We start from the raw sequence: 52,528 nt of genomic DNA on the forward strand, positions 1-52,528 counted from the left end.
CCCCCCCCCCCCCCCCCCCCCCCCCCCCGCCCCCAGTGCAGCCTGAGCCTGTGGGCTGACACTTTCTCTCAGGAAGAGTCCCTCTCCCTCTGGGCTCTCCACACCCTTAGGGTAATGTCCCAACTCTGCGAAGTTCCTTGCAAGGGTCTGCAGGACCCAGTCACAGGCACTCCCACCTCCCTGGGCCTCACTAATCAGTCACTGGGGCTTCGCAGGGTCTGTTCCCATCTGTTGGGTGCATCTTACCTTGTCTTCCCTCTTGCTTTGCTGAAGCATTTCTAAATCAATTTCAGACATCATCTTATTCCACACCTGTATACTTACATGTATCTTTTTAAAAATACAAACTTTTTATTTTTTTAATTTTTAATTTTTTTTTAAAGATTTTATTTACTTGATAGAGAGAGACACAGCGAGAGAGGGAACACAAGCAGGGGGAGTGGGAGAGGGAGAAGCAGGCTTCCCGCTGAGCAGGGAGCCCGATGCGGGGCTCGATCCCAGGACCCTGGGACCATGACCTGAGCCGAAGGCAGACACCTAACGACTGAGCCACCCAGGCGCCCCAATACAAACTTTTTAAAATAACCACTATGTCACTATCACATCTAATGAAGGTAACAACTTCTTTTTTTTTTTAACTTTATTTTTTTTCTAATGCAAACTCTACCCAAATGTGGGGCTTGAACTCACAATTCCGAGATCAAGAGTTGCATACTTGGGTTAGAGACATTCATTCCTCTGTTTTTCATGGTAGGAAAAACACTGCAGAAACCAGAGCCCTTTAGGCCCAATACATCACACTCCTATAAGAAGAAACTGCCGGGGCGCCTGGGTGGCTCAGTCGTTAAGCGTCTGCCTGCAGCTCAGGTCATGATCCCGGGCTCCTGGGATTGAGCCCTGCATCGGGCTCCCTGCTCTGCGAGAAGCCTGCTTCTCCCTCTCCCACTCCCTCTGCCCCTGCTCGTGTTCCCTCTCTTGCTGTCTCTCTGTCAAATAAAAAAAAAAAAAAAAAAAAAAAAAACTGCCTGCATTTTGGGATGGCACATTTGCAAATAAAGTTGGCTTTCACTCCTGAAAAAAAAAAAAAAAAAGTTGCATACGCTACCAACTGACCCAACCGGGCGTCCCAATAAAGGTAACAATAATTTCTTGATATCACCTATACCTAGTCCAAAATAAAATTTCCTTAATTATCTCAAAAATGTCTTTTTTAGGGGCGCCTGGGTGGCTCAGTCATTAAGCATCTGCCTTCGGCTCAGGTCATGGTCCCAGGGTCCTGGGATTGAGCCCCGCATCGGGCTCCCTGCTTAGCAGGGAGTCTGCTTCTCCCTCTGCCTCTGCCCCCCATTCGTGCTCTCTCTCTCTCAAAATAAATAAATAAAATCCATATATTAAAAAAGGCCACCTAATCTGACTGTATTAATATGAAATGTTCAGAATAGGCAAATCCATAGAAACAGAAAGTAGATTAGTGATTGCCAGGGACTGCAATGAGGGGGGGAATAGAGCGAGACTGCTAATGGGTAGGGATTTCTTCTGGGGGTGATGAAAATGTTCTAAATTAGATAATGGCTCCGCTGCCCAATTTATGAACATAGTAAAAAACCCTGCACCTTACACTTTAAAAAGGTGCATTTTATGCTATGTGAATTATATCTTAATTTAAAAATGTTTCTCATAGACTTTTTTTTTTTTTTTAAAGATTTTATTTATTTATTTGAGAGAGAGAATGAGATAGAGAGATCATGAGGGTCAGAGGGAGAAGCAGACTCCCCGCTGAGCGGGGAGCCCAATGCGGGACTCGATCCCGGGACTCCAGGATCATGACCTGAGCCGAAGGCAGTCGCTTAACCAACTGAGCCACCCAGGCGTCCCCTCTCATAGACTTTTAACTATAGAGAACACACTTGTGGTCACCAAAGGTGGTGGGGACAGGTGATGGGGAGGAAGGAGGGCACCTGTGGTGATGAGCTCCTGGTGATGTATGGAAGTGCTGAATCACTATACTGTGCTCTCGAAACTACTAGAACACTCGTGTATGTTTTTGTTTGTTTTGGTTTTTTTAAAAGATTTTATCCATTTATTTGACAGAGAGAGACAGCGAGAGAGGGAACACAAGCAGGGGGAGTGGGAGAGGGGAGCCCGATGCGGGGCTCGATTCCAGGACCCTGGGATCATGACCTGAGCTGAAGGCAAACGCCCAACGACTGAGCCACCAGGTGCCCCAACACTCATGTATGTTAACAGGAATGAAAACAGTTTAAAAAATGCAGCAGATAACAAAGACAATTTGCAAAAAACCCAAAAACTTTTAAAAAGATTTTACTTATTTGAGAGAGAGAGAGAGAGCACACACGTGAGGGGGAGGACAAGCAGACCTGGTGCTGAGCACGGAGCCCCACGGGAGGCTCCATCCCATGACCCTGAGATCAGGACCTGAGCCAAAGCCAAGAGTCAGAGGCTCAACCCACTGAGCCACCCAGGCGCCCCCCAAGTCAACATTTCTTCCCGCTTTTGTCCCTAGAGGCCCAAAGAAGAGAACTGCGGATACATCGCCCCCACCGCCCTCTCCTCCTTGAGTTTCAGAGAGCCTAAGGACCCCCTGCACCAATGCGCAGGCGCCATTCTTGGTCGGAAGGCGCCCGCGGCTCGCCCCGCCCACGCCAGAGGACTCCTCCCACTTGTCAGGCCTGCTCCACCTCCCTCGAGCCCGGGCACGTGCCTGGCGGCCAGCCGTGGGCGCCAGTTCGCGCTTGCGCCGAGACGCGAGCGCGCCCAGGAAGCCTGCAGGCCGGGGGGGGGGCGCCCGGAAGTGGCCGCGCCGCCGGCGCTTCCGGCCTTTCCCGAGCGGGTCGTGTGAGGGGGCCCCGGGCCGGGAGCTCAGCGCCGAGCGCGGGCGGTGACCCGGTGCGTCCCGCGGCACAGGCTGGTCCTGGGCCGTGCGGGCCGTGCGGTCTTTCACGACGGCCCGCCTTGGCTCGGTGCAGGGAGGCGGCCGCAGACCTCGGAATCCCACGTGGTCTTCACACGTCATGAACTCTCCTTTCATCTCTTCGGTCGCGTAAAATGCAAAATCCATGCTTCGCCCCCTGGCTGTACAGCGCCCGGCCCCCGCGCCCACAGCCGGGGCGGGCTGGGGCTCCGTGTCCGCCGCCCTCCCCTCCAGCCGCCCGGAGCGGGAAGCACTAGAGGCTTAGCCTGGTTCCTCTTTGCAAGCTGTCTCAGCATCCCATTCCCATTTATTTCAGTGGATTTTTTTTTAAATAACCTAATTCTTCTAAGATTTAATATTTTTAATTGTGGTAAGTGGACAACTTAATTCTTTTGGATTTAAAGCATGCCTTTTTGCAGCTGTCAGTTTCTACTGCTGATCACATCTGCAGAGGCTGCATCTTGAAGACAGATGCTGGTCCCCGTCACCTGCCTGAGCCTGGGGACAGAATGCTCTCCTCCGGCTGTCTTTGCGAAGTGTTGGCTCAAGGGCGTGCACCAGCCCGGTACCACTGACGCTATGCTGGTATTTGTGGGTCTGAAGAGGGAGGCCTGGGGACAGGATTCAGGCCAGCCACTGCTCACTGGAAATACGTGACTCATACGTAATTTAAAATTTGCTAGTAGCCACATTTACAAAAGTAAAAATAAACAAGTTTAATTTTAATGTTTTATTTAACTCAATACATCCAAAATGCAATTTCAACATGTAAGGAATATCAAATAAGAATATAAAATTAAAAAATGCATTTTGGGGGGTACTAAGTCTTTGAAAGCTGGTGTGTGTTTTACACTTCCAGCACATCTTGCTTTAGCCACATTTCAGGCACTCAGTAGGCAGGTCTAGTGGCCACCATATTGGACATCGCAGACTTGGGTGAAATGGAACGGGTTGTGGAGAAAAAAATGTGTGTGATTCCATGAGGGAAGAGATGGCTCCTCAGCTCACAGTCCTGGGAAATGGGCTGAGTTAAGGTTTTTAAGAGGGCAGCTGCAGGACGTGGCCCTGCCAGCCAAGTGACACACCTACCCAGGCCCCCCGTGGCACCCCCCCATACACTTAACTATTGCACTCTTTCTGGCCGAATTCGGTGAACGGAACGAGGTAATTCCTCATTTATTGGTCAGTGCGTGAAGTCACCTGCACCTCAGTGTGCACCTCAATTAGTGTGTTGTTGATGCTGAATTGGGTTTTCTGATGGAGGTTGGGGTAATGCATATGTTTTAGAACAGGACTTAGCCATTGGGACCCGAAGTTGGTGGGGCCCGTCCCCTGACCTCTCATGTTGGGGAGAGGAATTTGAGGGAGAAAGACAGCTCAAGGGAAAGTAACAAAATATGTCGAGGACCCACAGCTCAAAACAGAAGGGACTTTACTTAAAAAAAAAAAAAAAAAATCTCTACACCCAATGTGTGGGTCAAACCCACAACCCTGAGATTAAGAGTCCAATGTTCCACTGACTGAACCAGCCAGGCACCCCAACAGGTGGGACTTTAGTTTTAGGGGAAGCAGGAGTTTCATCTAGATGATGAACCTTATTGATGCTTCATTTGGAGGCTAAGGACAGGCCTTTTTCCTTTTGAGTCCCCCATTCTTCCTGCTGCCACATGCACTGTGAGCCTTGCTCCCAGGAAAGCCTTCAAAGTCTCCTCAGAGCCTGAGGGGCTCCAACCTGGGCTGCTGCTCTGGGAATGTAGGACTAAGATGAGGTAAAATTAGAAACATCTGAGCTGGCGGTGCTGCGTGGCTCCACCCTTTCCCCCTCATTGACTGGCTTTATCAGAGGCTGTGAGGGAAGAGGGGTGTCTAGAGTACCCTTTTCCTCAAAATCAAACCTTTGTTTTGCCTGGTTGACTCTTCTCCAGCCCAGCCACACCTGCGTCTGTGGGGACGGGCTGGCCGGCCACAGGGAGCAGCATTTCCGTGCCTCTGTCACCTGTGCCATTTGGTCAAGGCCTCCAGTCCCATAGCTCCCCCGACAGAGCTGCCCAGTGCTCAGGGCGTGAAGCTGGGGTGGGCACACACAGCACAGACTGACACCCACCACCAGGGGCTCTCCAAGGACAGGGATCACACGGGGTCACCTGAGAGGAAAAACACTGCGGTCCAGACGCGGAGCTCAGGCCCGCATAAAGTCAGGGCAGAGGTATGGGGCTCTGTGCCAGGAAAACGCAGTTCCACAGACAGGGAAGCCCCAAACCGCAGATCAGAAAGACAGAGCTAGACTGGCTCTGGTCCCGTTTATTACAAAATAATGATTCCAAATCTGGTATAAAAAAGACGCCAGACAGTCCCCAGTACACCTGCCATGCCCCCAACCCACAAAGTCGCTCCCTCAGGCACCTGAGCATGCGGGGCTCTCAGATGCGAAGGTCCCCAGCCAGGAGGGCACTGTACCGGGCAGGTGTGAGGGGCAGGTAGGCACCCCCAGCCTGGTCCAGAACATAGAGGGGGTCAGACAGTGTGCTTGGGTCAAAGCCCTCCTTTGTCATCCGCACCTTCTGCTGCTTGAAGGTCTCCGTGGTGGCCAGAGAATCCTGAGGGGCATCAAAAGGAGCTGAAGGAAGGCATATTCTGCCCAGTGGTTCAGGTGAGTCAAGGGACTGAAGTTTGTCAAGGGGCAGGGAAAAGGAGGTATGAGGTCAGAGTTTAGGGGACGGGGTGACAGGGAAGAGAAGGAGACAAGCCTGGAGGAGGGCAGAGGGAATGAAGGGGGGCAAAGGAGTGCATGTCTGGGAAGGAGCTGTTCTTTCTCTTCACGGAGAGTATCACGTGAGGATCCCTGTGTGGGGTCTGGGCGCCACCAGCTGCTGCAGATAACCGGGGCGGGGGGGGAGGGGTGGAGCAGGAGCAGCTGATTACCTGGAGCCTTAGGAATCGAGGCCAGGCATACGGTGGCAAGTTCTCAGAAACATGGGCGTAGAGCTGCACAAGGTCCAATGAGTGGGGGGGACGTAGAACCAGGGCCGCCATTCCAGCTCTGCCTTCGTGCCCTGGTGGTCAGTGGGGAAGGGTCAGCTGTGGACCACCCTCCGGCTTCATGTTCCCTGGGCCCAAGTAATACCAGGTCAGGGCAGTGGGCCAGCTGCCTCCCACCTCCCGTGTCTTGGCACCTGGCACGGTGACTCCGTAGACGTTCACCTCCTGAAGAAAATCCAGGGACTCCAAGGCTTCCGCCACCTCAGTCGTGGCCACGTTCTCCCCTTTCCACCTGCAAGAGGGCAGAGATCCTGGGCCTTAGAAGGTGGGTGGGGGAAGACACAGGGTGCCAGATGCTCACAGAGAAGAAGTGTTCCAGAGGTCTGTCTGACAGGAGAGGTTAGATGAGGGGCTGGGTTTGGGTGTGTTTGGGTGCAAGTTAGGGAGATAGGTTTAGGGGCTTTGGGTCACAGAGATTGGATGTCTGGGAAAGGACTCAAAGTCACGGACAGATACCTGAAGGTGTCTCCAGTACGATCGTGGAAGCGGAGAAAACCCTGGTCATCGCAGACCAGCAGGTCCCCAGTGTTGAAGAAAACATCCCCAGGCCGGAAGACATCCTTTAGCAGCTTTCCCCGGCCCAGCTCTGGCCCCCCAGCGTAGCCCAGGAATGGGGACTGCTGGCTTACTGGGGCCACCAGCAGCCCTGGCTCACCTGGCAGAGTCACTGGGGTCAGGGGTGACTGCCCACCTCACCCAGAACCTCCTGCCCCTCACCCCACTGCCTAATCCCAATCCTCCTTTGCCAGCTGCACCACCCCCACCCACCCCACCTGAGCACGAACCTGGACATGTGGCCACACAGTGCCCCTGAGTGTCCCGAATTGGCTCCCCTGTGGTGACATCATAGCGAATCAAAGAGAAGGGGAAGACATGCTGGGGGAAGGGAGACCCAGGCACTGGGTCATTTCAGTTGCACGAGCCCCCTCCCTGCCGGCCCCCACCTTCCATGGGATCCCCAGTTTCTTCCCCACCCTTCCCTTACCTTGTAAAGCCAGGAAGCACGTCCCACAGCACCCAGCTGTCCTGTGTAGTTGAAAGTGGCAACGTTGCCCTCTGTTAGTCCGTAGGTCTCCAGCACCCGCAGGGGCCCAAAGCGCCGCACAAAACGCTCCCAGGTGTCCGGGCGCAGCCCACTGCCCACCGCCAGCCGGACCTTATGTCCACGTTCTGCCTTGCTCTGAGATGAGGAGAGATGGGCAGAAGGTTCACCCCCAAGACGCCAGCTCCCAAAAGTGAAGTCCTGTTTCCCACTCCCCTGGAGCCCCTTCCACGGTGACCTCACTCAGATATCCTGTCATCCCAGGCCCCTCACCCCACCCTGCTGTTCTCTTCCAACTCCCAGACCACGGTCTCAGCGTCCCCCATGAAGTGCCCATCTCCCTGCCTGGGCAGCTCTGCCCTGGACCTGTGCCCACGCACCGGGGGCTGGTTGACAATGTATCGGCATAGCTCCCCGATGTACTGGAACACTGTCACCCTGTGCTGCTGGCAGTCCTCCCAGAACTGGCCAGCCGAGAACCTGGACTTCAGCACCACTGTGGCCCCTGCCAGAAGGGGAGGAGGGGGAGGACGGTGAGGTTAAGGGCTATGGGGGCGCCCTGACCACCTCCTTCCCAGACGCTAGTCCTCAGTGCAGTGTGTAGTCCCTGGGAAGGCCCTGCTGGGACACTCAACAGCAGGCCCAACTTGGCCTTCTTCCTTTCCCACCTGTGCCTCAGGGAGGTTAGTGCCCTTTCTCTACTTCCTGTCCCCACATAGTCCGTGCTCCGTACCCTGCCCCCAAGTGCCAACCTTCTCCATCTGCTTCTTCCTGGGCTGACATCCACAGCCCTTCCCCACCCCGACCTTGGAGTCTGGAGTTCTGTGAACGATGTGGCCTCCCTAGCCAGTCTGTAGGTTGTGCAGGTGATGGTACTCCGCTGTACCAGGAGCCCTCGGAGAGTAGGCCCCTGCCCCCGCCTTCCTCTGGATTCTCTACCCTGAAGGACTCAGGAAGCATCCCGAGGTGTGCATACCACTTAGGTACTTAATAAATGTTTGCTAGAAAAAACATCTGCTGGAGGACTAAAGGTGGGGGTTGGACTGGGGTGGGAGTTGGGGAGACTGACCAATGCCCAAGCAGCCCACAATGCCCAACAGGGAGCCGGACATGTGGTAGAGTGGGAGGGCAAGGTAGATCACATCCTCCTGGTGGGCTCCGCACAGCTGGTAGAACGCCTGGCACTGCAGAATCTTCAGGTGACTGATCCGAGCAGCCTTGGGGAGGCCTGTGGGTGGTGGGGGGAGACCCGGGGAAGGGTCTGAGCTTTAGGCCCTGCCTCCCTCTGCCCCTGGTTTCCCAAAGAAAGAGGCAGAGGCAAGGCTGAAGCTGAAAAGAAGGGAGGCCAAGCTGTCCTGGAAATGTGGGAAGTTCAGGGAGGTGGAGAAATTAGTATGATCCTCGGGACCAGCATGGAGGGGCGGGGGGGGGGGTTTGGAGGAGTGGCCTGGAAACTGAGGCCATAGTTCCTGTCCCCAGCCCCTTGCCTTCCTCTGCCTAGTTTCTGGGAGGTAAGGCCAGTGCTCACCCGTGGTGCCAGAAGTGAAGATGTACAGGCACGTGTCCATTATGCTCTGGGGGGCAGACAGGTACCCCGGCACTGGCTCATCCACTTCAGTGGAGGCCTCAGCCAGCAAATCGCTGATTCCAGCAGGATGGGTTTCAGGGCCTGCAGCCCAAAGACGGAGCCCCATGGCTCTCAGGGCTGGCAGGTCAGGCTCCAGGGACTCCAAGAACTCTGGATGAGGTGGGAAGGCATAGCTTGGGGACCCAGAATTCTCCACCCCACAGCCTATTTGCAACCCCCCCTCGCCCCTCCCCACCACTTCACTGCTCTTGGGCGAGAAGAGTATGAACATCCCATCACCGTTCTGGAAACCAAAGACCCAGCTCCATCCCTTCGCAAACCCAGACTCAAATCCCCAAGCACCCTTTCCGAACCCCCTCGAGGAGGCTCGGCTTCCTTCCCCCTCCCCGCCCCCCACCGACGCGCCCCTTTCCGAGGCCGGTCCCGCCCCCGCTGGCCTCGCGCTCCGGCCTTACCTGGCGCCAGCACGAGCGCGCGCGCGCCGCAGCTGCGGAGACAGTGCAGGAGGGGACCTCGGCGCAGGGCGGCCGGCACAAAGGCTGTGCGCAGGCCGGCCTTGGCCAGCCCGAACCAGAGCCACAGGAACTCTGGGCAGGCGGGGAGGAGCAGCGCCACGGTGGCCCCGGGTGCCAGAGGGGCCGCGGCGCCGGCAACTCCCGCGGCCCGCTCGTCCTCTGCGCCGCCGCCGAGCTCCGCGTCCCATCCCCGGGCGCGCAGGAAAGCGCGCGCAGCCCGGTTGCTCTCGCGCTCGGCCTCCGCGTAGCTGAAGCGTCGCGCGCCGTGAATGAGGAAGATGTGTGTGGGGCGCTGCCGGGCCAGTTGCGCGAGGCGCCAGGCCAGGCTGCAGCCCCCCTCGGGGCCCCTCGGGTCGGCGGCGGCCGCGGCCAGGGCGCGCGCTCGAAGAGCCCGTTTGCAGCGTAGGGCGCGCACCGCGAAGGCCAAGTCGGCCGCGAGCCAGCGCAGCCGGGGCCAGAGGTGCAGCTTCCGCAGCATCAGGAGTGGCAGCAGCAACAGGGGCAGCAGCAGGAGGGCGGCCATGGTGGCCCAGAGACTCCCTTCCGAGAACGGGCCGCTCGCTTTTGCTCGGAGACCTCTCCCTCTTGGGAGCGCGCGTGCGCCGGCACACGCCCCTTCCCACCCAGCTCCCCCCTCCCCCCTCCCGGTTCTCCACGGGCTGGGAGCCGAGGCCGGGAGTGCGTGGGGGGCGGCCCCGCGCTCTCCGCCCTCCCCACAGCCGCGCTCCGCCCTGTGCGCTCTCCCTCCCAGACAGCCGGCGGCCCAAACCCTCCCAGGTCCCGGTTCAGGTTTTCTCCCCCAGGGCGCTTCTGGCATCTGGCCGAACTGTGGCGTCCCGGCTTAAGGATGCCATTGCTTTCCCCCAAAACTGGCCGGAGAAATCGGCCCCTTGCCCATTTGGCGCTGCAAGACCCGGCCCGATTGCCAGACCCGTGCCCTCCCCCAGCGCCAGCAGCAGCCCCAGGGGATGGCTGGGGGCCCAGCCAGCCAGAGTTCTGGAGGGGCGACTGCGGAGGCCCCTCCTTCCAGGCAAGGGCACAATAATTGGGGCCAGCCAGTGAATGCTTTCCATCCTGGTTTTAATTGGGGCAGAGAGAACGGGAAGGGGAGAGGAAGAGGCCTCCCGCGACTAAGACTTTTAAAGGAAGGAATAACAGCTTTGGAGAAGGGGACACTGGATTCTGCAGGAGCCCTCTGTCCTCCGCCAAGACCTCACTCCTCTCTCTTCCGTCGGCCACCCAGCCTCCTGGGCAGCCTAGGGGATTCTTTTCTGCTGGGACACAGGGGACGGCAAGTGGCCAGACTGTGGAACAAAGAGGGTTGGTTCCTTCTTGCTGGTATCTGAACTCTCCCCACCAGGCCTACTTCTGTCCATCAGAATCCGAGTTGGGGGCATCCTTCACCCCCAAGCAGTCCTCCAATAGTTGGTAAGCACACAGATCTACTAAGACTCACTTTCGGGAGCCTCTAGTTTCTTGACAGAGAAGTAGGGTTCAACTTCACGGGAGATGGTGCCTGGACAGGTCAGTGCCTGGCCCACAGCCCCAGTGGCAGCAGGAAGTCTGGGCAGGAGGGGGGCGGCAAAAAGTCCCTCCTGCTCCAGACAAGGGGGTGTTCGGGAAGGGAAAAGGGGAAGTTCTGAGGCCACCAGCGGAGCGGGGGCAACCAGTTAGGTGCACAGGGTAAGAGCACCTGGGCCAGCAACTCCAGCACAAAAGAGGTTCTGGCTTGTTTTATTGTCATTTAAAAACTTTTAAAACGCGATTATCTCTGCCAAAAAAACAAACAAACAAACAAAAAACCCCAAAAAGACAGAACCGAGGAAATGGGACCATTTGACAGTTCTGTGGAAGTCTCTCTCTGGGAGTCCCAAAGGCTCTGGCCTCCCTCTCCCTTCGGTCCCTGCCTGAACTCTTATGGCATCTGCCCCATGTTGAGGAACAGGCAGGCAGCTGGACCACATCACTGATGAAATGCCCATTTCACACGGGAGGATGGAGAGCAACTATAAAATGCCTGTTAGGAGCAAATCAAGGCCAGACGGGGAACATGTGGAAGGGGCGTCCATACACTGTCTTCACTCCCATCCTGGCCTCTCTGACCAGCAAGCCCCATCTGCCATTTCTCTTCTCTTTGGGAGGCTGGGGAGGGGCAGGGGCTGAGGACCTGCACCAGCCCAGATTTCACACAGCCTCTGGCTTCAGTGGGACCCAAGTTGGTGGGAGCAGCAGTGTGATGGGGCTGGAGGCGCCTGGACAGGAGGGAGCAGGGGCTGGGGCTGCATGGCAGCTTCTCAGGCTGAGCCAAAGGAAGCAGCTCATCCTTCCCACCAGGCGAGCCTTGGGCAGAGGGAGAGGGTGTCTCCCCACTATCTCCCCAGCCCTTATTAACCTCTGATTCACCAAGGAGGGGAGGGCAGTCCAACTGGGGGTGGGATGGAGGAACATGGGGCCTCAGTCACTGTCAGACCCCACTGCAGAGGACCCTTTCCGTTTCCGCTTGGTAGGCTTCGGTTTTGTGTCTTCTTCCTCCTGGAAGAGATGGGGGGGCCGGTCATTAGCCTGAGCAGCTACTAGTCCCAGCCCCACCCGCTCCCACTGTTCCTGCTGCTGAGCACAGAGGTGAGGGCTCTCACCGAGGCACTGCTGGAGCCTGACTCTTCCTCAGCATTGGGGGGCTGTGTGGCATTCTTTCGACTGCGGGGGCTGGACAGAGCTGCTTTTCTCCGGCTCTTGGGCGGCTTGGTGGATGAGTCCTCGTATTCCTCAGCCAGGGAGAAGAGATCGCTGAACCTGAGAGAAAGAACACACCCTCAGCACATTCCTCCCAGCCTCTTCTCTGTCCTGGGCAGGACCCCTCCCCCACGGCTTCCCGAGGCCTTACTTCATCTTGTGGGCCTCGTCACAGCTTGCCTGCACGTGCTGCAGAGCCTGGAGAATTGGGGTCTGGCTAAAAACTAGAGGGAGGAGGAGGGAGAGCAGGGAAAGAAGGACAGTGAGCGGTCCAGAAACTCACTCAACTCTCCTGCCCCTGCCCCCACCCACTCTAGGGCTGGTCTGAGCCAGGGTCTGCCACGCATACAGTTCTGCTTGGTGTTGGTCAGGTTGAGGCGTAGGTTGTCCAAGTGCTCCAGGATCTGCTCCAGAGTCAGCTGGGCCAGCTTGCTGCTGGAGCTCCTCAGGCTGCAGGGAAGTCACACAGCCAGAGTCTGAGCTTGCAGGGAGGGCTCCAGGAGTGTGGGACACCCTCCCCACCAGGGCCCCTCCTGAAGACAGACGCAGCCCATATGGGGAAGGATGGGGTGGAACAGGGACCAGCCACCGGGCACTAGGGAAAGGGGGAAGGGCCAGAGTGGGCCCATACACCATGTAGCTTCAGACCACTAGGTGTCACCCACTAACCAGGAAGGAACTGCCCTGGTGATGGCCTGTGGACAGTGGGCAGCCCTGCACAGGGCCCACGTCCCCCCTCTGCCTCTTGCTCCCACCTCTGCCTCTTGCGCGGGAGGCTGTTGTTCTTGATGAGCAGGGACTTGATGTGCTCGGCCAGCAGCTCGTCATGCTTCATGCACCAGTGCCGCAGGATGCTGGTGGTGAACTGGTCGTCAGGGTGGCAGGGCCTGCTCAACACCATCTTCACCATCTCCTCGCTGGGCCTGGGGGTGTGAGAGGAGTGGAGGGCACCCTGCTCACACAGCTTGCCTCAGGATCCCCTGGTCTCTCCCACCTACTTACTCCCCAAACCTCAGCCCCCTACCCCCACCCGCGTTGCTGCAGCTTCCTGCTCTCACACCCTCTCCCTCTTCTCTCTGGGCCAAGGAATGCTGGTTTCATCCTTTGCCGAAGCCAGGAGACACAAGTGATTCTTCAGTTTCTGCAGTAGCAGCTGGTATGTATACTGGGGGGCGGCTCACCAAATCTCTCCCACCTTGCCCAGAACAGTCAGGAAATGGGCCAGGGAGGCAAAAGGACCACACAGTATCTAGCCCGAGAAGGCGCAGGGGAGGGGGCTGGCAAGCCACAGCCCTCAACCTGCCCACTTCCTTTAGGATGTTCTGTACCACTTCTAGTCTCTCGGGCAAGAGAGCAGAAAAGGTGGAAGGAAGGCAAGAAGGTAGAGAAAATACACAGCTGCTGTCCTACTTATCTGGGCTGTTGGGAAAGTGCCTGTGCTGGAGGGTGGGGTGGAGGGGCCTCTGCCAGCTCCCCCTCCAGGCCCCACCCCTGTACTCTGACCCAGCCTCCTCTAGGATTAGCCTAGGGTGGCCTCAGCAGAGTAGGGGTGGGGAGCAGGAAACCAGGATGTCCGGTCCCCACCCCCTACCCCCTCCTCCCAGGGCAGCTCCTGGTGGGCAGGGGCGTAAAGTCAAGAGGAAGCCCAGATCCCAAGGGAGCTGCATGTTTGTAAATCATTTTAGGGGAAGGGCAGAATAAGTAGATGTCTACAGTAGAAAAAAGCATGGCCAGCCTCCTGAAGGAGCAGCCAGGAACCCTTTACAGGATGCTCTCTCTCGGTATGCTGCGACTGGGAGCTAGAGTCCCCGGAAGTAGAACTCACTTCTCTCTTCGGAGCTGAAGCAGCAGGCAAGACAGGGCCTCTGGGTGCTCTGTGGGGGAAGGCAGAGGCTGCTCAGAGGGGTGTAGAATTCCAAGAAGAATCTTGGTACCTCTCCCATCCCCCGGTTAATAGCCACTCGAAGGAGCAAGGACAGTCTTCCCCATGGAGCCAGGAAGAACAATCCCTTACTTCTAGAAAATCCCGAGCGGCCTGAGCCCCAGCTCGTGCCTGGCTCAGAGTGGGCCTGCCTGCAGGACTCATCTGAAGTGCCTAAGTGACTGACCAGGGAGCCTGGCCTTCCGGACTTCGCTGGGAGGGGCAGCAGTGGGTCTGATCACCCAGAAGCCTAGGGGCCTCAGCCTTGCCCCAGAGGGACTGGGACGGTCCTTCCCTCAATTCTCCCTACCCACAGCCCTACTCACCTTTGTATTTGAGGTGCTGCAGGATGGGGATTATGGTCTCCAGGGGGATGTTGTGGGCCAGGAAGAGCTGCCAGGCACAGTACTGCTCAAAGGTCTCCCAGTCCAGGCTCTGGACTGCAGGGGACAGAGAAGGGGCGTGCTCGCACTTGCGCTCTCTCTCCTTCACACACACATAGGGCTAACTCACTGACTAATAGCATCCCAAGCAGGGGTGATACACAGGTGAGGACAGTGACCCCAACACTACAGATACTCTCCCTTTCCACACAAAGCATTATTTTCAAAGACTTCACTTCACTCCTATAGTCCCACCAGCCCTGAGCTTAAGCAGATCCAAAAACCCTGCCCAAGACCACAGAGCAGGGCAGAGTGATGGTCTACCCCATTCTAAGCCCGAGCCAGCTATGCTGTTACTAGAAAACATCCAGGGCTGCCACACGTCTCTTCCCCCCCGGGGTGCCTGCAGGGTCTGCTCACTTACTGAGTATGTTGAGGACAGAGTCCTTTCGAAACATAACCAGGTTCCCCATCATCACGTGGCAAACCAGCTCCTGGAGCTGAGGAGGAGGAGAAGGAAGAAGGCAAGACCCATTGGTTCTAAAAGAAGCCAGGAAGCCAGTATGGAAAGAGAAGCAGGAGGGCTCACATGGGGAAAAAACCAAAGGAAGAGAAAACTTGGTTTAAAGGCATGGGGAGGTCTCTGAAGGATGCAGGGGCTGGCGAAGAACAGGTGAAGGCTTGTTTGGGGCAAAATAGTTAAAGAAAACCATTAAAGTGGTTTCCATGCCCTGATAGCAGAGGGAGAATGGACAACTTGTCTACCTCGCCCTAGTTTGGGCCCCAACCCACACCAGCCTGTGCCTGAGGAGGAGGGAAGGGCCCTGGGAGGCTGAGTCTGGAACAGAGGTGTGGGTAGGAGAAAGGCAAAGAAAGAAGGGCTCTTCTGTCATAAATGGGGCAAGTGAGTGGAGAGGAGGAGCAGAAATGGGACCTCAGTTCGGCACAAGAACGCACAAGAAGAGCTGCAGCCTCCGGGGCCCTGTACATGGTGGAAAGGTCAATGGCCTGATCATTTTCATCCTGAGCCAAGGGGATGGCCAGTTCAAAGCTAAAAAAAAACCCACCTCCTAGCTTTCCGTGTGGAACGGGAGTACCCAGGAGAGAATGAGCCCCGCCTGCCTCCCTGGGATCCATTTCCCTTCCAGCCCCCAGGCCTGAAGTGCACACAGGTGCAGGCCCCCCTCCCCCACCACTGCCCAGGCCTCCCAGGATGACAGCTCCTTGTGCACCTGTGCAGAGTCAATAACAGCCACGATCATGTTCAGCAGCTCGCCGCTCCGCAAGGTCTCATCTGGAAACTGGGCAGAAAAAGAGGGAAGCTGGGGCAGGAATCCAGGGTGCACCCCTTGACTTGTACCTCATAATCCACTCCCCTTTCTTCCCACATGCTCAGGGGATGGCTGGGTTAGCCAGATGTGGGGTCTAACACAAATACCTAAACAAAGATCCAACAGCTGTGAAGCTGGGACTCTAACTCTTCCAAAACCCAAATTTGCTATTTGTGTGCCCACAGCATGAGGAGTGTGTGTGTCTCAGGAAAGCAATGGGGAGCCATCTAGAGATGGAGCTAGAGCCAAAAAGGACTGGCCATGACTGGTGAGTGCTGTGTGGCAGCAGTAAAAAAAATAAGCATTTGCATCCCTGGCAGTAAAAAAAATCCAATCTATATTAACCCTAAGCCAAAGAAGAGAAGGTGCAGAGTGTGAGTGTTTGGGGTGCATGACAGGCAGGCAGGACCCCTTCTTGGGGAGGCCAGTTTACCAGGGAGGGAGCAGAGGAGGAAACTGCCACAGGCTGGGTATGTGCACCCCTCCCCCTGCAGTTTTTGGCTGAGATCACAGTTCCTCCTGTCATGCCCACACCCCGTGCCCTGATTTCCCTGTTCCCAGGAACCTTCACCAAGAGGAAGAGCTGATACCTCCTCTGATGTCCCAGTTCCTAAAGAAGACAGTGAGTGAATGAGGGAAATGAAAGTCGAGTCTCCACCACAAAGGCCCTGGTCTTTGGGAACCACTAGAGAAACTGAGAGTGAGCAATCAAAAGGCAAGAGGGCCTGCAATGTGTGAACGTGGATTTTGTTGGGGCCTGTCCTGGGTCCAGAGGATGGGGCCAAGGCTGAGAAGCCAAGTGTAGAGGCCCAGACCCCAACTCACACCACAAAGCACAGGAAAGGAATTCTGTGGGTTTTAGACATTTTTAAACCTTTAATGGGGGGGGGGGGGGCATGAGCAGGTGTGGTGCTGGAAAAAAACAGCCTGCCGAGGCCAGCAGGAGTTGTATGCAGAGATGCACAGTCTCGTGAGCCCGTCCTGGACAGCTGCCCTGCCTCAGCGGCACTGACCTCTGTGTAGATGGAGGGCGTGAGGTGGCACAGCAACCGCACATCGTCTTCCTGGCAGGCCTTCATGTCCATCATTAAGCAGGTGTGCAGGTCACCCAGCTGCGTGGCCTGGGCAAATGACTCGTACAGGTTCATCTTCCCAGCAGCGGCTTTGCTGCAAGAGCAGTTGGGCCTAAGCCAGCATCCAGCCTCAGCATCCAGCCTCAGACATCCCCTAGGTAGGCCCTCCTCTGCAATCCCTTTGCTGCCCCTGATGCTCTGGGCTAATCAGTCTCATGGCTTTCCCCTGCCTTCCTCAAGAGCTTTGTAACTTATAGAAACCAGGACACAATTTTCTTTCTCCCCATCCTTCCCCAGTGCTCCAGACAGGGCACTGACCACAGTTAATGAAGCTGCTAACTGGTGAGAGTTGAACATAGGAGATGGCTCAGCTCAGGCTAGAAAGCTCGCTTCCTGATTTCTGGGCTCTGAGCAATGAGGACAACAACACATAGAGGCCCCCACCTCACATCACGTACAAAACAACTCAAAAGGGGTTATAGGCCTAAATGTTAAGAACTGAAACTATACAACTCCTAGAAGACAACACAGGAAAGGGGCGCCTGGGTGGCTCGGTCGTTAAGCGTCTGCCTTCGGCTCAGGTCATGATCCCAGGGTCCTGGGATCAAGCCCCGCACTGGGCTCTCCGCTCAGCGGGAAGCCTGCTTCTCCCTCTCCCACTCCTCCTGCTTGTGCTCCTGCTCTCACTATCTCTTTCTCTGTCAAATAAATAAATAAAATCTTTTTAAAAAAAAAAAAGAGAGAAAAAAAACACAGGAGAAAATCTACATGACACCAAAAGCACAAGTGATGGAGAAAAGATAAATTGTACTCTTCAAAATGTAAAACATCGGGGCGCCTGGGTGGCTCAGTCGTTAAGCGTCTGCCTTAGGCTCAGGTCATGAGCCCAGGGTCCTGGGATCGAGCCCCGCACCGGGCTCCCTGCTCCACGAGAAGCCTGCTTCTCCCTCTCCCACTCCCCCTGCTTGTGTTCCCTCTCTCACTGTGTCTCTCTCTGTCAAATAAATAAATAAAATCTTCAAAAAAAAAAAATGTAAAACATCTGTGTTTCAAAGGATGCCATCAAGGAAGTAAATAGACAACCCGGAGAATGAGAAAATATTTGCAAACGTTATGTTTTGTAAGGGACTTGTATCCAGAATATATATAAAAAAAAATCTTAAAAATCAACAATAAAAAGATGAATAACCCCAATTAAAAAACAGGAGAGGGGGAGCCTGGGTGGCTCAGTTAAGCGTCTGCCTTCGGCTCAGGTCATGATCCCAGCGTCCTGGGATCCAGCCCCGCATCCGGCTCCTGCTTGGCGGGAAGCCTGCTTCTCCCTCTCTCACTCCCCTCTCTCACTGTGTCTCTGTCAAATAAATAAATAAAATCTTAAAAAAAAACCACACACACAAATAGGAGAGGAGGGGCGCCTGGGTGGCTCAGTTGGTCAAGCGTCCGACTCCTGGCTTCGGCTCAGGTCATGATCTCTGGGTGGTGGGATCGAGCCACGCGTCAGGCTCTGTGCTCAGTGTGGAGTCTGCTTAAGACTCTCCCTGTCCCTGCGCCCGTCCCCACTGCGCACACTCTCTCTCTAATAAGTCTTAAAACAAAAACAAAAAACAGGAGAGGATCTGAACAGACATTTCTCCAAAGAAAATATGTAAATGGCCAATGACAAGCACATGAAAAGCTGCTCAGTATCATTAGCCATCAGGAAAATGCAAATCAAAACCACAAACCCATTAGGATGGTTGTAATGAAAAAGCTGCACAACAACAGGTTGGGAAGCCCGTGAAAGCACTAGAAGCCTCGCCCACGGCAGGTGGCAACGGAAACTGGCTGCAGTCACTCTGGAAAGTAGTTCGGCAGGTCCTCACCAAGTTAGAGATGGAGTTACCATTCGACCGGCATCTACTCTTAGGTATATATACCCAGGAAAATTGAAAACCTGTGTCCAGGTAAAAATCTGTATGTGAATGTTCACAGCAGCTCTTTTCACAATAGACAAAAAAGTGGAAACAAATCAAATGTCCATCGCTGGGTGAACGGATAAACAAATTGTGGTATACCTAGACAGTGGAGTATTATTTGGGCATAAAAAAAGGAAGTTCTGACACAAGCTACAGCGGGGATAAACCTTGAAAACATTACACTAAGTGACAAAGCCAGTCATGAGAAACCACACGTTGTATGATTCCATTTATACGAAACATGCAGAGTAAGTAAATCTATAAAGACAGAAAGCAGATCCGTGGTTGACAGGGGTGGGGTGAAAGGGACAACGGGAAGGTGACTGCTAAGTGGGACGTGGTTTCTCTTGCAGATGATGAAAATCTTCTAAATTAGCCAGCAGCAACAATTGTACAACTTGGGGAATATACTTTAAACCACCGAATTGTGGTTTTAAAGCTGTTATTAAAAAAGACACACGGAAGGCGGTGGTGATGCGAGCCAAGGGCGGGGATCAGCCCTCGCAGGAGAGGCGCTCCAGGACACCTCCTCCAGCGTGGGGACATACCCACCTGGCCCTCAGGTAGTACAGCAGGTGGTAGCCGATCTTGGGCTGTTTCTGATACAGCTCAGAGAGAAGATCCAGAAGCAGAGAGAAGCTGCTGTTGTCTTCCTGCATTTGGCACAGGTTCCTGGAGGTGGGAGGTGGGAGGAAGGGAGCAGAGCTGTATGTAGGGCAGACTCTGCTGTGGAGGCATGAGCCACCACTGCATATCCCTCCCCTCTGGAGAAGGAGTCCCATTACCCTCGGACAGAAGCACAGGACTGCTGAGAGGAAAGACGGAGGGCCCAGCAGTGTCTCCTACAGCTGGATCCTTACCTAAATATTAGGTAGAGAGGCTTTCCCACAGACTCCTCCAGGGACCTGCAAGAGGAGGGTGACATCTAAGAGTCCACGTGAGTAGAGAAGATGGGCTGCAGGCAGACATTATGGAGGCTAGATGCCAGCCTGCTCCTTTCCAAACCAAAAGTCAACTTCCTGCTGCCCCAGAGGCTCGGTCACAGAGAAGACAGATTCCTAACATGCACCACAGTCTGGGTAGTGACTATCATTGAAAATGAGATTCCTGGGGTGCCCAGCTGGCTCAGTTGGAGGAACATGCAACTCTTGATCTTGGGGTTGTGGGTTCGAGCCCCCATGTTGGGTATAGAGACTGCTTAAAAATAAAATCTTTAAAAAAAAAAAAAAGAGGGCCGCCTGGGTGGCTCAGTCGTTAAGCGTCTGCCTTCGGCTCAGGTCATGATCCCAGGGTCCTGGCATCGAGCCCCGCATCGGGCTCCCTGCTTGGTGGGAAGCCTGCTTCTCCCTCTCCCACTCCCCCGCTTGCGTTCCTGCTCTCGCTAACTCTGTCAAATAAATAAATAAAATCTTAAAAAAATAAAAAATAAAAAATAAAAAATAAAGAAAATGAGATTCCTGCCCTTCTGGGAGGGTCCAGGCAAGGGTCCAATCCCACCTACAGCAGCAAGGGCTGGGCACACAGGAAGGGGCCCTAGTCTCTGCCCCACGCTCTGCATTCAGCAGACAAAAATGAATCCTTAAGTGAATCAGCACACGTGAGAATAAAAAACAAGTAAAGAGAGGGGCGCCTAGCTGGTTCAGTCGGTGGAACGTGTGACTCTTGATCTCAGGGTCTGAGTTCAAGCCCCATGCTGGCTGTAGAGATTGCTTGAAAATAAAATCATGAAAGAAAAAAAAAGTAAAATAAGTGAAGATTATTTCTCTCAAGTCTACAGCAAGATGCCTCCTGGACTAGGGCTCTAAGAACATACTTCTGGCTCCCAGAAGCCAGTGGGTAGGTGGAGGGGTCAGGAAAGATAAGCCTTACTCCTCGGTGATCTCCTCAGGCAACACCTCCCCTCGAAAGTGGGCCTTGAAGAGCTCCTGTAGGCAGGAAGCAAGGACAGACAGCTGCTCCGAGTCAAAGTCTTCCTGGGTGGTGAGACAAGTGAGCAGGTATCACCACGGGACCCAAGCCTTACTGCCCCCACGACCCGGAGCCTCTGCACTCAATCTGCTTCCACCTCTAGGATCAACAAAGCCCTACACCACCAGAGGGGACCCATCTTGGGGACGGGAAGGAGTCAGCTGCCTGGGTGGGGGAGTTCTGCGCTGCGTGGGCTAGGCTGCTTCCTCCTCAGGGGATGGGATCTCCTCACCTCTAGGACCTGGTCCACGATTTCCTGCATGACCTCACACTGGGCCTCGGTGTCACTGTAGTGAAGAATTGAGAGGAAATCTCAGGGACATAAATGACAGCAGAGGGCAGGACACACAACCAGCAAAGCACACTCATGCACAGACAAAACAAAGGAGCTCTGTATGAATCCAGGCTTGGGTCAGGGAGGCTTTAGGGCAGAATTTGCTACTCTCCAGGCAGAGGCCCTAAGGAAAGGAAATCCCCATCATCCCACTTTGGTTCTCAGAGACTCTTGTCCTCAGAACCTACAGAGTGAGAACTGCATGCTGGGGAACGAGGCTGCCTTCCCCCAGCCCACACCCCCCAACCCAAACTGCAGAAGGCACATCACGGAGCTTCTACTACCTCTCCATACTCCCCACCACCCCACCAGGTAGCAGGGCGAAAGCCTGGGGCTGAGCCTCCTGAGGCTGAGGGCAGGAGCTGCACCTACCTCCCCTTCTGGAGCTGAAGCACTTTGTCCCTTAGGGACTCATCCAGTTGGTCAAGGTAAGGCGTGATATCGACTGGCTCCTCCACAACTGTCTCCTTGATAGGGTGGAAGCGAAACTCTCTCTTCTTTCCTGAAGGGAATGATTCAGGAGAGCGGTCATTTGCCCAGACACCAGCAGCAGGGACAGCCCCACACGCCAGGTGTGCATGTGCCCTGGACGTGGACACACCCAGCCTTAGGAGCACACAAGGGCAGGGGCCACTCCTCCTTCCCTCCCTCCTGCTTCAGGGCCAAGGGCAGGGCTCTGCGCCCTGGGGTCCCATCCAGTAACCCTGCTAACGAGACTAACTCGGGGCCAAGGCAACAGAGAGGCCTCAGAGAGGCTGCTCCTGCCACCTGGTCCTCTTAGGGGTGATGCCACCCGAAGCCCCTCGCTGCTGCGCCCACCTCTGCTGCTGAGGTCCTCCTCATCGTCACTGAAGGCTGCCTCTGCGTTGTCATAGCAAGCCTCGTCCTTGTCTGACATGTGGTTGTCCATCTCCACGGAAACCGGCTCCTCAAGTTTGACTTGGGAGGAAAGAGACAAGGCATTTGATGGTCTCCTGTGACCTAACATGCCTAACTTGGGGGACAGGTGGATTACAGACCCTGGAAGGACAGACATTGTGTCCTCACAACCTTCCACGACTTGCAGGGCAATTCTGCCAGGAATAAGAATGGTATAGGAAATGCCTGCTGTGCTTAGCTTACATCGACAAGTAGGTAAGACCAGGGACAGTCCCAAGTGCTCTTCACTTTAAAACCAAGCTGGGAAGTTCTGCTTGGCTTAAGCCTTACCCCAAAACAAAAAAGGGTGTATGTGTATAGCTGGGAGCAAGACTTGAGACCCAACATGACCACCTCTTATCAGGACTCAGGGCCTGGGGATGGGAAGAGAGAAGAGTTGCACGAAGTTACAGTGAGGCAAACACAAATACCCATGAAAGCCTTCCCTATGGAGGGTAGGCTACTGAGAGAAGACACAGGAGCTGAGGAGCAAGAGAGGTCCGTAAAAGTCAGGTAAGATCAGATGGAGAGGCAGAACCAAGGAAGACAACACAAAAACTCATTAAAGAGAAAGTGCAGAACAAAAACCTGAAATGGACAGTCACAGAGGTGAAGAATCGCCCCAGGGCACCATACATGGGGCTCCAGGCTGAGAGCCCTGGGTGTCTCCATCCCTCTTCTCAAACAGGTGATAGAATGGGAGGGCCCCATACCTTCCACTGGTGGGCTAGGCGAACTGCAGAACTCAGGAAACTTCTCCCTCAGCATTGCCCGAAGCTCCTTATCCAATTTAGGGTTGTCAAACAGGGGAGCCAAATGCCTGGGGGGGGGGGACATGAATGAAGGTCAACATCAGAGCTCCTCACTTCAGCTGGAGAGACAGGTCTATGCCCAAGCAGTATAGCTGGGCCATACTCAGACCCCTGGAATGTGATGACAAGACAGAAATCTCTCTAAGCGTCAAGAGGACATACTCCCAGCAGTCTGAGGCAGAGCTAGTACTTTCTATACCTGTCAAGAAAAGTCAGCAGTGGTAGGACAGTATCTGAACATGCCTGACCTAGTGACACATAAGAAAACAGCCCCTCCCCGCTGCTTACAGACATGTAAAGTTCTTACGCCAAGACCCGTTTCTCCACAATGTGGTTGAGGGAGGAGAACACACCCTGTCGCACATGGCCCTCCAATGGTGGATAGAAGTTGGGAATGATCTGGAAGGGAAGAAAGGAAGCAAAGAATGAGCACACAACACAGAGTGTTCTGCTGAACTAGAGCTAAAAAGCTGCTTCAGTTTTGATCAGAAAACACAAGTATGGCTGCAGAAAGGTCTGGAATATTCCTCAGCATTCCAGGTTGCTAAAATGGTTAATTCTTCCTAGACCTGGTTGCACCTCAGAGAGACCAGATTCTACCTTAAGTCATTATCCCTGAGGTCAAGAAAGACATGGAAAGATCCCACAGCACATGGCAGGAATACAGAAGGGAACATTCACTAACCTGGGGGGTAGGACCTACGACCACAGCTGCTCCCACGATGAAGGGCACTGGGAAGACCTACTTGCGGGCCTATAAGGTGAGGGGACACACACTTACACGGCACATGAAGTCCAGGAGTGTGGCAGTGATGGCTGGGTGTGGCTTCATGGAGTGGTGCATGACCAGGATGGCTGGTTCTGGGGAAGGTGGAATGAAAGGGCCCCCACATCAGACAGTCTGTGCCCAGCTCCATGAAACAAGGCATCAATACTTACGAATGGTTCGGGAGAAAGCTGTATCCCTACCCCTATTCCCACAGAGCAGACCCAAAAGCAGACAAGCCCCGAAACAGCCCCTAGCTCTCATCTCCCTTGTCCCCAGCATATAGCTTGGAGAACAGGAGTGGTAGGAGAGGAAAAGCAGGGTGTGGCACAGCCCTGTGCCTAGGCCCTCCCCACTGGAAGCCCAAGCATAAGCTCTAGGGCAAAAGGGGGGGAGTGAGCGCTTGGCTTCATAAAAGCAATCTTCCTTCTACATCAAGGGAGCACTGGTGAGGAACTATGGAACTGCTCCCGGATAAGTTGCCTCTCTCCGGGCTGCCCTGAGATTTATGACTACTGTCACCAAGGCTAGGCGGGGGCTTGGGAGTTGGGGGTGGTGTTGCCCGGTCTGGTCACATACCTATGTTCATAATGCTATCCTTGTCTGGGCTAAAGAACAGCCAGTCGTAAAACAGAGCCAGCTTGGCATTGGAGGCAGCGACATTTGACTGGAAGAGAGAGGAGAAGGGAGGGCTGATTTCGTCAACCAGCTCCCTTCCCTTCAGAAGCGCAGGGCAGCCTCCAGAGCCCACACAACTGCCCATCTATGAAATAAATTCACTTCTAGTGAGACAGATGGAACCCCCCAGGGGTGAGGGGCACACAAGTCTGCATAAGAGTGCGAGTGGCCATGTTCTCACTGACGAAGGGGCCAGGGATTGACCTGGGTTCTCATACATCCAGAAGAACACATCCTTGATCCTAGAAAAGGAGCTGGGACCTCACTGACATGCACTCAGACCAGCCCCTAGGCTGCCCGGCTGGGCTCCCCAGGCACATTCCTGACTGAAAGACCCCCTAGGAACAGCCTGTTGTTGTGTCTGAATCAGCACATTCCAAGGACCCAGCTGGGGGGGGGGGGGTGTCAAAAGGCAACTAGAGGCCAGAGAGCAGACAATTTGGAGTTTCCCACCCAAGGAACAGGGAGAAAAATGCTGGGAAAGACATGGCTGTGCCATGGAGTCCCTACGTTTGCATTAGTATCCAAAGCTGATGCCAAACGGTTGCCAAGTGAGGGTCTAAGGAACACAAGCCCTGAATCTGAGGAAGGAACCATTCAGAGGAATGACCATATATGGTTCTGAAAACTAAAAGGAAAGACGGGGAGGCGTGAGAAATCTGGGCTCGAGGATCAGCAGTAAAGGCAGATATGGACCTGTTCAACCCCAAACCCAGATGGGGAATAATGAGTGTAGCCCACTTCGAGAGACACGGATGGAGGCTGGACGAAGGCGGAGACATTCAGCAGGAAGAAAGTGAAGGAAGGGCCCGTAGGGGTCAGCAGGCCCAGGGAGGCAGGAAGAAGCATGGAAATAGGGGGAACTCAAGGGAAGAGGACTCTTCACCACCTGAGAGCCTCCATCCCACAGCCCAGCCCCTCACCGTGCATGTTGTCAGGAGCCAGCCAATGATGGCCCATCGGGGCAAGATATCTGAACTCAGCACTTCGTTAGAAGGGTGGACAACCCCACAGATGTAGCGAATGAGGTCACAGCGGAGAGACTGACTGTCTGGAGTAGACAGGTACTGGCGCTGGAACCAATCCTGGTAACGCTTTTGTTGACCAAACCGCACCTGGAGGAAGGGGGTGTTGGAGAGAAACTTGGAAGGAAGGGTGGGTCTCTGGGCAGAGGAAAATGACACTAGGCTTGACCCAGACTTCAATCTCTTCCCTCCATTCATTCATTAACTCACTTTCTTCTTGACTTCTCCTCCTTTGGGAAGACTTCCTGATTTAAATAGTCCTTGACTGAAAAAAGTGCCGAGACTCTTTCTCACTCACCTCTTGTGCCAGGGGTGCCTTCATTCCTGCCACCCACCTAATGTCCTGAACGTTTACTCCAACTGTGACTGCAGCCCATTTTTGGCTCCTTTCTCCTGTTCTGGTCACAGAGGCTCTAGTCCTAAGCATCATCTTTTCTTATCTTCTAGAGCCCCTTGTGGCCAACAAGGAGTGTTCCTCGAGAACAAGAGTGGAGCCCGTTTGCCACTCGGCACTGACAGAGCTTTCTGATGTTCGGCAACCTACGGAGTCACTATCCCAGGTACACAGTCTCCAAACCTTCTTGCAGCAACTCCCTCCCCGATCACATTCTAAAGGGGTACAACAGCAACACTAGGTAAGAGAGATGTGGTTTTCTCCCCTTCTATTCCCCAAATTCAAACAAAACAGCGAGGAGAAGGAATAAAAAGAAAGAAACGGGCGCCTGGGTGACTCAGTCGGTTGAGCATCTGCCTTTGGCTCAGGTCATGATCCTGGAGCCCTGGGATCGAGCCCCGCATCAGGCTCCTGCTCAGTGGAGAGTCTGCTTCTCCCTCTCCCTCTGACCCTCACTCTGCTCATGCTCTCTCTCACGAGTACGCTCTCTTTCTCAAATAAACAAATACAATATAAAAAAGAAAAGAAAAGAAAGATACAACTAGATCAACACTGTCCAGTAGAACTTTCTGCAACGATGGTGCCTACTGAGCACTTAAAATGTAGCTAATGCAACTGAGGTACTGAATTTTTAATTTTACCTAGCTTTAATTACTTTATTTATTAAAAAATTTTTTGGGGGGGCGCCTGGGTGGCTCAGTCGTTAAGCGTCTGCCTTCGGCTCAGGTCATGATCCCAGGGTCCTGGGATCGAGCCCCGCATCAGGCTCTCCCCTCTGCGGGAAGCCTGCTTCTCCCTCTCCCACTCCCCCTGCTTGTGTTCCCTCTCTCGCTGTGTCTCTCTCTGTCAAATAAATAAATAAAATCTTAAAAAAAAAAAAAAAAAAAAATTTTTTAACATTTTATTTATTTATTTGACAGAGACAAAGCGAGACAGGGAACACAAGCGGGGGAGTGGGAGAGGGAGAAGCAGGCTTCCTGCCAAGCAGGGAGCCCGATGTGGGGCTCGATCCCAGAACCCTGGGATCATGACCTGAGCCGAAGGCAGACGCTTAACGACTGAGCCACCTAGGCGCCCCTAAAAAAAATTTTTTTTTAAGATTTCATTGTCAGAGAGAAAGAGTGAGCGAGCATGAGCAGGGGGAGGGCCAGAGGGAGAAGCAGGCTCCCCACTGAGCCAGGAGCCCAATGTGGGACTCGATTCCAGGACCCTGGGATCATGACCTGAGCCGAAGGCAGACACTTAAGTGACTGAGCCACCCAGGCGTCCCTAAAAAAAATTTTTTTGAAAGATTTTATTTATGTATTTGTCAGAGGGGGAGTGGCAGGCAGAGGGACAAACAGATCCCCCTCTGAGCAGGGAACTAATGCAGGACTTGATCCCAGAACCCTGGGATCATGACACGAGCCAAAGGCAGACGCTTCACTGAGCCACCCAGGCGTCCCCCCCAAATTTTTTAAGATTTTGTTAAGTCATCTCTACATCCAACGTGGGGCTTAAACTCATGACCCTGAGATCAAGAGTCACACATTCCACCAACTGAGCCAGCCAGGTGCCCCTCGCTTTAACTACTGTAAGTTGTAACCCATGGCTAGCGGCTACCACATGGCATGGCGCAGATCTGGACGGCTCTCCGGCCCGACTCAAGGAAACAGAAGTGGACTAGGCCAGTAGCTTCCCAAGCCCAGGCTGGCTGTAGAGGAGCCGCTGCCTGGAAACTCTCTGTTAAAAACATAGATTCCTCAATCAGATTATCTGGGAGACTAGCATCTAGGAAGATGTATTTTTAACATGTTGCTCAAGCAATTCTGTCATAACTCAGCCATGTTTGGAAACCAAAAGGCCAAAGCTCTCTTCCTGAGAACTCACGTGCAGCCCGAGGAACAGTGGGTTTCCCAGAATGAACACTCTACCCTTTTACAGCACATTTCACACTTGTAAATTACATAATTTGTGTATAATTATTGGCTTAACGATGGTTTTAGACAGACTGGAAGCTTCACAAGAGCTCCAACTGGATGTACCTCTTTTACTAAACCCTGTATTCCCAGCTCGTAGCACCCTGCCCAATGCCAGGTAGACTGGGTACCCACCTGACCACCACTCTGCCAGTCAGCACTCAGGGGTAAGGCATCTGCAGGCTGGAGGAAGAAGCCCAGCCAACCTGCAGCTTCTGTTCCTGCTGCAAAAGGTTAGCTTACCCGGGAGGTCATGAAGAGGAGCTTAGTCTCCATGTCTGGGGTTAGACGACATGCTAGGAATTTCCGGGATGTTCTTGACTGAAGAAGCTGCAGGATACCTGAACGAAGTGTGTAAGGGAAGAGAAAAGAGACAAGCCTGAGGACCAGAAGGAAAGAAGGCAGGTGGGGAACCTGGGCCAAGTTCTGATGGCCAGTGGTCTTGCTCTTGGGGCAATTCTAAGACAAGACCAAGAGAGGTCAAGCACAGATACAAGTGGGGGTTCTAACCAGCATCTGCCATGTTCTGCTCCAACCAACCACCATCTCCAGGACCCAGATATATTACTTCTCTTCTGCTCCTGGCCATCCAGAGCCCCCTACTCACATTATTCCAGTTGGCAACATGTGGGAAAGTTAGGGGAAAACAGGGGGAACCCTAGCCTCTCTTCCTGCTCCTGATGGTCCCATCCCTGGGTCCTGGGATCAATGTGGTGTTGTGGTATAGGCACGGGCTCTGGAGTCAGACAGACCTGGATCCAAATCCTGCCTCTGACACTCACTAGCTGTGTGGCCTTGGGCAAATTACTTAATCTCCTTGAACCTCATTTTCTTTATCTGTAAATATGGAAAGTAAAATATCCATTTTACAGGGTTGTCCTGAGGATTAAATGAGTTAACATACGTGTGTCTAGCACACAGTAAGCACTCAGAACAACTCAACACGTGTTTAATATAAGAGCAATACAACGTAAAGGAGAACCAGGACTTTCCTCTCCTTCCTGACTCTCCAGGGCCTAGATAATTGTTTCCGTGTGCACACCCATGTACATGCACACACACGATCTACATATACACACATATGTGCTGGAGGTGGGATGGGGACCCTGAGAAGGGGAAAGAGCTATCAAAAAGACCTTGTCAGGGAGAGGCACACAGAGGCTCCCTCCGCTGAAGAGAATTTTGGCTAAGCTGGATCCTTGGAATTCAGAGGCAAGACTGCTCCCAGGGAAAAGCATTCACTTAAAAGGCTAATCCCAGCCCCTCTGCTGACTCAGTCTCACGAGCTGACCTCTGACTCCCCTGCTGGACCCAGTGAGGCTGGAAGCTGGTCATCAGCTCAACTCCCAAGGCAAAGAGCTGCAGGGAGAGGAGGAGGATGATCACAGTTCTGTCTCAGTTTTTCTTAGGAGCAATGGCAGCTGGAGTCTGCCAAGCAGGGGCTATCTGGGAACCACATGAATTATTCTATACCTCTGCAATTCCCACATTCAGCCGTACGTGGCAGAGCCTGCCTAGTCCCAAGCTTCCTAGATCTGGCTGTCAAAGCCTTTCCTACCCTCCAGCCTCTACCCTCTGGATTCACACAGCACACATACACTGACCTCCCAACTCCCAAGGGCAGGATGCCCTGGTCCTTACTTACCTGTGAACTGAGGACTTAAGGCCTGAGGGTTATGGATAATATCTTTCCAAAGCAGTTCAAATTCTGGTATCCTAGCAACATTCTGAAGTAGTCTTACAAGGTCCCGGCCAATCATTAAACATTCCATGAACTTGGTGAGGGGAGGAGGGACAGGAGAGAGAATAAAAACACAGACAGTTTACCTGCTGCAGGAAGGACCAAGGAGCAGCTTGTTCTAGGGAAGGAAGGAAAGAGGGTCCAAGGGACAAGAGGGTTTCTTCTGGAACCAAAGGGGAAGAGAGCTGGAAGCTGGAGACTGACCTCAGAAGGACAGGCTATTGGAAACTACCGAAGCCCCGTTGACTTCCGCCTGAATCTCTTCCCCTCCCCTCCCATAATGGTTGTGATCCAGATGGAGAGAGACCATTCTAAAAGGACAGGACTGGCAAGCTGAGCCCGAGATAACTTTCCCCAACCCTCCCTAGTCCAACAGAACAATCTCTGATAATGGAAATGATCTCCACCTCTATGCTGTCCAAAAGGATAACCATTAGCCACACATGTGGCTAATGAGCACTTGAAATGTGGCTAAGTCAACTAAGCAACTGAATTTTTAAATTTTATTTAATTTTAATTAACTCTGATCTAAATTGCCACATATGGGAAGTGGCTACCACGTAGAGATCCTAGCTCTGGGATCTCTCTCGGGAGACCTGACAGTGGACAAGTCACAATCCCACTTGACCACAGCCATCACCCAGGTGGGCAGGTGGGGAGGATGATATAATAGTGGCAGCTTACGTCTGTGGTGTGCAACAGTGTCTACGAAGCTGACCAGGAGAATCCCTAGGAGGCCAGTCCAACAGACAGCATTTCTAGGAGCCAGGGCTATTCTGCATGGATTCCCTGCCTCCCCCCTTCCTCTGTCTCAGAATGATGAAAAAACACCAGGTCTTGAACCACCTCTTTCTCTTCAAAATGACATCTCTTGGCCTAGGTCACCTCACAAAACTCACATAGGTGTCCCATCCTGGGTTTCACTTGCCCACACTGTTTTCATCCTTACCCGTTCCCGAAGCAGGGACATGCAAAAGTCCACCTCCTTCTGCCGCAGGGCCTGGAGCTGGGCAGTCCCGTGGTGGTCGACGATGAGGCGGAGGTATGTGTAAACAGCCATGGCAATGAGGATGCTGCTCTTCAGCACCCACTCCCTGCAGAAGTTGGGGGGGGGGCACCTGACACCTGGGCTCTGTCCAGGCCTGTTCACTCTCCCAATTCACTCCCACACGTGGCTCTGGGGCCTCAGCAATGGCTGGTGATTAGCACTGGGAGGAGGTTCTTTGATTCCTTGACTGCTTGCTCATTACCCATCCTGGACTATCAATTGTCGAAGGTAGTGACAATTTCCTACTGCTCCACCAGGTGCCCAATAAAGATAAGCACTGAATGAAAGCAATCTCTCTTTTCCACATAACTACTTAGCTTCCGATAAAGTAACCATTCGTTGATTCACTATTCAAACATTTGCTGAGTGCCTATCATGTGCCAAGCACCATGTGAGGTACTAGGGACAGAGAATACACCATAGCTTCTCTACAGCTCAGAGAATGGGAAAAAGAGGTTCTAGAGGCAACCCTAAGTCAGCAGTTCTTACAGTGTGGAACGAGGACTGTCAGGGGTGGAGACCCTTTGAAGACCCTTTAGGACACACCGTGTCAGCCCTTCCATCATGCCTATCATTAGTGGCCCACTATGCTATATGCCTTTCCCTGGTTCTCTCCCTCGCCACTGCTCCCACTCCCAGACAATGAGGTACCTGCCCTAAATCACAATCTAAAAAGAAGAACATGATTTTGGATGGAAAAGCCTATTTTCCCAGGAGTTTTAGAACTTCCATGGGGAGAAAGGGGGTAATGAAAGAACTGTGTGTTTCCTGCTGCTTCACAAAGAGTAGAAGGGGGGGGGGACGCTTGGGTGGCTCAGTAGGCTGGGCGTCTGCCTTCAGCTCCCGTCATGATCCTGGAGTTCCTGGATTGAGACCCACGTTGGGCTCCCTGCTCAGTGGGGAGTCTGTTTCTCCCTCTCTCTCTGCCCCTCACCCCGCTCATGCTCTCTCACGTGTGCGTGCGCTCCCTCTCTCTCTCAAATAAATAAAATCTTAAAAAAAAATAAAACCATTCGGGGCACCTGGGTGGCTCAGTTGTTAAGAGTCTGCCTTCTGCTCAGGTCATGATCCCAGGGTCCTGGGATCGAGCCCCACATCGGGCTCCCTGCTCAGTGAGGAGCCTGCTTCTCCCTCTGCTCTTGTGCCCGCTATCTCAAATAAATAAATAAAATCTTTTAAAAAAATAAAAATAATGCTAAAAAGACAGTGATGACAAAAACTCTCCAATGTTGCTTCAACGTGCCAAAACGGGGAGCTATGTCCCCCAAGCAAGTAGTTGTAAGGGCTTTGGCACCCCTGCTGGAAAGCAAGGAACCACAGGAATAAGCCGAGGAGTTTAATTAATCCAACCAGGCAACATCCTGATTCCGGAAAAGTGCTCAAGCCACCTAATTAAAAGACTCTGGTCTTTTCCTTTCACAGAATGAACAAAGTAGCCAAGGACAATGGGGAGGCCCTCCCCCATCTGCTCCCTGTTAATTCTGAGGCCTTAGAAACACTTGGGAGGGAGGGAGGGAGGAAGGGAGGGAGGGAGAGGCTGTAGAAGACAGTCTTAATCATCTAGGGACTCACTTGCACCAAAGGATTTGAGGTTTTGGAGGGTAGGAGAAAAGGTAGGGCAGTTATCTGACACATGTATGTGGGGACTGCTCTAACTGCCCAAATGAGGAAAATTCAGCTTTATAGCACAGGAACAGGGGGTATTTGGCACCAGAAACAAAATGAGAAAAATCAGTTTTCAGGAAGATTGTGAGCAGAGGTGATGAATTATCTGAATCCTGGGATGGGATAATGAAGAGAAAGAGAAAGTGAAACCATCCACCCAGGACACCAGAAAGGCAGCGACCCAGCAAGACGCTGCTGGGATCTCCGGGCTGTGCTGGTGGCAGTGGGTGGCACCAGGAAGAAGTGCGTCAGCCCCAGCCGCAAGCCGTGCCCAGCGCACTAGGTGGCGCTGCAAGGCACCTGACCCAGCCCTCAGCTTGGGCAGGGCCCAGAACAAGGGTGAGTATGGGAGGAGGTCTGTCCTTCTGAACCACAGGAAATATGGGCACTATTAGCCCTTCCAATCATCTGACTACTGTGGTGGCCTCGCACAGAAACAGACTCAGAAGTCAAGCAACAGAAGAGCAAGGCCACTGGACCAAGAGAAGGCCTCACCCCAAACAAGTGCACATATGGTACAACCCTCATAAAATTTCTGGTCCTTCACTTTGATGGGAAAGGGAAGGAATTAGCCAGAAGCCCAATGCGCCCCCTTATGCCTTCTACCACTGCAGCCCCCCAACCCTGTGTGCAAACCTCTGCCTCCCACCGCACCCCCTGCCACTTCAGGAGAGTGCGGTTTGGGTGGACAGCCTCGGAAGGGAGAAAAGGGGTACCTGCCAGGCAGGGGCGGGGCAGTTGGCTGGCCCCACTCTGCTGAGCTCATTCTCCCCCATCTCCCCCCAAAGATAAACATTCCAAGGAGGTCTGGATCAAAAATAAACCCTTATCAGATGAAGCTAGTTTTTCCTGGGCTCTGAAATATTTTAGCAAAGACCTTCTTTCCCACCCCTTCATCCCTTTGGGCCGGACAGTGGCTTTAATTCCTTCACTTGCCTCTCCCTCCCCCACCTCACCCGGTCTAAGCCCAGGTGTTCTCAGGCCACCTGTCAGTGCTCACACCCCGACACCCACACCTGCTCCTGTCACGGCAGACTCTACCTCTGCTCCGTCAAGATATCCAGGACACTCTCTGCCAACCAGATATTTTTTGCAGTAACATCTCCACCTAATTTCAAAGGGGGGAGAAAACAGAATGAGAATGGCTCTGATCATCGACTCAGCTAATCCAAAACATTTCTTCACCCATCCTGTTTCTCCATCCCTGTTCTCCTGTCATGGAGGTTCTGAGTGTTGGAAAAACTGCCTTCTGTTTAGTCAGGCTTTAAAGTTTCCCCTTTGTGTCCTCAAAGAAAGGAAGGTAAGTTCTAGATATTTCCAGAAACCAGAGCTGCTACTCTTCCATAGACTGGGGGTTGCAGTAGGAATACTCTGACCCTTGAAAGGGAATGTCTGAGAGAGACATGAAGAACCCCTGGTTGGAAGAAAGGGGGACATCTCAAATAGGGCCTGAGGTGCAGGTGACCAGTCAGTGGCACTCCAGCACTGGGGAGTCCCAAATCCCAAGTCAGGCTCATGACAGGCCCACAGTTTCTTGCTTCCAGGTATCATGGTCTTCCATGCTTGCTACGGAACTTCCTGGGGCAAAAGTAACATGTGGCAACGCCAGACCGAAGTCTGAGGATGAGAAGAGGAGACTGAGGACCGAACTGGGAAGGAAATGCCAGGAGGCAAAAGAGCCAGCACAACACTATGCCCGCTCTAGTCCTCATTTAAAAAGTCGGTGTTCACACAGTCAGGTATCACACAGAGTAGGTTCATGCACATCAAAACAGGAGCACCAGTGTTACAGAAATTCCTAAAGAGGAAGCAAAGAACCAATGGGAATGGTGAGATAGAGAAGCAGAGTCAGTTTTAAACAAACACACGTGATCTTGAGTAAAAGAGGTAGCACAGGCAGGCCTCTTGGATATTTAGTGGCTCAGAAAGATGTCACTGATGCGAAGGAGAGAACAAAACCTAAATGTCAGGGTCTCTTCTGTGACACAGTTCCTCCCTCAAACTGGTTCCCATCAGATGTCATAAATATTTGGAACCAAGCGTTCAGAACACAGAGGTGGAGCCCAGGAAGATATCTGGGTTTCTGAAAGCATAATGTGATGGGAACAAATTATCTGCCCTCACGTCTCTTCCCATTCCTTCCAGATCCTTCCTGATCCAACATGCCATGAAACCCCAGAGTGAGGAATGGCTAAAACAGGCCAACTATTCTACGTCAGGCCCTGAGTTTGGCAGGAAGGAAAACAAGGCAGATGTACTGCTTCAAAAGACCCCATGTGACTTTTCCATTTCTTTCTGCCAGAAGAGGCCTGTCTCAGAAGGAAAGAGTCGAGGCAACCCAGGAACTGAGACCGCCCCCAGGCACTTAATCCTTCTCCATTGCCCGCATCTAGCCTTTGGGCTCCTCTCCTTTCTTCCTTGTGCTCCTGCCATCAAACTCACCGGCAATCTGCTTCATGAATGTCATGCAAACACCGTCGGCTCCCAGAACCCCACTCTTCACTAGTTCCCGTACCAACCACACCAACTGAAAGAGAGAGGAAAAGGTGGGTGAAGAGAAGGGCCTCTAAATTTGAGGAAGGCGTGAATCCAACCACATTATAGTTTAGGTGTACAAAGGAAGAGGTGTGTTACCCCCGATTTCTCCTTCCCTTCCCTTTAGGAGAGAGAGTCCATTGCCTAGTATGTCTCTGAGCTGGATCTCTCTTTTCCTGGCCTTACCTGAGTACGGCAGGTATCCTGCAACTTCAGGTACTTCTCCATGAGTATCTGGTTGATCTTATTCAGGACAATATTCATGCCATCACGACTCACCAGAGCCAAGTCCCGGTAACACTGTGAGAAGCAAGGTTTGTGAGCAACCAGCAGACTGAGGACAGGCTCCCCACTTCCCCTTAAATTCCACCCATGGGATTCAAATGGCAATGAAAGACCTTCCACAGGGCTCCTCCTTCCCAAACCCAACCCTGGCCCTGTCACACAGGGTGGGGAGAAGGAATGGAGCTACTCTCTAAGAAGGCAGAAAAGCCTGCTAAGAAAGTCTCCTTGTTCCCCTACCTCCCTTCTTAAAAACTGCCCCACTGTTTCATGCCACAAGCTGAGCAAAACCAGGTGGAGGCCATCTGCTTTTCATCTGCCAGCGAAAGGTCACTGCAGAATGGGTCTGGCTGAACAGACTAGAAAGGACCCCAAAGAGGTTTTTAGACCTGTATTGACTCAGCCAGATGAAGCAAAGGGCTAGGAACATTAGGGAAGGGGATTGAGGACCAGGGCCCCAGAAAGAAGGGGCAGGACAAAACTGAACTTCCTTAACTAAACATTGTTCTTCTTTTCTCTGGGCTGCCCTTTGCTTCTGCCAAGCACTGAAGAAGGAGGGGTCCTTAAGCATACCCAACCCTGGGAGAGGTGAGGGAAGGCATGCCAATCTTCTCTGAGTGCTCTTGTCCCCTTCCCCGGAGAGTGTTCTCATCCTGGCTCTCTAGAGACTAGACTCCTGGAGGAATGCCTTAGGAGGCCTCACTGGCCTGCTGAGCTCCATGCTGTCAGGATCTCAGCACAAAGGGTAAAAATTATGTGGGTATCAGCCCACCACCTTGGAAAGCCAGTGGCATCAACCATGGTGACACTTATGCTAACATGCACTGGGGGTGTGCACCTACTATTATACACATGGTTGCATTTGAATCCCACAACAACCCTCTGAAATAGGTACCAGTAATTATTATCTTTATTCCTACAGATGAAGAAACAGGTATAACAGGGCAAAGTAACTCGCCCCAGGTCACTGAAGAGACAGAGGAATAACCAGAATCCAAGTCCAGGCAGTCCCGTTCTAGATTCCATGCTCTTTTTTTTTTTTTTTTAAAGATTTTATTTATTTGACAGAGAGAGACACAGCGAGAGAGGGAACACAAGCAGGGGGAGTGGGAGAGGGAGAAGCAGGCTTCCCGCTGAGCAGGGAGCCCGTTGTGGGGCTCGATCCCAGGACCCTGGGATCATGACCTGAGCCGAAGGCAGACGCTTAACGACCGAGCCACCCAGGCGCCCCAGATTCCATGCTCTTAACACCTCTTTACCAGCACTAGAAATAGCTACAAGGAGAAGAGGCTGCTGGGGAGGGAGGTGGGGATTGAAGGTGGCTTTGAGACGACCATATTCCTGAGCGCTTTCATCCTAAGTGTTAGGAAGAGAAGTGCTCCTCCTCTCTGGCCTCAGTGTAAGGAGGAACTCCTGAGAGGTTAACTGTTGTTACTTCCTCTTGCCTCTACTGCCCTAAGTCAAATGATGGATCTGATAAAAACACCAACACTTAGAGATCCCTCACAGGCCATAAACTCTTCATACCCAAAGGAGGATTTGATTATCCTCTGACTCCATTTGAGATCAAAGAGTACAAGCAAGGGAATAAGGAATGTATAAAGGTACCCAGTGAACTACTGCCAACAAGCCGGTCAGTAAATGGTGGGTCAGCCCTGGAGCCTCCCCTGGAGGTATGACTTACAGGATGGGCAGAGAACAGGAGGGAGGCAGAGACAGAAGGAAAATCTATGTCAGGACAAAGACAGAGACCAGACTCACCGGAGAGGAGCCCTGTCTGTTCAACCAAAAGCAGAAATGCAGAAATAGACCCAGGACAGGGAAGGAGGACAAGTCTCCCAGGAGACACAGGGAACAGATGAAGAGAGCAGAGACCGTCTGCCTAATTCCACGCGCCATGTGGGACTTATCAACCACACTGCTGCTAACATGTGCAGTTGAGCACCAGGGCACCCCATCCTGATGCTGCCAGTTGCCTCACCAACCTCTGTGCCAGTTTTCTGATGGGCTTGAAAGAGAAGCAGATGGGGAAAAACAAAAAACAAAAACTCAGTGGGGAACACAGAACAGAAGCACAGAGTCTCAAAAGAAAGGATAGGTGGCCGGACGGCAGGGAGGTAGTGCTTCTGCCCCAACTGCTGGGCCCAGGCAGCCTCCAACCCACCTTCGTGAGCAACAACTGCCAAGACCTGAGGCCTTGACTCTTGAAAAGGAACCTTCTCACTGATGCTAGACCTTTTCCTGTCACCTCCATCTACTAACTGCTAGAGCCTGCCTACTTACCTCCTACAGCCCCACAGGCCCCGAAACTGACCTGCTCCCAGTTATTCAGCTCAGACATCAAATAAGAAATAAACTCAAAAACTATAAACATAAGAGCTGCCCAGATGGCAGATGAACGTTAAGAAGGTACAACTAGGACAAAACCCACCCCACGCATATTCCACTCTCCACCAAAACCCAGCCTGCTTTGTCCTTCCCTGAATGCTCTCGTTCAACCTGCCCTTGCTGCACCAAGAAGTCCCAGAGAGCTGGCCCTGACGTCTGAACTTGCCTGCAGCCCAGACTGAGGCTCTTTAGCTCCTGCTTCCCCAGAGCAGGTTTGTAATGTGCTCAACACTGTTTCCACTACCACCCTCTCCACCACCCCTGCTCCCATCTCCCGGCCTGAGAAGATCTAGGAACCAGATCTCCGTTCCATCCTGAGGTTTCTGGTCCAGAGACAGAGTCAACCCCAAACAAACCCTTAGAAAACACTCCCCTTGTTTTAAGCGGAAGCCTAAAACAATGCATCAGAATCAGTCCTCACCAGTAACTCCTACCTGAAACTTCTGCAGCACAGAAGCATTTCACAAGATAATCACCCTTTTAGGGAAAAGGATCAAAGCACCTCAGAGACATGTCACTAATTCTTCCCATACTCTGACCTGGCTCAAAGTCTCTCAATGAGTTACCACCTGCCAGCTCCTCAGTTGCTTAAACCTCAGTTGTCTTCTGAACCCCCAACTCCACTGCTTTGTCTGAAGAGCCCTGACAGGGGCCCATCAGCCTCATATACTCCAGGGAGGGGATTTACTTGGAAACAGCTAGCGTGTGAACACAATCCTGGTGCAGCTGTCAACCAGCTATGAGGTCCAAGGCAAGGAAGGGCCTGGGCCACCCTCCTGGGGCTGTCCCAGGGCAAGAAGACAAAGTGCTCTAGTACCTTGTCATGTCTGGTTGGCCAAATTCATGACTTAATAAGCACTTATAATGCAGAGTGCTATGGCCTTTCACTGCCAGGCTAGACAAAGACCTAGAAATACCACACATACCCTGCCCCTTCACGAAGTTTACTGATTTACCCTAGCTGATGCAGATCCCACCTGAAACAAACAAAACCAGCAGACTGGACAAATTTGCATTGAAGTGACTACACGAGATTTTAACTGTATTTATAAAAACCTACACAAGAGAAAACGAAACCTTCATCCCAACCCGTCCACCCCTGTCTCCGCCAACAATTTCTCTTAAATGGAGTGGCTAGACTGGGTCATATTACTGTTTAACAGCACCAAATTGGAGACATTCATTTGTCTTCAAGGATCTCGGTGATAAATCCAGTATGAAAATGAAATGCCAAGTTAACGCAACAAGGTCCCAGCCCAGAAATGGCCTGGGACACCAAGGACCTGTGAATACCTGCTGTTCCACCACCTACCCTCATCCTGGACACTACTCCAGTTGGCATCAGAGGAATACAAACACATCAGGTTGCCATGCCCATAGATCCTTCCCCTGAGGTTAATTCAAACAGCTATGCCAGGCGGGCATGGGCATCTTGTCCTTGTCCCTGGGGATGATTTTCTTTGGTTCTCCCTGAACAAATGATAGTATCTCTGACCTCCAGTTATCTTATAGGTAAAGTGGGAGCAGTTTGGAAAGAGGGGACAAAGCCACCAACCTTTTGAGAGGATTAAATGAGATCTCATCTGGATAGAGCCCGACACAGTGCTGGGCACCAAGCATGTGTGTTTCCTGCCATACTTGTTCAAGGAAGGGCCAGTAAGAACACTGAATTTCTCCACTCCAAGCATGCGTGTTTCCTGCCATCCTTGTTCAAGGAAGGGCCAGTAAGAACACTGAATTTCCCCACTCCAAGTTCCTCTTTGTTAGTGTCACATAGTTAATGCCAGATACCAGACATACACTTCTAAACCATTGCCCCAAGACTCCAAGGACACAGAACTGCTGGAAAAGGGAAATCTGGAGAGGTGAAAGACAGAATTTTACTGCTTTATTACGTAAAGAATGGAATCCAAAGAGATCATCCTTCCCAATCCTTCACCCCAGGCAAGGATCCCACTTTAACCATTCCACATAAAGGACACTCTCCTGGCTGTGAAGACCCCAGACTAGTTTTTATACAGTATTCCTGAAGAAGTCTGGCTCCAGTGGGTTCCAGGGTTCTCTTGGTCACTACATTATTGCTGCATCAATCATCAACATTAAGTTGTTAAATCCTACGTGCTACAATGTTAAGCCTACCTTCTATTCACCTGCCAATAATACAGAACCTACAAACTACAGGTCACGCTCTTCTGGGTAAGAACTCTCAATGGACTTGGTTATAACTTGTTCTCTTCTCTTCTCTGGATTAAATCCTGACTCTCATAACCTTGACCCATCAATCTACAATGTACAACTCTTCAAATGCTTTTCCACTCTCACAAATGCTTTTCTTGCCCTTTAGCTTCAGAATCTAGGTAGAGAAAGGATCTAAGTCAGAGAATGACCAATTCATTGAGAATAAAAAGGGAGTTGTAAGCGGATCTGGACAACAAGGTCATCCAGTTCTGGTCAACGGGTTTGGCACTATGCCAGCTAACCCTTAAGTTCCACCATATCCTCAGACTATCTGAGGGGAGTTTGTGGGTCCAGAGCAGGTAGTCTTACCTTCTGGGCTTGGGCAGGTTCAGTAAGGACAAGGGTGAAGAGGCCCAGGCAGATTTCCTCATGCTGGGGGGGGCCTTTGCATACCTGGGAAATGAGGAAGGAAGAAAACTAGTTGTCACTCATAGGAGGAAAGTTCTTGAGCGCAGTTTCTCCCAGAAAACTTGGGACTCCTGAATAACCTGCAAAGGAGAATCATTAAGTCTTCTATCTGATGATCTCCTTTTCCTAAAAGTGATGAAGCATCTGTTTCAGGAGAGAGGTGCGGGAAAGAACAGACCCTACTGTTTTCTCCAAGGCTAATGCAGGCCAGAAGCAGAAAATGTAAAGAGTTTTTTTTTTTTTTTAAAGATTTTATTTACTTATTTGACAGAGAGAGAGCACAAGCAGAGGGAGCGGCAGGCAGGCAGAGGGAGAGGGAGACACAGGTTCCCCGAGGAGCAGGGAGCCCGACGCGGGACTTGATTCCAGGACCCTGGGATCATGACCTGAGCCGAGGGCAGCCGCCCAACTGACTGAGCCACCCAGGCGCCCCTAAAGAGTGTTTAAAATGGAAAAAAAGGGGCACCTGGTTGGCTAAGTCAGTGGAGTGTGCAACTCTTGATCTTGGGGTTGTGGGTTTGAGCTCCACATTGGGTGTAGAGATTACTTAAAAATAAAATCTTTGGGGGACGCCTGGATGGCTCAGTCAGTTAAGTGTCTGCTTTCGGCTCAGGTCACAATCCAGGGTCCTGTGATGGAGTCCTGCATCAGGCTCCCTCCTCAGCGGGAAGCCTGCCTCTCCCTCTGACTGCCATTCCCCTGCTTGTACTCTTTCTCTCTGACAAATAAATAAATAAAATGTTTTAAAATAAAATAAGATCTAATCTTTGGGATGCCTGGGTGGCTCAGTCAGTTAAATGTTATGCCTTCGGCTCAGGTCATGATCTCAGGGTCCTGGGATCGAGCCCCGCATTGGGCTCCTTGCCCAGCAGGGAGCCTGCTTCTCCCTCTGCCCCTCCCCCTGCTCGTGTGCACCCTCTCTCTTTCTCTAACAAATAAATAAATAAAAATCCTTAAAAATAAATAAAATGAATAAAATAAAATCTTTAAGGGCGCCTGGGTGACTCAGTCAGTTGAGCATCCCACTCTTGGTTTTGGCTCAGGTCACGATCTCATGGGTCCTGAAATCAAGCCTCATGGGTCCTGAAATCAAGCCACATCAGGCTCCATGCTTAGGGGGGAGTTTGCGTGAAAGATTCTCTTTCTCTGCCGTTCCCCCCACTCAAGTGTGTGCACACTTTCTTTCTCTCTCAAAATAAATAAATAAATCTTCAGAGAAAACTTAAAAAAAATAATAAAGCAGAAAAAAAACCTCACTGTACCACCTTTACCAGACCTTAATAGCCTTCAGGAGGGAGGGAGCTGCAGAGCCATTCATGGGGTAATAAGCATACATACCAAGTCAAGACTTTGGGCAAATCACTGAATCTGTGGTGTTTGTAAGGTGAAGACACAATAAAAATAATATACTACTAATAAAAAGGAAATACTAAACATTCACTATGTGGCTGGAATTACTGTAAGACCTTTACATGTACTGGAATGCCTCGGTGGCTCAGTTGGTTAAGTGTCTGCCTTTGGCTCAGGTCATGATCCCAGAGTCCTGGGATGGAGTCCCACACTGGGCTCCTTGCTCAGCGGGAAGCCTGCTTCTCCCTCCCCCTCTGCCTGCCACTCCCCCTGCCTGTGCTCGCTCTCTGACAAATGAATACATAAAATCTTATAAAAAAAAAAAAAAAAAAAGACCTTTACATGTACTACTTAAAATCCTTTCAATCTCACAGATTAGGAAATATAAAGGATCATGGGGCACATGGCTGGCTCAGTCGGTTGAGCATCCCACTCTTGATTTTGGCTCTGACTCTTGATTTGGTCCTGACCTCAGGGTTGTGAGATAAAGTCCCGGCATCAGGCTCTGTGCTGGGCGTGGAGCCTGCTTAAGATCCTCTCTCCCTCTCCCTCTGCCCCTCCCTCCCTCCCTCCAAAAAAAAAAAAAAAGGAAATGAAATGTAAAGGATCAAATACGTGAGAATAATTTGCAAAGAAAAAAGTCACTACAGAACTAAGAGTTATTTTTAAAAGTTGTGACTTAAAGACACCTAAGCTCCAAGAGCTGGATTCCCACAGTGAGACAGAGAGAGGAGCTGGGAAGTCTGGTTCAGGGAGCCAAGATACTCACTTCAGTCCCCTAATTCCCAGCCACTTAAGTCCTTCTATCTTTTGGATCACATCTCAAAGCTTCCAAAGCAACAGACATGGATGGGGGAGAGCATTATACTCACGTGAGCATTGAGGGCATCATTGGCCTCCCTCTCTGAGACACCAGTAGTCATCGATGTCACAATGCTCATGCATCTTTCTAACCTCTGTAAAGGGGTGAGAAAAAGTTCAGAGTGTGTCACACCACCACCTGCAAAGTATTTCTGACCCCAAAAAGGTTTTCAAGAAATTTAAACCTCATCATACCTCTAGATCTAACTACCAGTTTACAAGTAAAGTTATACAGGATATAATCAGCTAAGTCCAGAGGGTGGAAACCATGACACGTAACCTGATTCTTTAACACACAAACTGCAAGGGAAAAAAGCAGGGAGGGGGAACCCACATATTAAAAGAGGCTTAAGATTATAATTATAGCCCACAGCGGGGGAGGGGGCGCTCAGTCATTAGAGTATTCGGCTCTTGATCTCAGAGGTCATAAATTCAAGCCCCATGTTGGGTGTAGAGCTTAGTGGGCAAAAAAAAAAAACAAAGAGGGGCACCTGGGTGGCTCAGTCGTTAGGCTTCTGCCTTCGACTCAGGTCATGATCCCAGGGTCCTGAGATCGAGCCTTGCATAGGGCTCCCTGCTCAGCGGGAACCTGCTTCTCCCTCTCCCACTGGCCCTGCTTGTGTTCCCTCTCTCGCTGTGTCTCTTTCTGTCAAATAGATAAATAAAATCTTTAAAAAAAATTTAAAAAAAGATTATAACCCACTGAATAAAATAGGAATCCATGCTAAAACACACACACATAATAAATAATGAAGAAGGGAAAGCTCTCCCTTATAGTGGAATGCCAACCAATAAATGCGTAAGGAACAACAGGAGCAAAAATGATTCCGGCAAATATCATCAGTGGACACTAAACCAGAGGTGAAACTGCACAAAAGGATATTTATGTGGGTTCAAAATACTTAATTACAAAGGGAAAAGAAATTCTGGAGGATACCACCTTAACCAAGTAATCAAAATTAATAACCTCAAAAGGAGACAAACTGACTCCTGATACTACATGCCTCAACAGGGTGCACTGGAAAGGCTGTAACAGTACTTGTATGGTTTTCTGGCCCAAAAATGAATAATTTCAATCTAATCATGGAAGAAATTTCAGACAACCCAATTTGAGAGATACTCTACAAAATAACTGACCTGTCCAAAGTGTTTAAGGTCATGAAAGACAAAGAAAGATTAAGAATCTGCTTCAGGTTAAAGAGAGAGTGCACCTAAACTCAACTTGTGATCCTGGACTGCTATATGGACATTATTGGGACAACTGGTAAAATCTGAGTATGTTCTGTAACAGAAGCATATTGATGTTAAATGTTCTAATCCTGACAACAGAGCAGTAGTTATGTAACTGAAGATCTTTGTTCTTAGGAAATACACAATGAAGTATTTATTTATTTATTTATTTGACAGAGAGAGAGATAGCGAGAGCAGGAACACAAGCAGGGGGAGTGGGAGAGGGAGAAGCAGGCTTCCCGCCAAGCAGGGAGCCTGATGCGGGGCTCGATCCCAGGACCCTGGGATCATGACCTGAGCCGTAGGCAGACGCCTAACGACTAAGCCACCCAGGCGCCCCCACAATGAAGTATTTAAACCCTCATGGCTGCCACTTACTGTCAAAAGGTTAAAACAAAATGTGTACAGAGAAATAATGTTAATAACTGGTGAATCTGGGCGAAGAGTATATGAGAGTTCTTTGTTTTTTTTTTTTTTTTTTTTAAAGATTTTATTTATTTGAGAGAGAGAGACAAAGAGAGCAGAGGCAGGGGCAGAGGGAGAGGGAGAAGCAGACTCCCCGCCGAGCAGGGAGCCAGACGTGGGGCTCGATCCCAGGACCCTGAGATCACGACCCGAGCCGAAGGCAGACGCTTAACCGACTGAGCCACCCAGGCGCCCCGAGAGTTCTTTGTATTATAATATTTCTCTAAGCTTGAAATCATTTTAAAATAAAAAGCTGTTAAAAATTTAAAGAAACAGGGGCGCCTGGGTGGCTCAGTTGTTAGGTGTCTGCCTTCGGCTCGGGTCGTGGTCCCGGGGTCCTGGGATCGAGCCCCGCATCGGGCTCCCTGCTCCGCGGGAAGCCTGCTTCTCCCTCTCCCACTCCCCCCTGCTTATGTTCCATCTCTCTCTGTCAAATAAATAAAATCTTTAAAAAAAAAAAAAATTTAAAGAAACACTGAGGCACCTGGGTGGCTCAGTGGTTTAAGTGTCTGCCTTCAGCTCAGGTCATGATCTCAGGGCCCTGGGATGGAGCCCTGCATCAGGCTCCCTGCTCATTGGGGAGTCTGCTTCTCCCTCTTCTTCTCCCTCTGCCCCTAACCCCACTCGTGCTCTCAACAAATAAAATCTTTTTTAAAAAAATTAAAGAAACATAATGGGGTGGCACAGCTGGTTGAGCATCCGACTCTTGGTTTCAGCTCAGATCATGATCTCAGGTTGTAGGATTGAGCCCCGCTTGGGCTACTTGCTCAGTGGGGAGCCTGTTTCTCCCTCTCCCTCTGCTGCTCCCCCTAATTGTGCGCTCTTGCTCTGTCAAATAAATAAAATCTTTAAAAAAAAAGTGTCCCCAAAAAAGTTAAAAACAAATTTAAAAAAATGAGCATGAGGAAAGAAAAGGAGAACAAAAAGCTAAACTGCCTGAGCCTCTGGACAAAGGTGGGGACAGGTGCATTAAAGTCCACCCAAGAGGCATTCTAGTTTCAAAGGCCAACTCTAACATGACACGTGCTCAATATTCTAAGGAGATCTTAGTCACTGGTTCCTGTTCTAAAGAAACATTTAATACTAAATATTGAGGAGATATTGACAAATATATCTCATATTAAATCCATGAGCCTCTCCATTATCACCACCGAAACTACTTCCTGAGTCTTTTAAAACTTTATCTTTAGGACTAACCCCAAAACTATTTAAGGAAAACCAATTCCCAATTGCCAGTAATGGTGATGCTGGCAAAATGGACAAAGGTAGGCAGTTTACTTCCCACTAATCCTACAGGTCATTACAAAACATCTTGCTGAGAAAAGGTTCTACTGCAGTGTTGAGAGGAACCCATGTGTAAGGACAATGGAAAAGAGGTGTAGGGGGGCGCCTGGGTGGCTCAGTCGTTAAGCGTCTGCCTTCAGCTCAGGTCATGATCCCAGGGTCCTGGGATCGAGCCCCGCATCAGGTTCCCTGCTCCACGGGAAGCCTGCTTCTCCCTCTCCCACTCCCCCTGCTTGTGTTCCCTCTCTCGCTGTGTCTCTCTGTCAAATAAATAAAATCTTTAAAAAAAAAAAAAAAAAGAAAAGAGGTGTAGGAATGAAAGATAATCCTGTGTCTCCCTTCACCATCATCCTAAGGTTGCCTATATCCATCCCTGACCAAGAGCATAAGGTGGCACAGAGGAGAACTGAGTGTTAAGGCAAGGAGCTCCCACAGTCACAAAACTTTGACCTACATTAGGCCCAAAGCCATTCAGATTTGAAGGTATTACAACTTCACCACCCATCAGGTCTGACTAGCCTCCAAATTAGGTCAGATAAGTACACTCTGCCTTAACAGCACCTGTGTACTTGTGAAAAGGAGCTGTGAGATCACATGAAAGCTGAGCTGTGAGATCCAACACTACCTAGTCCAGCTCCCACATGAGCAGGAGAGGGAAGGAAAAACATCAGGTTGTATTTTCCCTTTTTAAATTGTATCCCTCTCAGGACACCTGGGTGGCTCAGTCAGTTAAGCATCTGCCTTCAGCTCAGGTCATGATCCCAGGGTCCTGGGATCGAGTCCCCTTTCGGGCTCCTTGCTCAGCAGGGAGCCTGTTTCTCCCTCTGCCTCTGCCTGCCACTCCCCCTGCTTGTGCTTTCTCTGGCAAACAAACAAACAAATAAATTGTATCCCTCTCTAACCCAAGATAACTATCAGTGATTAGAGAATCAGTTCCTCCAGCAGCTAAGTCCCGCTTACCCAGCCCAGGTGAACAAGCAGCAGCACAGCATCCTAAAATTCTAGATATTACTTTCTACTCAAAGGAACAGGTCTCTGCTAAATCAGCAGAGATGCAAGCAGTAAACAGCAGCTAGCTAATGAGCACACTGACAAGCATGGTATAGAAGGATCCCCCCACTACGTGCTAGTCTTAAGCTAATCTTGGGTGAGTTCCTTAGCCTCTCTAAACCCTGGTTTTTCTTATCTGAAAAATAGAAATAGGGGCGCCTGGGTTGTTCAGTCGGTTGGGTGTCTGACTCAATTTCAGCTCAGATCATGATCTCAGGGTCCTGGGATTGAGCCCCATGTCAGGCTCCGCACTCAGCAGGGAGTCTGCTTGAGATTCTCTCTCTTCCACTCCCTCTGCCCCTCCCCCACTCATGCTCGAGCTCCCCTGTTCTTGCATTCCTCTCTCTCTCACAAAATTAATTTTTTTAAAAACCCTATTTTAAAAAAAATATATCACAACGTTGCTCTGAAGATTACACAAGATAACATATCTGAAAACATCTAGCATACAGTCTCAGTTAAATTATAATCTGTTCCATTTGTGAAAAAGCTCAGCAACTGCACAACCAAATCTCTGAAGAACAGACCACTCCCCAACATCTGCTACTACTTCCTTTTTTTTTTTTAAGATTTTATTTATTTATTTATTTGAGAGAGAGAGAGAGAGAGAGAGAGAGAAACAGCATGAGAGGGGATAGGGTCAGAGGGAGAAGCAGGCTCCCCGCCAAGCCGGGAGCCTGATGTGGGGCTCGATCCCAGGACTCCGGGATCATGACCTGAGCCGAAGGCAGTCGCTTAACCGACTGAGCCCCCCAGGCGCCCAATCTGCTACTACTTCTAATGGCATGTCCTTGAAGATTCCTGAAAGCGGAGCCCTCCTACTAGAGGACACGGGTTAAGTCTCTGACCAGGCTGAAAAGCTTCCTCTCCTAATTACCCTCTGTACGTTTGCCTTCTAGGAGAGAAGAGGAAAGGAAGGGTACGGGAGGTGGGAGGAGGCCTGACTGTTGGACCCTGCACCAAGATCCTTATGCAATGAGGATCAGCCTATGGAATGGCCAAGTTTCTGGCTATGATGTAACACACAGAGACCTTGGACAGAACCAGGTTTCTCTAGGCCCCTCCTTAGTCTAAGCTCCATTCAGAGGCTTGAGTCAGTTCTATGGGTCACTGCCCAGTCAAGAACAGTGGCCTCTTGGAACAGCGAGGCCCAGCTAAGGATGTAGGAAGTAGGAGAGTCCAGAATTTGGATGCACGGATAAAAGTGATGAGGAAAGAAATGTGAGGGCCAGTCCTTTCCAGGCAATGAAATGTAAAAGATGCTGCTCTTCCCAAACTACAGGAATCACTTTTCCAAACAGGGATGGGAGAAGGAATTACAAAACTTTCAGACCGACAGAAGGACCACATCCTGTCAAAGAGGGCTGTAGGAAGTCAAAATCCCTACAAACAAGTAGCAGTACCCCGCTTCCCCCCCCAGTCCCCAGAGGCCCTTAGTAAACATGGAATCACACATGCAGTTGCCAACAATTACTGGCAGAGTGGCTCTGTTCAGAGTAAGCCCTCCATGACAGCACCTCAAAGAGCTGAGTAAATATTTACCATCTCTAGGAGCTTCTGAAATAAGTTTTCTAGTACCAAGATTACCTGACCATGTTCTCCATGACAGCAGCAGTAGACAGAGCAGGGGCAGAGTAGGGGAAGGCCTTCTAGGTTGCCAGTATATACCTGAAACTTAGGACTGAAGTTAGAGAAATCCCTCTAACTCCCAGTTTCCGCTCCCTCAGACAAGTGAACATACAGTCTGGTAAAAATATGTATTAAATACTGCTCTCTTATTGGAAGACAGTGGCCCTGAAAGAGCAAACTCCACTGTCTTCAGTAAAAGAAGGTATGTTCCAGCCTACAAAATCCCCAAGAGCCCACATCAGTAAGGAGTTACTGAATAAGCTGGGTTCCAAGTACTCTACAGCCAAGAGTCACTTATAAGTGCAATGAGGATTTCGGGGGAAAAATTAGAGATGACTCAAACCCTGTTCCCTGGAGATTCTTCAGAGACAAGGTATGAATTACCCCTTGGAGAACACCTATAAGGGATGTACCTCTACTCAATGCAGCCCTAAGACCTGTCCATAGCTTAAGAGGAAGTTCTGACCTGTTTGAGCCACAGCTCCTACTTTCAGCCTGACTTCAAAGTAGACCAGGTCCTTCCCAGAGAGGAATGAGCGGGAGCGGTGGACCGGGAGACTAGGAGTTGCATGTTCTAAACGCCTCCAATCTCTGGCACTATTTTTTTTAAAAAAGATTTTATTTATTTATTTGACAGAGAGACATAGTAAGAGAGGGAACACAAGCAGAGGGAGTGGGAGACGGAGAAGCAGGCTTCCCTCAGAGCAGGGAGCCTGATGCGGGGCTCGATCCCAGGACCCTGGGACCAAGACCTGAGCCAAAGGCAGATGGTTAACGACTGAGCCACCCAGGTGCCCCTCTGGCACTGTTTTTATCTCATTCCCCAAATTGGAATGGGATGGGCAAGAATTTCCCCTTCAAAGAAAGAAACAAAGCCAAAGAAAAGAAAGCATTCAACAAATGCTCCCTTGGGTAAGAGTCACAGCTCCTGGCTGGGATGCTCTTCAGCAGTGTTTCATACACCAGGAGTCTAAGGGGCCTTTCCTCATCACACTCAGCTATAATGACCCCAGCCTCTTCACTACCAGGTTTTTGGGGTGTCTTTTTTTCCCACCTTCCTTATGGGTATGCTAACTCAGTCTTCAGATGATAAGCTCTGCAAAGCAGACTTGGGTCTCCCTTATCCCATTTTCCTATGAGACTGCACACAGGAGGCATCTACCATTAGGAAGCTACCTCTGTGTTCCTGGGCAATAGGTAGGCCTGTGGTGGAAAATACCACACCAGAACAAAGAGACCAGTCAACAGCAGGTTTTGATAACTTCTGTATCCAGAGCTCTGTGGGGAGACCCAGAGGAAGAAGCCAGCAGGTCTTGCCCTTAGGGACACTCTGGTCCAGTGGGAACCACACACATGGGTTAAAAACATGGAAAATTCAAATGCAAAGGGTAAAGGCCAAAGAAGGAAAAGGGAGAGCCAAGAAATGCTGGGAAACATCTACACCAGGAAGGACAGGAGGAAAAGAAGGAGGAGAGGGAGAGAGAGACCCTCCTTCCCCCTTCTCTCTGGAAACAGCTGAAAGTTCACTCTCAGTCCAAAAAAGCAAAAAAATAAATGCTTCCTCTCTTTTATGGTCCCCTCCTGCCCTATCACTGAGTCCCCTAGCAAACATGTCACTGTTCAGAACAGGATGCTGTACTACTCTGTGGTACAAATTAGCAGAGGCAGGATGAACCGTCTAGCAATCAGGGTGGGAAATAAACAGATTTTCGTCCAACGCCTGGGGGCTTTTCCCCTCCACCCAATATGGTGGAGGGATCAAAGGCAGTCAACTATTTTCTTTCTACAATTCTAGAGCTGCTGTACCAGAACACTGGGCTCAACAAATACTTTGACAATGACAGTGGCCATTTCTTAAAAAGTGGATAATTCAAAGTGCTAGACATTCCTACAGTCATTTTTATTTGTTTTGGGAATACATTATTTTTAGTAGCATTGTTTATTTTCCTAATTGTATCTACCTTAGCTGATAAAAACAACAGCAGAAAAACTTTGACCTCGGGCGCCTGGGTGGCTCAGTTGGTTAAGCGACTGCCTTCGGCTCAGGTCATGATCCTGGAGTCCCGGGATCGAGTCCCGCATCGGGCTCCCTGCTCGGCAGGGAGTCTGCTTCTCCCTCTGACCCTCCCCCCTCTCATGTGCTCTCTCTCTCTCAAATAAATAAATAAAATCTTTAAAAAAAAAAAAAAAAAAAAAAGAAAAACTTTGACTTCTCTAAATGCACACAGAATTAGGGGGGAGAAGCAGGATGGAAAACCAGCCTGTGAGCAGACATCTGCCAATGGATGATCTGCAAAGTTATATCCAGCCACCTTGATTTGCAAAGTTCATTTCTGCATATACATTCCATCATTTTGTATCTGAACCAACACTTTTTTTCAAATCTAAACTATGAATTCCACCTATCTGCCTGCCCACCCTCTACTATCTGATAAAGGGCCAGTGACAAAGTTAGAAGCAGGGAAATGGGGAAGCCTGCGGGCTCAGTCGTTAAGCATCCACCTTCGGCTCAGGTCATGATCCCAGGGTCCTGGCATCGAGTCCAGCATCGGGCTCCCTGCTCACTGGGGAGCCTGCTTCTCCCTCTCCCTCTGCCTGCCGCTCCCCCTGCTTGTGCTCTGTCAAATAAATAAATTCTTTAAAATAAAATTTTTAGGGGCGCCTGGGTGGTTCAGTCAGTTAAGCGTCTGCCTTCGGCTCAGGTCATGATCCCAGGGTCTTGGGATCGAACCCCATATCGGGCTCCCTGCTCAGCGGGGAGTCCACTTCCCTTCCCCTCCCCCTACCCCCCCATTCATGCTCTCTGTCTGAAGCTCTCTCTCTCAAATAAATAAAATCTTTAAAAACATAAAATAAAACAGGGGCGCATGGGTGGCTCAGTCATTAAGCATCTGCCTTCAGCTCAGGTCATGATCCCAGGGTCCTGGGATCGAGCCCCGCATCGGGCTCCCTGCTCTGCGGGAAGCCTGCTTCTCTCTCTCCCACTCCCCCTGCTTGTGTTCCCTCTCTCGCTGTGTCTCTCTCTGTCAAATAAATAAATTATTTAATAAATAAATAAATAAATAATTAATTAAAAATTAAAATAAAACAGAATTTTTTTAAAAAGCAGGAAAATGGTCAGGGAAGAGCCAGACCCTGTTCTTGTGCTCTTCCTGTCCCTGGATAACCACAGAGTTGAATGCACTAGGTCTTACAAACAGTTTAGCAGTCCCTTCTCAGTTCTGGTCTCCTATTCCTGTGACTCTACCTGAGTAGCAGCACTCTGGGCTGTCAGGGACAAGAGGAGGGGAACAAGTGGGGGAGTAGAGGGTCAACTACCCTGTGTGAGTTCACTCGACCCTCTTTCTCAGCACCCTCGCGTGTGTGCTATCAGCTTCTGAAGGACAGAAGCTGTAGTTGATGGTACCCTAACTAAACATCACTGTTCCTTGGGTCTTCAAATGCCCAGTGCACATCGCGGTCAACTGCCTACGTCCACATGAAGTCAGTGCTACCTGATAGGAGGCTCTGAAGCCTGCTGCGGACTCCTGTCAGCCCCCCAGACACCTACACACCTACACACACACACCCACACCCACGCACACACACACACGGTACTTGTCAACTCAACACAGGACCCCGTCTGAGGCAGGACAGCTATGAAGAATACGTGTGGTCTCTGAGTGGAAAAGAATGTCAAAAATAAACTCGGCAGATCTGGACGGTGCTTCCCTTCCTCATCAACGCCCCCCCACCCATCCTCATCCTAGTGGCTGCTGTTGCTATGACAACCTGTCCAGGAAGTTGGCCCGCGCTCCTTCCTTCTGGAGCAGGAAGTCTGGAGCGGTGCTCGTGCTGCCTCAGAAAACCCCTGAAGGCCTCCTCCCCGACCCCCCACCCCGTACCCGCTCCGGTACCCCTCCTCAGCCCAGTTTCTTAACTCCCTTCCCCACCCCCACACCTACCTCCTCTAACTCATCCTTGGCATCCAAACTGGTTGAAAGTAGCAGCCTCCCCCCCTCCTGGGGCTCCTGCTCCCGCTCCTCCTCCACCTCCCGCTGCTCCCGAAGCAGCTGCTGCTGCTGCCCCCTTTCCCTTCTGTAACTCCATGGCTGTGGCCAAGAGACGGGAGGAGGCCAGGGGGTGGACGGGCAGGAAGTCCTAGAAATTACGAACTCCGGGTTGCCAGAGCCTGGGGGCAAGAGGGACGAGCGGGGTCGGGAAGGGTCCCCGTGCTGTCCGCCCCGCCCTCCTCTCCGAAAGGCCGCTCCTGTGGAGGACGCGAAGGCGGACGGCCCTCTAGGTCCCGTGTCTGGAGTGGCAGTGCTGAGGGAAGGCCGCCAGCTCCCGGGTGTGCTGGGGTGAGGGTCTGCACCTCCGGGGAAGGCAGGAGAGGCCCTGAAGTGGAAGGGGAGCCCTTTCTGGCTTCTGACGCTAAGAGAGGCAGAGAAAATCCTAAGTTTCTGCCTCAGGAGGTGAGGGAAAGAGGAGTCCTGCCCCTGAGGTAGGGGGTAGGAAACCTTTCTGGCTGGGGCCCGAAGGGCTGGGGAGCGAGGTTCCTTTGGATCCGGCCCCTAGGGGTGAGGGTGAGGCAGTGAGCGCTACAGGAGGACACGGAGGACCAGCTTCTCCCCACACCACACACAGGCGGCCATGGTGGAAGGGCGGGGGGCGGGGAGGCTGAGGGCGGCGGCGGCGGCGGCGGCAGCGGCAGCGGGGAGGGCTCGCGGAGACCGGAAGCGAGCGGCCTCCGGCCCGGCCTCCGCCAATCGCGGCTTCCGCGGTGGCGCGGAGTCTCTCAGGAGCAGGGCGACGGCGGCCGACCGGCCTTTTCCCCGGCTGCCAATGGCAGTGAGACCGGCCTGATGGATAACCAGAGTGACAAATCGCATCCCCCGTTCCTCTCGGGGGGCGGGACGGGAAGACTTCTCGGAGAGGGGTGGGAGCGCGAGGCGATCAGGAAGGGGAGGCTGCGCCTGCGCGCGCTGACGGGCTTGCCTTGGCACGCGT

The 52,528-nt window shown here is 51.6% G+C and overlaps 2 protein-coding genes across 3 annotated transcripts; both read right to left on the reverse strand.

Annotated features, from left to right (window-relative positions):
* Positions 1–4,472: 4,472 nt before the first annotated feature.
* Positions 4,473–9,711, reverse strand: SLC27A3 (solute carrier family 27 member 3). 2 transcript variants are annotated; one of them, XM_032398655.1, is made up of 10 exons: positions 9,057–9,711; positions 8,542–8,751; positions 8,083–8,241; positions 7,394–7,518; positions 6,957–7,151; positions 6,757–6,804; positions 6,428–6,468; positions 6,106–6,203; positions 5,855–5,985; positions 4,473–5,529 (listed from the first exon to the last, which is right to left on the reverse strand). In XM_032398655.1, the coding sequence occupies exons 1-10, from the start codon at positions 9,637–9,639 to the stop codon at positions 5,353–5,355; spliced, it is 1,767 nt and encodes a 588-aa protein (XP_032254546.1). In that variant the 5' UTR covers positions 9,640–9,711; the 3' UTR covers positions 4,473–5,352. The 2 variants fall into 2 exon arrangements, with proteins under 2 accessions (XP_032254546.1, XP_032254545.1); XM_032398654.1 differs by having other exon boundaries at positions 4,477–5,529; positions 6,428–6,626; positions 6,757–6,847.
* Positions 9,712–10,185: 474 nt separating this feature from the next.
* On the reverse strand, positions 10,186–52,232 carry INTS3 (integrator complex subunit 3). Its single transcript, XM_032398649.1, is given in 32 exon segments — positions 10,186–11,648; positions 11,753–11,909; positions 12,001–12,073; positions 12,199–12,299; positions 12,605–12,772; positions 13,675–13,723; positions 14,097–14,210; positions 14,578–14,653; positions 15,386–15,454; positions 16,498–16,651; positions 19,065–19,184; positions 19,373–19,417; positions 20,382–20,485; positions 20,713–20,767; positions 21,187–21,316; positions 21,634–21,753; positions 22,446–22,552; positions 22,852–22,943; positions 23,326–23,405; positions 23,890–23,977; positions 24,912–25,103; positions 27,609–27,706; positions 29,011–29,140; positions 30,056–30,200; positions 32,861–32,927; positions 34,262–34,346; positions 34,541–34,654; positions 39,572–39,655; positions 41,893–41,976; positions 51,484–51,537; positions 51,539–51,710; positions 52,039–52,232. Coding segments are annotated over 31 exon segments (3,123 nt in total). The 5' UTR covers positions 51,629–51,710; positions 52,039–52,232; the 3' UTR covers positions 10,186–11,570.
* Positions 52,233–52,528: the final 296 nt, after the last annotated feature.

This window comes from Phoca vitulina, unplaced genomic scaffold (genome assembly GCF_004348235.1).
Source record: "Phoca vitulina isolate PV1807 unplaced genomic scaffold, GSC_HSeal_1.0 scaffold118, whole genome shotgun sequence".
NCBI classification, from domain to species: domain Eukaryota; kingdom Metazoa; phylum Chordata; class Mammalia; order Carnivora; family Phocidae; genus Phoca; species Phoca vitulina.

Bases quoted from the DNA above. Each gene is read 5' to 3' on its own strand.
- SLC27A3 (XM_032398654.1), bottom strand. From the start codon at position 9,639: ATGGCCGCCCTCCTGCTGCTGCCCCTGTTGCTGCTGCCACTCCTGATG. The intron at 7,519-8,082 runs GTCAGTCTCCCC...CCCTTCTGGCAG, and splicing joins TGTGGGCTGCTTGGGCATTG to GGGCCACAGTGGTGCTGAAG. The intron at 6,848-6,956 runs GTAAGGGAAGGG...CCCTTCCCCCAG, and splicing joins GTGCTTCCTGGCTTTACAAG to CATGTCTTCCCCTTCTCTTT.